This window comes from Numenius arquata, chromosome 10 (genome assembly GCF_964106895.1).
Source record: "Numenius arquata chromosome 10, bNumArq3.hap1.1, whole genome shotgun sequence".
Classification (NCBI taxonomy): Eukaryota; Metazoa; Chordata; class Aves; order Charadriiformes; family Scolopacidae; genus Numenius; species Numenius arquata.
In genome coordinates this window covers 18393087-18454034 of record NC_133585.1, presented here as the reverse complement: position 1 = coordinate 18454034, position 60948 = coordinate 18393087, and the positions used below count along the sequence as shown (strand labels likewise).

Sequence of the window (60948 nt, the reverse complement as noted above, 5' to 3'; positions counted from 1 at the left end):
AAGAGGCTGAATCCCCCAGTCCTGAAAATACTGACGAGTCCCTTAACCTGATCTGGAAATCCAAGCCCCGGGGGTGGAAAAGGAAGTGGCAGAGGTGGCTGGGGTGCCCCACAGCCTCCACTGGGGTGGTGAGACCGGTGGGCTCCTGCCATTGCCATCCACGGATGCAGGTGCATCCCAAGGGAGGGGGTCTGGGATCCTGAACCAAAACATCTGGCAAGCCCAGCCAGGCGGGGAGGTGGCTCCTAGTTCCATAGGTGACGCCGGCAGTGCTCGACGGCCTGCGGGAGAGACGGGGAGGGATGGCGAGGGCAGACGGGGACTCCCAAGACCCTGCCATCCCAGGGGAGGGGACACAGCCGACACTTACTTGGCACTCGACCGCTGTGGCCATGTTCTTGCACCAGTAGTGTGGGCCCCAGGCGCAGGGGTCTGAGCCCAGGAGATCCTCCTCAGGTGAGTCGCAGGCTCTTATTTTCTGCATTGAGAAGGAGAAGGTAGGAAAGGGGAGGAAAAGAAAAAAACCACAACAAACCCAACCATGGGCATCCTGCAACCCCACCGCCGTCTCAGCCCGGGCTGCCCCCAGGGAGTGGGTGCAGCACCCATGGCACGAGGGCACTTACAGTGCAGACGAAGTTGGGGTCCATCATCTGCACGAGGAGCCGCACGGCCGCCGGCTCATATTGGACCACCAGCGCCTCACACTGGGAAGGAGAGGGGAGGTGAGCCCGGTTAGGGGCTCAGGGGGTCCCCACCGGGCTGGGCACTCCCTCCTCTCCCCCCACCCCCCAACCCCAGCTCACCTTGCTGGTGAGCGGCGTGGGCAGCAGCTCACAGCCCTTCTCCAGCACATCGCCCAGCTCCGCCAAGGTCTCGTTCTTCAGCAACTCGTTATCAAAGTACGTGATGACGATCTGGCAGACGTTGCAGAAGGCACCCGCACCCACTGCCAGCTGCTCCAGCGCGGCAGCCCCTGCGGGACATGGAGGGGGCCGTTAGCACCCTCTCCATCACCCCTCTCCCCAGGGACCCCATGTCTGGGTGCCACCAGGGTACCCTTGGTTCACCTCGGTGGGTGTCCCCGCTCCGGGGACAGCAGTGCAGCATGGTGCAGACGGCCGCTGGGTCAGTGGCTTCCAGCAGCATGATGACCACGGCTTTACCGTAGGAGTCGACGAAGTCCTTGCACTGCCCGATGACACCGTGGGGCAGCATGTAGCACACCTTCTCAATGTCGTTCACCAGTTGCTCCTGCCGGGAGAAGGTGGGCAGAGGGATTGGGGAGACACCCCCCCCCCCCCCCGCTTCCTTGCTGCCCCCCCCCCCACTTTGCCCCCTCCCCAGACCGCAGCAGTGGGGCTCACCTCCGTCATGTTGTTCTCCAGGAGGCTCTCGGCCGCCTTCACGGCAAACTGACACATCTCGCACAGCGGCGTGGTCCTCTCCTCATCCTGCTGGGATCAGGTGATGGGACACGTGCCAAACACCCCCCAGAACCAGAACCATCCCACCTAGTCATCGACCCCCACAAAAGACATTGCCCAATGTCTCAAGGAAATGCTCAAGGAGGGGGGGGGGGAAATAAATGCAAAATAAGGCTCCCCTTTCCCTGTGCATGGATTTTAAGGAATGGGGTGGGGGGGGGGGGGGTGTCCCTGCTTACCCCTAGCATGCTCAGGACCTGCATCACCTTCTCCGTGAGCAGTGTGTGGAGGGGCAGCGCCGAAGCGGAGGAGCAGAGTCCCAGGTGGCCACACAGCTCCATCGGGTCCTGGGGAGACAGAGACACCCCAAAGCAGGTGAGCCTGTGCCCCCACTTCCCCACAAAGGGCGATTTCAGCCTGTCGTGGTAGGGACCTCACTTACCTCTGCCTGCTGTCGGCGGAGGGGGCGGAAAACAGCAAGAAAAAAATACAAATAAAAAAGAATTACAACAGTTGCAAAACAGGGGGGGGGGGGAAATATTTACAAGTTCGCAGGAGTATAAAGCAGTGGGTTTAATTTTAAAAAAAAATGAGAACAGGGCCTTACATTTGCTGATGAGGTCCCTTTGGTTGTGTCGTTCGCCCCCCGCCTCCGCCAGCACCCGCCACCCCCCCGCAGCCCCGGGGAACTGCTCACCCGCTTACCAAGTGCTGGAGCAGCTGGGCAGCCATGTCCGCGTACTCGGCCACGTAGCGCTTGCACTGTGGAAGAGGGGAGGCATGGCATCAGTACCCAAGGGGGGGACAATCCCCCAAAACCCCCATCAGATCCCCCACCCCCAGCCTGCCACAGAGCTGCTCAAAAGCAGGCGGCAGTGAAAGATGCTCCCGTGGTGGAACCAGGGAGGAGGAGGAGGGAGCTCAGCAGGGTATCAGCACCATTACCTGCTGGGCCAAGTTGGGTGCCATGCCCTCGCATGCCCTCTCAGCATGGGCCACCAGCGCCTGGGCGAAGGCAGCATTGGTCCCCAGCTCCAGCTGCAGGGCGGCCACCAGCTGCAGGCAATCCCCGCACACCTCTTCCGTCTCCTGCGGGACAACACAGGCAGGGACATGTCGGTATTCCCCCAAAAATAAAACCAAGCTCCCCACGCCTGGATTTGCAGGGCAGGGATTTAAATGCCAGTTGCAAATCTGGGGCAGCTTTTTTTGGCCAGCATCTCTCTGGTACCCCCCTGCATCCTGCAATATCCCAGCCCCGAACTGGCGAGATTCCTAATCAGATGTCATTTCAGCTGTGCAATAACTTTAATTATTTATTTTTTTAAAATTATTGTTAAATAGGTGATTCTTAGGTGATTCAAGACAAGGGTGGCCAGCAGGTTGAGGGAGGTTCATCCTCCCCCTCTGCTCTGCCCTGGGGAGGCCCCATCTGGAGCACTGGGTCCAGTTCTGGGCTCCCCACTTCAAGAAGGACAGGGAACTGCTGGAGAGGGGACAGCAGAGGGCTACAAAGATGATGAAGGGCCTAAAACATCTCTCTTATGAGGAAAGGCTGAGGGACTTGGGTCTTTTTAGTCTGGAGAAGAGAAGGCTGAGGGGGGATCTGATCAACGCCTATAAATACTTAAAGGATGGGTGTCAGGAGGATGGGGCCAGTCTTCTTTCAGTGGTGCCCAGGGACAGGACAAGAGGAAATGGGCACAAAATTGAACATAAGAAGTTCCATCTAAAGATGAGGAGGAACTTCTTCACTTTGAGGGTGGCAGAGCCCTGGGACAGGCTGCCCAGGGAGGTGGTGGAGTCTCCTTCTCTGGAGACAATCCAAACGCGCCTGGACATGTTCCTGTGCAACCTGCTCTGGGTGGACCTGCTTTGGCAGTGAGGTTGGACTAGATGATCTCCAGAGGTCCCTTCCAACCCCATATCATTCTGTGATTCTTGCGCTTGAGCAAAATCAATGGCATTCTTGCCTGTGCCACAGTACCTGGGCCTCACCGCGAGGCAGGTCCTGGGGATGGAGCAGGAGGGGCACATTGGCGATGAAGGGGGTGACCAGGTCAGCAAAGTCCTGAGCAGGTCCTGTGGAGGCTGGCGACGACTCCTGGAACTTCAGGGCGCCCGTGGGGCTCTCCCGGGGCTGGCACAACTTGATGGTGCCGCACACCACCTTCGGGTCCGACTGGAAGAGCAGAGGGGTGGGTGCTTGGAGCCGTGTCTGCCCCACCACCCTGCTCTGCCCCCCCCCCCCCATCCCTGGGTCATTTCCATCCCCATCTCCACCTCGCAAAAGTTTTGTCCCAGGTTCCAAGAGCCTCCCTTGCCCTGTGAGCCCCCAAGACATCCCAAACCATGGAGAAACGCAAACCCAAGGGGTGTCCCCCCCCCCCAGCCAGTTACCAGCACTTGCTTGCCCAGCTGGACGAGGATGAGGATGCCGGTGTCCACCATCTTCTTGCACTTGACAGACCAGTCCTGGAAGGGCAGGTACTGGCATTTCTTATCCAAGAAGACCCGCAGCTTTTCCTAGGTGACAAGGGGAGAGCTCAGGGATGGGCTGGTCCCTCAGTGGAGGCAGGGGAATGACAACACCAGCCCCGCACACACTTCTCAGCCTTGACCCACCTCAGTGCGGTTGTCCTGTAGGATCTTGCCCACCACGGAGACCGCCATCTGGCACAGGTGACATGGGATCCCCTTCTGCTGAGAGAGGAGATGCCTCGGGATGATGCCATGACACCCGGACCCCTCCTCTTGCTCCCCCAAATGACACCCCTCCACCACAAAAACACCCCAACAAGGGGCACCACTCATTTTGGTTGCTCACCCTGCAGACACATTGCTGCCCAAGAGCATCATCAGATGCTCTTCTGGGTGCCCAGCATTGGGGTGGCCAGACTAGGCTTCTCCTCCCAACCCCAGGTTTTGGGGCAGGATCGGCACATCCTTCCACCACAACCCCCCCCCATCAAATCTCCCCCTGCTCCCAGTGCGGTTACCCCCAGAGCCTGGTCCCAGACGGTGATCTGGCAGAGCTCCAGCGCCCCACACTTGGCCGCCGTTGCCACATCGCGGCACCAGTCCTCCGGCCGCTCGCTGCACTGGTGGAGGGGGCTGGCCCCAGCTGTGGGGTGGGGAGAGGAGACCGTCAGCCCCATCCCTGGGCACCCCAAGACCAGCTCCTGAACCACACCAACCCAGTACCCCCCCCAGCACCCTGCCACACGAGGCGACGGCGATGCTCCTCACCCTCCCGCCGTGACTCACCCTCAGCTTTCACAATGGCGGTGGGGTTGTTGGGTTTTATAAATGATTTTTACGAGCCCAGCAAAGGCCAGCTTTGTTGGGCCGCTGCGTGCTTCCAGTCCTTCCAACGGGATGTTGCAGCAGCTTTGGGCCAGCATCAAAAGGAGAGATAATTTGGGGGGCTCACCCTCAGCTCCCTTCAACAGGCTGGGGAGGCGACTGCTTGTAAAAACAGCAAGAAATCTTGCAAAACGAGCAAACCAGTGCTCAGCCTGGTGCAGATAGCCACGCCGCAGTTCCCGGCAACGATTGAGAAACCCCAGTTTTGGGTGGGTTTTTTTTTGTTTGGTGTTTTTTGGGGTTTTTTTTTTTGTTTTGTTTTGCTTTTTCTTTTCTCCCAACACCAGCATTTTCTCCTGGCTGCAAATCCCCAGCGCGGCAGCGGCGCCCTCCCGGGCAGCGCAGGGATGTGATGCAACGCCGGCAGTTTAATTGCCGCCTTGGCGTGTCAGGATTAATTTGCGATGGGGCAAGTAAGTGTTTCTTCCCACCAGGGGATGCACCCGCCCAGGATGTGGCCGGGGAGGTGACGAGGAGCTGGCACAACCCAAGCCCTTCGCTGCCCTGCTTTGGCTAGGAAAAATGGGGGGAAGGGAGGAGGGGCACATGGGGAGCAGCGCGTGGACAAACGGACAGACAGACCTTGCTGCACACCTCCATGCAGCAAAGACCACCCCTCCCCTTCCCCCCCCCCCCCAGAACATTTGCAGCCAGCTTTAACCACCCTACCCTTACCAGATTTCCCCCCAAAAGCTGCTTTTCCCACATGTCGGGTTCTAGCCTTCAGCTCATCCATGGGACACGCTGGGGAAGCAGCTTGAGATGCCCAAGGCCACCTCAGCTAGTCCCCAGGGACTGGGGGGGGGGGAATGTGGGGAAGGGGCTCCCGAGCCCCTCACACCAGCCCTTGCCTTCTCCCAAAAGCCCTGGAACATCTCCGTGGGTGCCGGGTGGTGTTTCAACCCCGATTACCCCATGGGGCTGACAGCAGCACCAAGGCAGGAGCGAGCCCCAGGGCAGGGTGAGTCCCCCCACCCCGGTTTCCCAGGCACGGCTTCCCACACACCTCCCCAGCAGCGTGATGCCACGGCCACCGCATCAGCTGAGAGAGATAGATATATATATATATTTTTTTTTATTTATTTATTTTAACCCTGGTGAACAAGAATGGCAAGTCAGCGGAAGCGTTTAAGGAGCAGCACCACGAAAAAGAAACGAGGAGCGGAGGAGGTCCTGCCTGACCCACGGACACAAATATCCCTCACAGCCCCGTGCCGGAGACCAGCCCAGTGGTGTAAGGACGCTACCGGCAATGGCATAGGTGGGTTTGGTTGGTCTAAAAGTCACCAGTGGTTTGGACCTGCACCTTTCTGTCTCCCGGTGGCTCTCAGCTGGGTGCTTAGTCCTCGCTCTGCTCAAGCTGAAACTCGGGCAGCAAGCGCTGGGCCAGAAAAATAATTAATACAAATCATAACGCCCAACTGCTGAGATGCCCCGGGTGGAAAGCAGGCAACCGGTGCCCCGTGAGCTCTCCTCCACGTTTCTAAGCCGTAGCGGAGCCACCTCATGCCAATGGGCACCCAGGCAGCAGGACACGGGATGATGCCATTTTGGGCAAAGCCCCAGCACGGAGTGTGGGATGGGCCAAGGATGCTCCCGTGCCACCACGGTGTCCCCAGGTGAGCCAGGACTGCCCTGCCCCATCTGCCAGGCCCCCAGGATGGGTGGGCTTTACTCAGGGGGAGAGGAAACCAGCACCGAGTTCCGGATCTGGCAGGGTTGTGTTGGATTACGTGGAGCCCTGGAGGATGCCGGCCGAGCCGGCCGAGCCTGGTGAGCAGGTTGTGACGTAAACCCCGGGGGTGGCAACGTGGGCCCCGGCGCCCCAGTTCCCAGCTGGGCGCACCCCCCTGTTACAGCAGGATATCATAAATAACCCTCTTCCCAGCATCAAAAATCCTTCTCCAAGGCTTGCAGTGGCCCCCAGTCCCGCAGCCCCACCACGGTGCAGCTGAGCCGCCACCTCGAGAGCAGCCACCGGCTTCCAGGGCAGGCGTCACCCGAAGGACGGACGTGCCGAGCGTGGGTGAACATTCCTGCTCCGCCTGTTGTCGGCTGGATCACCTGGGCACATCCGTCCGTCCCCCCCCACCACCACCAGCGGTGGCGAGGCCACACGTGTGCGGGCATGACTCCTCCACCGCAAAGCCGGCAGCCGGGCAGGTCACGTCGGAGGAGCCAAAGGGCTGAGCCTGGGGTAATTGGGGTATAAAAAGAGTTCTTCCCTCTCAAAGGGTTAGGGTTTTCTGCCTACAACAGCAAGGATGGGGAAGTTTCCCCTGGAATAAGCGATTTCCCCTCCAGCGAGGACCAGGGACTTGTTTCCCATGGATAGGCAGGGTTTAAGGCAGGTATCGCTTTCTCACTCTTATGGGGGGACAGCAGCATAAGCTCGTCTGCAGGAAGGGTTTGCTCACAGCCAGCCAAAGCCCTGGTGATGAGAGGTCTCCAAAGGTCCTCAGCACCGCACCTCATCCCCCTCCAAGCCACAGCAGGGGAGGTTTCCTGCCTCCTGCACCTCTGACATGGTCCCCAAGGAAAGCGTCAGGTGGCAACTTGTGCAAGGACAACAAAGTAGTTTCCCCCCAAAGGACACGTACGCAGCCGGGTCCCAACGCCAAGGGCAACAGCCAAAGCAGCCCTCTCCCCCATGGCTGCCGAGACACCCCAGGAACCGGTCTCCCTCCTTCCATACCCCAGCAAAACGCTGGCTCCCTCTGAATCCCTGCTGCCCGGAGAAGGGAGGAGCACAAAGCACTTTTTGCCCTGAGATCATCTTTAAGTTGATCTTAACGCTCACAGCCAGGTGGGCAAGAGGTAAAGCAGAGGGTGATGCCACCTACCCCAGCTTCGTTTCTGGCCTAACTCCGACACCACAGAGGGATGAGGAAACACTCTATGGAGCTTAAACGCTATCGTTTCGGGGTCTCCTCCAAGTCCTACTCCCAGGCCTGGCCTTACCTTGGTAGGAACCCAGGCACACTGAAAGGATCAGCACCCAGCCACTCCATCGGCTCTCCATACCGTTCCTACGATAGTCCTCAGTGGCTGGTTCCTCTCCTGTGCTGCTCCCAGACTGAGGAATCTTGGATGGGCTGGGATAGGTAGTGAGAACCCACACCTACGCAGGGCAATTACCACACCCTTCTCCTTACACCTTGATTATAAAATCATCCCCAGCGCCTGCAAGTGGAGGGAGGGACCGGAGCCAGGCAGGTATTCCCGGGAAGTCAAAACCAGCCCAGAACCTGCTGCTTGACGCTAACCTGGCTCAAAGGGTGGGCACAGCGGGGGACAACGTCCTAGGGCCACGTGACAGGGCCATTTTCTGTGCTCTTCACCGAATAGAGCATCATCCCTTCCAAAAAAAAAGGGTCAGCGGCACAAATATTAAAGATCGGTAAATTTAGGACAAGTGAATTACTGGCGTATTTAGAGGCAGCCAAGTAGTTTGCTAAAAGCATTTAAAAGACCTTCATTTTACTCAAAATAAAGCAAGGAATGAACACGAAAGGAAAGCGTTTTGAAGAACCCGCGATTTGTTGCTGTTTAGAGGATTATTCTCTCACCCGATGAGCCCCCTTCCCAGGTGGGGATTAAAAAAAAAAAAGCGAAAACTCAAGGGCTGAAATATGAAGAGATTTAATAAAATAATTAATAATGGTAAAAAAAATAATATTGATATCAATATAAAATACATGAGGACTATACACAGCCCCTCCCAGCAGGGACAGCAAATGTCAGACACTGCAAGCACTACGGCTTTGGGAGGAAGGGAAAGGCTCAGGGGTCCGGCGCCAGGGCAAGGAGTTCTCAGGATGGCAGCCATCGAGGCAGAGAGAACTCCTCAGCAAACTTTGTAGTTTATACTGAATGTCGTGTTCGTGGTTTGAAATAATCCAGTTGGCCAGCTCGGGTCAAGCACCCGGGTCTCACTCCTGCACTTGGTGAGCTCAAAAAGCTTTGAAACCCGCCTAGCATGGCCGGCTATAAAAGTAAGTATTTTCCCAAATACACTGGAGTCTTCTAAAAGTACATTTTTTCCCCAAGAGACCTTAATCAAAAAGTAAAATGACTGAAAGAGAAACCAGTCCCGTGTCACTCAAACCAGGACAGCAAGCCACACGAAATGCAAGTCAGCACTGCAGCACAAGCAGCTTCAGCAGGAACTCCCTCCAGCCTGCGCAAGGCGGAGAGGTTGCAACACGGGGCTGTTGCCTCACACCGGGCGTTGCGTTCCGCCAGGGAAAGAGAACAGGGATGGCAATCCCTGGCAAAGCCTCCTCAACCTGCAACCGCGCTCAATCCAACACAAAGGCTTGACGGGACATGCACCTCGCGAGGCGACGGCAACTCAACGGGAACCCGAATCCCGTCACTCAGCCCCAGATTCAGGGTGACATTTCGGGACGTGCCTTCTCCTGGCTCTGCAGCAAAGGGGAAGCTAAGGAGGTCCTTCGGCAATTAGCACACAACAAGGAAACCAAACACACAAACATCGTTTTACAGAAGTTTTTATTGTTCATTAAGGAAGCTTTTGTGCAAAAATCAAGACAATGTTCTTTAGAAAGCAACTGCACGTGTGCCCCCCCAGCGTAACTCAAGCGGGTCAGGTGCCAGGGTCCACAGGAAGGGAGAGAACTAAAAGAGACTCCCAGCGCTAGCACAGGATTTCCCCCCCATTCACCTCATCTGACAGGTCACCAGCACGAATCCTCCACTACTAAAAACCCAAGAAAATTAAAACCTTGCCAACCAGTTAAGAGCAAGTGTTAACCCATCCCCACCCTCCCTCCAAAAAAAAATTTCATGTTAAGAGAACGCCATCCAGTTTAAAAGATCCAATGCCGTACTGCGTGCCATGGTGTAACACAACCCGTACCTCCAGGGCAGCGACACTGAAGAGAGCCCATTTCCTATCTGGCATATCTACCCCAACCGGGATACACTGCTGGAACCACCGCACAAGCCTGCCAAGACAGAAAGCTGCAGGTATTTTACATCTTTAGGGGTAATTATTTCTCTTTTTTGTTCGTTTTTTTTGTTTTTTGTTTTTTTTTAAAGCTACAAGTGCTTCAGCATTCGGTACAAATGCTATCACTGTCAACACTGCCTAGCCATTTAGTATGTACACACAGTAACAAAAAAAAGCTGCAGTCGAGAGTGGTTTTCCATTAAACTGCATGAAAATTACTTCGCTTGCTGCTAAAGCGTCATGTTACTGGAGCTCCCGCCTCACGCAAGACACCACAGGAACAGCAGCAGTTGCCGGCACTTTTCTGAACAGGACTGGAATTTTCAAAGCTCCACCTCTGCCCAGCTTCTCCCTTCCCAAAGGTCTCCCTCAGAGCTACTTCGATGCCTCTGTTTTTTGGGGGGGGCAGGGGGTTAACTTGATCAGAACTATGCGCTAAATACTGGTAGGGGATGCAAGGTGTGTCTCAAGCAACATAAGCACGATTGTCATTCTCAAAGGCCCCTACACCTCAAGGGCCTGACTCGTTTTCCAGGCCAGCAGCCCGCCTTGAGAGGCTTTTGTTCCTAAGTTGAGGCCGTTTGAGCGGGATGCTGCAGAGGCAGGAAAGGCAGGTTGTCAGGTATGACAGCAGAGCTGCCAAATATCTACTACAGTGCTCTTATCTGCCACCTCCGCTTGCTACTCAGACACGTTTCCCAACAGAAATGGGAACTCTGGAAAAAAAAAAATAATAAAATTATTATGCTTCCAACTACTCAGAAGGGTGAGTTTCAATGAGAAGGGGTGGCAGCAATGGAAACTGCCCCCAAGCCTCAGAGCGCCCCTGAAGGTTTAGGTGACTGAAATATGGTGCGAGAGAAAAACAGATCAAGAAACCAACTGGCAGTTTACAATAAAAAAAAACAGCAAACATTCTTCCATGCGTTGTGCCCTCTATTCTGAACTCACTTTTACATACACACAGCCGCTGCTGACTTTTCCCCCCCGCTCCATTCTTCTACCGGCCCAGCTCGCTCCACCTCCTTGGCACCCAGCTGGCTGCATGTAGGAAGCTGCAAGACTTAAGCAGAATTGAGCAACTAGGATAAAAAAAAAAAAAAAAAAAAAAAAGGGGAGCCATTCCTTAAATTTGTCAGCATGCTTCAAAAGACTGAAATCCCACTGTACAGGGCTTGACAGTAGTCATGCTTAGACCAAGTAGTCCAAGGAAATACTAAGGACACGATCAAAGGTTGAGGGAGGGTTTCCTTAGCTATGATAACACCATGAGCCACGAGTGTGGTCACTCAAACGCAAAAGCACGGTCACTCAAATGCAAACACAGCTTTTTTTTTTTTAGGTACCAGTTACTTTGAAAGTTAGATGGGCACACAGAGTCCCCCTCCTCTGCATCTGTAGAGCTTTGAAAATTCCAGCCAAAGGGATTCCCAGATTCAACATTATCCCTTAGAGTTCCCCTAGGGTTACACAGAAAGTTAATATTCCAGCCAGATGGTAAAAATGCAAAGCATGTCATCTTCCCAGTGCTGACTACAGAAAGACATTTGAAAGTTTAGTCACTATCTTGCTCTTTTTTTAAATTAAAAGATAATAGTCTTGACTCATTTCACCTTCTCTGCCATTCTTCCCAGCACCTAAAAAACACTTCAGCCTAACCAATTAAAAAAAAAATCTACAACACACTGACTATTTTTAGGAGTATGAGTTAAACTGTACAATCAGAAATATCTTTGTTAAGTCAACAATGAAGATCTGATCCTTCAACAGCAGCACTGCTACAAAAGAGTTACAATAAAGGAACTTGAAGGTCAAATTGTTAACGAGGCAGAGAGGAGGGACATTTGAGATACAGCTCTCTGCCAACCTCGGCCCACATGTTTTAAGAGCCACGGCAAACCTTCAGAACTGGAAATTCTTCTTCTAGTTCCACACATGACGTTTGCAGTGATCAACAGCCTAAAGGGAAAGAAATGGTGTATGTCAGTGGAAAAAACACTGTTTGCAAACAAGCGTGCATCTACACATACAATTCAATGCCTTATTCTGAGCCAAGATCTTGGAAGTAAATCTGTTTTTCTTGAAGTAAGTGATTCCAGTGAGGACTAGACTAAATAACAGCCTCGTCCCCACCCAAAAGCTTCAGAAAAGAATGCTGATGACCCTTAGCCATTAAGGCCTGGCAAAGAAAGCATCGGCCCACAGCAATACTGGAAGCCAAATCTCAGAGCCTGATGAGAGGTCATGACGTGGCCTGTTGGCTGCGGGAACACAGACTAAATATAAAGCTCACTTTGTACCTTACTATAGATTCTGAAACGCCAACAGAGGCATGGGGGATAGGAACGAAGGGGAGAGGAAACAGTCTGCTTTAAGAAAGCTAAGGGCTCTGAAGACCCTCTAATCACACTCAACCACCTCTAGATAGTACCGTTTTGCTTCCTGAAACTGGAATTCATCCCCTGGGAAGTGTGGTATAGAAGCCAGAAAGGTAGTTTATAAGGAGCTATCAAAGACCAACAGGAAACTTGAGGCAGAATTCTGCTTTACGCACGTTGCACTGAGCAGCAGTCTCCATGTTCTTACACCAGTAGCCTGGACCCCAGACACAAGCATCATCCCCCAGGAGAGGCTGTTTAGCTGATCCACAGACTCCAAGTTTCTGTGAAAGGAACAGCAGCAGAGTCAACATCTTTATTTGCACTAAGAGATCTCAACTACAGTCTGAGCTTCCTCCTGCCCGAGCGTGGAACCAACACTGAGGTAGCTTCAGCAGCTCCCACAGTACCATGCTCAACTGACCTCTCCAAGTCACACTCACAGCTGCATGAGTGGACAGGAAGCAGTAATCCGACATGAGGAAGAATTAAGGTACCCACAACTGCTTCTTCATGTTAAGTTTTGAGAAACAGAGCTTCTAGAAAGGCACCTCTCTCAAGAAAGGTCATTTAACTTCCTCTCATCACATTCAGGGCTCGCTACACCATGTTAGTGAACCGCAACAGTGGATAACCACTGGCGGCTCTTTCCTTCTATCCTTCCCTGCACAAGGCTGGCAGCTGGACAGCTGTCCATTCAAGTGAGCCCAAGGCCTTGCACAACCGCATTTGCTCCAAGCATTCAGTGTGCTGATTTTCATTCCAGCAGAGTTTCTGCACGCTAGGCACTGAAAGGCACACAGAAGAGCAGGCAGGACTGTATCACAGCCCGTACTCAATAGAATAAACGCAATACTCACAGTGCAAACAAAAGTGGGATCCATCATCTCTGCCAAGAGTTGCACAACCACAGGTTCATACTGTTCCACAAACTGAACACACTGTAACAAAACACAGGTTGAGAGAGCCTCCTGTTAAAGCCTTAGAAAGAAGAGGAAGATACAGGCCTACTCCAAACTAACTCCTATTCAAGATACAGGGTACTACTCCAAACACCCCAATACTACACTCCAAACTGATAAACCAGAGGGGTTGAGCTCTGCGGATCAAAAAGGACACAGCATCACACTAATCACAAAACAACATCATTTTTTGCTAGCTCATACCTGCCTGCAGCTGTCTGCAGACACGTTATGATGAGAAAGGGGGTCACAAGGAAAAGAACCAAGTAGGACAGACTCCGGGAAAAGAACCAAGCAGGACAGGCTTTGATTTACAAAGCTTAGTCTCTAATCGTGGAGATCATTGCTGTCCCAAGAGGAAAGCACACTGAACAAGCTGGAGACAAACATCCTGAACAGGATGGCAGCAATCTAAGTGCAGTAATGACCCTCGAGCACTTTTAGCCCAAGTAATTACTATTCACTTCAGGCCAGGCAGCAGCAGCACAAACGCTTCCCATCGATAACAGTCAGCCCTCTAGTGGAGAAGCCACCTCCAAAGCACAGAAAGATTTTGGTGTTCTCAGCAGAGACTAACAGCACCGATTAATAAGCAAACCACAGCTATTAAAGGGCCTCACAGCAGTTAGCAGGAATAGCTGTTTCATAGTTGCTTTAAGCCTGTGCATCGTATGCCTAGTAAACTTATACGCAGTTGCCACTTGCTGACACTCAGCAGCCACCTAATAAGATTTCCAGGTAAATCTTGATAGCAGTGGCCTAACAGGTGTTGCTTTTTGCTCTCTCCCTGGAATTACGCCAGCCTACTTCCAATTACTTTGTTAATCCCCTGAACAGGATCAGCGTGGAGGAAAAAAATAAACCCAAACCTTCAGCTGTTCCCACCCCCACTGTTCTCAGAGGATTTCCAGGCAAACCTTCACTGACTACAAATTAGTACAACAATCCAGCCAGTCAATTCAGGCCCTTAAAAGTCTCCATCTATTCAAAGGGACTGCCAACCCCCCCTCCCCAAGATGTGGAGTGCAAAAATCTAATCCCCCTTGTGACCCCAAACTCCTTCCAGCAGAGGAAGACTGACTACTCTTACAAAAACTACTAAGAGATGCTGCTCTCTAGTTCTTCCAAATGCTCTGCAAGATGTTTTAACCTTCTGTTCATCTCTACCTTGCCTTGTTCTGACTGGAAGGCAAGGCTGCCACTAAGCAAGGCCTGTGTGGTCATCTGACTGCCTCACATCAAGGCTGCTCCCTCTTCTTTTGCTCTACTGCCCATGAGAACCTGCTATGCTTTGGTGCTAACTAATAAAGGGCGAAAAAGACCTAGGAAGGATCAGGTTGCTGAACAAAAGCCAGTCCCAGCTGCACCTGTGGACAGTTTGTCTCCAGCCAGAGACCAAGGCAGTTGGCCAAACACAGAGACCTCTATTATGAGTACCTGGACATTTATAGCAGAGACACTTGAAAGACGGACCTAAAATTAGCATGTAGACAGAATATTAGGCAAAACATTTAGAAAATAAGGTAAGCATAATTGTCACTGTAGGACCTATGTTAACCAAACAAATCCTTTTTAGCCTGCCTTCTGCATGCGCATTTTACCTGATCGCTGACAGACTCTGGCAGGAAGTGACAGACTTTTTCCAGTAAAGCCTCAATTTCAGCTGTCGTGGCATTCTTCTCTAATTCTTTGTCTGCATAAGCTACCACCATCTTGCAGATATCACAGAAGCCACCTGCAGGTTTCACTACAACTGAGAAGGAAAAAAAACACAACACAAAACCAACGCTTGACATCAGTGCTTAGGTAGTTCCCCCAAACAGAAGAAAGGAGGCAGCATCAGCAAAGTACTAAAGCCTGTGTTCTCAAAAGAGATATAATCGTAGGTGAATTAGCTCATTTTGCAACACCACCAACTCCTCATTACCAACCTGGCTGCTGCTGTGGAGGCTTGTTGGCTGCACAGCATTTCAGCATAACACACACAGCTTCAGGATTCGTTGCCTCCAAGAGCATGTCAATCAAAGCCTGGCCATAGACATCTATGAAGTCCTTACACTGGTCTTTGACACTTCCTGGGAACAGGTAGCATATCACTTCCATTTCATGTACAATCTCCTCCTGAAGCACAGTGAAGGAGGAGTAGAAAATGAGGAAGAGAAAGCTGATTTGATTCATAAGTACATTTTTTCTTACGCCACCACACCCAGGATAGAAATCTCACTCTCATGAAAACAGGCAAGAAAATTAGCTTTGCTTCCCCCTCTAATACAGCCCCATTTTAGCCAAAGCCTAGGAAGAGGTACCACTTTTACTGCTTACACACCTCTGTCTTGTTGCTCTCCAAGAGGCCAGTCACTTCTTTCACCATGGTTTCACATATTTCACACAAGGAAAAAGTTTTCTCTTGAACTGAGGCTTTCTGAGCACACAGAAGAAACATACAAAACAGTAAATCAGCACTTGACCACATTTGACAGGGACAATTTGTAAGGGATCACCTTAACAACCTTCAAATTCAGGTGCAGCACACATTCACTTACCTCGCTGGACAGCTCGAGCTAAATTCAAAAGGTCACGCAGAACCCGAAACCAACCTCAAAGGACTCAGTAAAAAGCCTTTTTGAATGAACAGTCATTCTGTACGACTAATTAAGACTACAGTCCCCAGGTTGTATAAGGAGGGGAGTTGAATCTAGCAGACATGGAGCAATAAGCAGCCCCACAGTGAGTGGAGTTAAGAGAAATGTTAAGTGTTTTTTTTAAATACACTAATTGAGGACAAAACTAATTTACTCGAATTGAGAGCACCCCCCTGTTTGCAGAAGAAACCTAGAAATTGAGGGACTTGAGGGAAATTGTGCTGAACCTGATAATCAGAAGTTAACTGTCCTCAAAAGAAGCTTTCCTTTTCAAAAAACCTCAGCCTGTGTCTTACCCAAAGGCCATGGGAAGCTAAGGTGCATTCTGACTCTGATCACTCACCTGCACACACAGAATGCTGTCCCATTTTTAAAAGGGACTAATGCATAACTCCAAATGCAGAGCAAACTTCAAGTGCAGCAATTTGCCCTCTAACATTTGAGGTATCGTTTAGAACGGCTGCTATGGTCTACTGCTGGAACCAGAGTTCCCATTTCAATCCTTAAGTATTACCTTATAGCTTTGGTTTAGCATAGGCTCTGCTATTCTAACAAATCAGTCAGCTCTCCTACTTCACAGATGAACATCGGGAACAAGAGGAGGCCAGGAATCTGTGTGCAGGGAGACTTGGATTATTCTATGCATAAAAGCTCCTGGTTTTCTGTTTCACCTAGTTCATTACACTAAAGCAAAAAGGAAGGCAAGGCTGTTGAGTACAAAGTCCATCTTACCTCCACTGTTTCCACTTTGACTTCATGAACCACTTGAGCTGGCACCAGAGTCTGAAGGGGAACAGATTTCACGGAAGGACAGAACCCAACCATGGCACAAATGTCCTTTGGTTGCTGGAAAGAGATGTACAAGCAATTTTTAGAAGTCTAGAAGGCTCTGCCTCTTCTATGGAGCCTGTGAGCAGGCACTGAGAATAAAGTTTTAAAAGGCTCCAACACAACCAGAAGTTTCATGACTACTTCTACTTCAAGTATTGCCAAAGCATTTGATATGGTTATAGGCAGGAAAACTACCAGGTGAAATTTAGCAGTTCCTTTGAAAGAGGAAGAGGTTAGGCCACATCCATTAAAAAACCCCATTTACCATGAGCTAATCCACTATGCAAGCCCTTCAAAGGAGTTGACTTAAGAGCCACCAACACCAGCATCACATTAGACCTGTATCCACGAAGCTGCTCCCCTGAAAGCTTTAAGTAATCACAGAAAAGGCTAATTATCCTGACTCCAGAGTTCACCCAAAAGCTGAAAGAAATGCCTAGAAGAAAGGACTCCTTTACTCATCCACAAACTACCTTCTTTAAAGCATCCAGTAACATCACATTTTGCAAACAGAAACAGATTCCCGCATTACTGAACACAGCCTATAAGAAACAAAAGTTACCCAATGTTAAAACCTAAGCTCAAAGCTTTTTACAATTATCAGAAATTACATTTCAAGTGTTCTTTTCACAGTAAGGAGGACAAGAGCAAACAGAAACAAAGCCTTTCAGAAGGCTTTCTAAGTTTTTCTCAAAAGTTTTAGAAACATATATTACTAACTGCAAAAATAAATGCCGGACATGAGGCAAACTGCTCTAAGGGGGCCACGTTATACCCACATAAAGTGAGAAAGTCTGTACAGAGTAATACACAAAACTTGAATTTTCCCACCTAAAGTCTACTTAAGCTAAAAAAAAATTTACCTTTGGTCCTATGGGCGATTAGAAGATCATACCCAACTCTGTCACCAGGGCATCAAGCTTCTTACAGTAGAAGCTTATGCAACAGTTAATACATCATGCCACAACCTCATGCACAGGCAAAAGCAGTATCTCAACGATACAGTGCTGCTTCAGACTACTCCAGGCAGTACCTTTAAGTCAAGCCCTTTGGTTCATGCAGTGTAAGAAGCATTTCCAGATATTAATGTTACAGCAACACCCACATACACACAACGTGGTCTCTCACAGAGAGATGACAGACACAAGGTCTCCCAGGACTGGTTAAATAAAAAGCCCAAATAGCTCTAGGAAGCAGGAGCCTAAAGGCCTCCCGCATCTTCTTTTCAGTTCATATACTCCAAACATCTATACCACTGTCTTAGATTTAAAGGTTAACCAAGAAAAGACCCGGGGACAGCTTCACCCAAGCCCTTTTGAGCCCAGGAGATAAATCAGAAGCTGGCAGGAGCCACCAGTGTGCTTTATCCACAACTAACCCTTCTTGAATGAAAGTGAGCATATTTTCTGCCGTACTGGCCAAAGAATAATCAGGATGAAATCTCAGTAGTACAAACTGGTATCTGGAGCTGGAAGTAGGACTGATCCACTGGAGGAAGTCTATAGTCTTTTTCTCTGATTTAATCACATAAATATCCCTTGTATCTGTCAACACCGAGTACAATCACACCATGTACACAGCTAATAGAGCAAGAAGTGAACTACAAGCAGGCTATCACCACAGGCAAGTTGCTCACCTACCTGATCCTTCTGTTGACAGGGAAGATTGGAGACAGAGAAAGGAAGGAGAAATTAGAGATAACAGTTAAAAGAAAAAAAAAAAGTCAAGCACTTAGAACGGCATATACTCTTTCCATGAAGATGACGGTCCCCACCCCAAAGAAACTCAGCACTGCTACAGCAATTCACATTTAATTGCATGATGCTAACCAGCATTATGCACTTGAAGTTATTAAAACATCCCGGGCAAGACTACCTCCAAAGAGTCTGAACAACACTCAGCTGGGTGCAAGGTGTAATCATATTCCAATTTCCGGTGTTAACACCACACTGCATTGCAACGCTTAAAATGAGAAAATAACTGTTGTTGGAACAAAGATTCCCCCCTCCCCGCCCCGTAAATGCTTAAGAAGCAGTATGAGAATAGCCTTTAGCAACCTGAAACAAAAAAAGGCCACTGTGTTGCCAAATTCAGGTTCAAGCCAGCCGTGTACTCTATTCATAAATTTGGAATAACTATAATTTGTTATGTTACTTATGGCGCTGCATTCTTTAAGGAAAGGCTTACTCATTTTTGTTATAAGACCTTAAAATCTCTGGATAAAGAAGTGCTATGGAGGTGGTCAGAGGTAAAATATATTTTATGTTGCTGCAGAAGACCAGAGCTGGTGCAGTATCACTCGCTTTCCACAGCTCCTACCAAGAGCCCAGAGAGCTGGAGTCGTGAGATATCAATTCCAGAAGAAGGACATTTAGTCTCCCTTCAAATAGACACATTAGCTCTACAACTTGAACTGATTTTTCAATACCATGACAGACCAACTCTAATATGCTTAGCACAGTATTTGACAGAGGAGGGGGAAGTGGTGCAGGACTAACATAAAAGACTATAAAGGAACATATGTGATTCACCTTCTGTGTTTCAAAGGATCAGAGCACTTTTTGCACCGCTAAATGATTGTGGAAGAAAAGGAAAGTACTAAAGAAAGCATTCTGAGACTGAAGTTACTATCCAAATAAAGGCCAAGTTCAAAGCGTTAACACCAAGACTTACAGCGCAAGACCTACTCTCCCCAGACTTTCACTGCAGTAAACGTTTCCTGTTTCCAAATAAGTTAGCCACACAAAGCCACAAAAAAAAATAACCAAGAGCAAATACTATATTCTACTGATCTTACCATGTGCATCATCATTTGGATAGCCAAGTCAGAATATTCGGAGATATAGTTCTTGCACTGCAGGAAGTGGGAAAAGAAAGTCTTGTAAATATCAAACCACTTCAGCTATAGAGTTAACCTAGAATTTTCTAACACATCTCAAGGTATTAATTCACCTGCTCTACTTAATAACTATTCTGTTGTCTTTCAGAGCTTGTCCCAAATACAAGATGGCATTTCAGGTTACACAATCATTGCACACACAGCTGCTTATCTGGCGAGTCCCCTTTTCTCTTCTGCTTAGAGCAAAAGCACTCCCCCACATTAGCAGGGATACAGGACCACATTGCCCTGCCAGATCATTTTTATGAAAAAGGCCTTTAAGGTCTAGCAGCAATCCTGGGTCTTTTTCCTCCTCCCCAGTCCCATCCACCCAACCCCACTCAACTTTCCTGACCAGAAAGTTGGTCAAGTTGGTCTTGACCGGCACAGCCTTCTGGTGTGTCAGCCACCCCTCCCACTTTTGTATCATCAGCAAACTTGCTGAGAGTACATTCCATGCCTTCATCCAGGTCATTGATGAAAATATTGAAGAGGACTGGACCCAGTACTGACCCCTGGGGGACCCCACTTGTTACAGACCTCCAACTAGATTCTGTGCCACTGATCACGACCCTCTGAGCTCTTTCAGCCAGTTTTCAATCCACCTCACTGTCCATTCATCTAATCCACACTTCCTAAGCTTACCTATGAGAATTTCAGTGTTGTTATTGTTAACACTGCGTAACATATCCCACGTGACACACCTCTCCTCTGTTTTATTAAATAGAGATTAAGGCATTGAACAAACTATTTTATGTTTGTACGCAGGAGCAGATTTTTAAACAAACAAAAAAAAAAAGATAGCTTACCATATCAGCCATTCCAGGTCCCAAACGGTCACACTCCTCCTTGGCATGAGCAACCAGAGACTTTACAAAAGATGAGTTTGTCCTCACAGCTTCCTGAACATCAGTCACCAGCTGAATGCAATCCTGGCACACATCCCCACTTCCCTGGACAAAAAGTAAAAGGAAACTTAAGGTGATGTATCTTCACACACCACATTTTAGAAGCTTCCGTTACTAGCAAGTTTCAAAAGCTATTTTAAACTATACACAAACCTTGATAAATACTACAGAACACTCAAAAGCCTGAACTAATATGAATAGACAAGCTACTGCTGGTATGTGCACCAGCCACTAGGTGGAGATTAGGTACCTACTTGGCTCTGAAACCCGAGATAACTGTTAAGATACCCAATCTGCAAAATCTCTTGGTTTTGCTACAGACCACAGTGGGTAGGTTTCTAAATTTGGCACAGATCTTACCTGCTCCACCCAGAGCAGCTTGTTCTCCACCCACCCAACTGTTTAAATCCTGTATCTAGGCTTGCTATCAAGACTCAGCCTCTATTCAAAAGTTCATTGTCTCATCTACTCCCCTTTGTCAACTATTCGTTCTTTGTGATCCAGTCTGTCACCTCTGGATTCAGAGATGAATGCTTCCCCTGAAGCTAGCAGACTACTCAGAATGTGGGAGGAATTCTTCTTTCTTTGAACACTGGTGCCAAACTTGCTCTCAGAAAAAATTGTTTCCAGTAAGACCTGCTTGACTACTACAGTGCTGGATGAGAACAGTCCAGCACAAAACTTTTCTTTACAGGCTGTGGTTGTTAATCCAAGATTATAAATATCATCTACAGGGGCTGCAGCTATCATCTTACTTAGCTTTAAACCCACAGGTTAAGGAAAAAGGTAACTGTCTGTGTGCAGCAGCACAAAATTCAGTAGGAAACACTCACTCAGGTGAAGAACTCAGCTTAATATGTGCCCAGTACAACAATCCCTTACCAAGAACCATCAGTAAGTTCTCATACAAAGGAGCACTGAAGTTCTGGAGCATCAAAACATGCATGCCTCTCGCACCCTGGAATAGCACTGCACCCTTACCTTAGACTTCTGTTTGGGTTTGTCCTGAGGGTAAAGGAGAAGGGGCACGTTAGCCATGAATGGGGATGCCAGCTCAGAGAAATCCAGCTCTGGTATCTTATTGGACTGGAGCTGTTTCTGAAGCTTCATTGCTGCAAGGTGTTTCTGAAGGGGCTGGCACAGCGACAGGGCACTACATACAACTTCAGGTTTATCCTAGGGGAGGTAAGATACATACATAAAGCTCTATAAACTGATGTCACTTTTATATGAAAGTTCAGAGTAGAGAGTCATTCAGTTGAAATATGATCGGAAGGGAAAAATGTTTTCACAACAAGGAAGCAGTCTTCAAATTTACACCATTAATTGCAACCCCAGTGATCCATACAGAATTGAAGGGATCATACACACAATCTTATGCAGAAGAGAAACTCAGGCATCAACAGGAGAAAAATTTCATTCCAACAGATGCAAATTGTTATCTACTTACTAGCTCTTCTTTGATCATATCCATGATAACAGGTAGGTAGGAATCCACAATCTCTTTGCATTCAGAGACCAGGCCTTGGTCAGGAAGAAACTCACATGTCTTTTCCAAGTAAGAACGAATCTCATCCTATAAGAGATAAGGATAAGGTGGACTATAGATATAGATACATATTTTGTTAGTCTATATGCAGGACACAAAGCCTAAAAAAAGCCCCTTAGACTCAGGTAGGTCCAGGCAGTTGTTACACTATAGGTCTATTTCCGCCGGTCCTGGACTTTCAATGAGACTGTGCCAAAGTGAAAACATGAAATAACACTTGCAAGGCCTGCACAACAGTCTTGCAGAGCAGAGAACATCCACATTTAAGAATAGGAGTGAAATTATGGACTAGTGGGACAGTGGTTTGTTTATACGAAGTACTCCCAGGTTCACAGAAGAAAAAGGAAAGAAATGTCCACAACCAAAATAAAGACCAGTTGATGCAATCATCCACTTTAAGAGACTGCAGTATCCCACCTTTTAAGATCAATGGCCCACTGGCACAAGAACAGTTTTATTAAGCATCTACAGTCAATCTGGGATGTGTTAGAGCATGAGAGGCTCTAGAATTTGCTAATCTCTAGACCATAAGAGGCTGTTTAAAAGCCTTTTCCCCATGTACTCTGGCCCCTTTCAACATTTGCTGCTGAAGTTGGGAAAACATCACTCAGACTGGTTTTCCACCCCCTCACCTTGCAATCTTGTTAAGTCAATGAAATCAAATAGTGCCTTGGGACAAGCAGAGGAGCTCTGCTTACCTCGGTGCCATTATCCTTCAAAACCTTGCCAGCCACTGTCACAAGTTCCTTACACAAGTCACAGGGGATACTGTTCTGGAGAGAGAAGTAGAGAGTTACTTTGAGACAGAATTCAGTACCTGTAAACGCAGCGTGCAAATAAAAACAGTAAGAATGAGAATCAATTTGGAATTGAAATTAAGGGAAGAAATTCTGGCTGAAACCTGGGTGAGGTATTCCAAGTATGTCCAGCTCCAGCTTCTTCAGTAAATCAACATGGTGTGAAGAAGCAGGCATGCTACCTCTTGGCTCCTTTCACCTAGTCCCATCTCCCTTGAAGTAAAAAGCATGCTGCCCTGAGAAGCCTTCTTCTAAAGCTCTTTTACTGTACTCTTACTAGAAATCTAAGAATTTTAGAAGATCTGGTAAAGCAGCATTCACATCTAGTATAAATGCAACTTGAAAAGCCACACTGAACGTAACATTTGTACCATTATTTACTGTCATTGCTTTCATAATTTAGCACATGCTGCGCCTTTTGGGGAACATTAACTTATGAGAAAGACCTAAAGAATCATACAGCTTTATTTTTTGTAATAAACCTATCAGTTTGGCATTGTTCAAGTTAAGAACAAGAAAAGGCACTACTACTGTGATTCTGTGAATTTGTCTATGAGTCGGTTTAATAAAGAGGAACAACTCTGAAATCCACTAGCTCCATTCCACACATTGCTTGGTGACTGTGCAACAGGTCACAGGAGAAGTCAGCAGACAAGTTGTGCAAGGCAGACAAGTGGAAAGCAACCTTTATCTAGCACCCAAATTAAGGGAGAGTAACCAAGGCATAGTCAGACATAGCACTTAACTCCAATCAGAGCCTTGAAAAATCTTCATCAGCATAGCTAAATCAGCTACCTCAGCTGCGGGTGGGAAGAAGTTGTCTCAGGAGTTGATACTTACTACAGTAGGCTTGTCCCAGACATTCTGCTGGCAGTGTTTCACCGCTCCGCACTGCGATGCTGTCCGAAGGCTCTGACACCATACCTCCGGACCCTTCACACAGTCCTTCTGCCACAAAACAGGGCTTGCCACAGCTGCCAAAGAAAGAATCATCCTTTCACAGTTGCACATTTGAATGATTTCTAGTCCCAAGTAAACAGGTTAATGCTGTATGGTATAACCACAACCCTTCCATTAGGCCCCTCGGATTTACTAGACATTTTAAAGCACATTTCAATCCAACAATTTCTACCTGAAACATGAGTCCCAAATACAGATTACACAGCCAAAGAACTCCAGAAAAATCAAAACAGTTCAGTTTTCAGTGCCTGAGCACCTCAGCAGTCCATTGCCCCATCATCCACCTTTTAAAACAAAAACAAACAAACCAAAACCCACACTTTGCTTACCACACAAGAACTACCAGATTACTCAAAACAGAGAAACTACTCATTGCAGAAATCCACAATTCAGACAGCTGATTCTCAAAGCTACAACCTTCCTGTCCTTGCCTTCACTTCAACTTTGAACCAGGAGGCACATCTAGCCTGTAATTGCTGCCTGCATTCCTTCTCCCAGGTGAACCACCCTTTTCTCATCCAGCAACTGTAAGAGCTAGCAAATTAATCAGATTAGGAGCCACACCACCACACACATTACATGGAGGACTTAAAGCCAGGTGCAGACCAAAACACTGAACAGAAAGTTTCAAGAGTCAAAGCAAAAGAGGGACAGAAAACAACATGAGACATGTTCCATCAGTTCCATCAGACAGTTTTAAACCCGTTAAATCTATTTAGACTTTGTTTCCTCTTGGTCAGTTCTTCAACTGCGCAGAGAAAAAAAAACGTGGGGAAAAAAAGAAAGAGCACAAGTCCTTATCAGGACATTCCCTCCCACCCCACATGGAATTCTCGCAACCTATAAAGTTTTGAAGTAAAATACAGAATACCATTTTTGGACAGTCTTCCTAAAAAAGTGTACTAGATCATCAGGACAAGTTAATCAATCCCACCTTTTAGCTGACTTTCCAAGTGGTTTTTTGGGTTTGGTTTTTTGTGGGTTTTTTGTTTTGTTTTTGTGTGGTGTTTTTTTTTTTGTGCTCTCTGAACTGGACAGCTAACTTCTCCCACTTTTCTAAAACCATCTTGCCCATCAGTAGTCCCAGTTCCTTCAGCAGTCAATTTCCTCCATTGCACTAACCTATGACGAAACAACTCCTTAAAATCCCACAGCAAACAGTCGCCAAGGAAACTTGCCATGGTCTAAGCCTACAAGGCACAGCTACCAAAGTTTTAGGGGAAAAAAAAAAAAGCCCATTCAAACCTAATAGCTGTATAGGTGTTATTTAGGAGCCATTATTTCCACATCAATGCTGTGTACACATCACAAAATGCTGTAAAATTACACTGTCAACAAAGAAGCAGGAATTAAGCTGTTTGATTCCTACGAAGCTTCTAGTAAGGTTATGAACAATCAATTTTCCATTTCTCAAATCTCAGTTCTAAGCAACTAGAGGATCAACTTAACAGCTGAATTACTAGTGCATCTATTAGGTACATAGCCACCACACATCAAACAGAGCCAGATAAACACTGCTTTACAGGTGCCATTCTGCAGCCTTCTCAGCTGTTGATTTATAAAGCCTGTTTACACTGGATTTCACAGCGGAATGACCCATTTATTTTAAGAAAAATGTGCTCTGCATGCTTAATCTTCTACAAAAACGCATGAAGTTTGCCACCCTCTCTCCCAGCAAAAAGCCTAGATTGCATATTATTCTTCAGCAAGACAGCACGCTAGGACTGCTTATAAGACCATAGGAATAAGACTTCAAAGCTTCTAATAATGTATGGTTAGCAAAATATTTACAGATGGCCTATTTTAAATTACAGCATTATCGATCTGGAAGCACTAAGAGTAAGTTTCAAAGTCAGACTGGTCAGCCAAATATCTGTCAGCTCTGGCAGAATGACAATAACCAAGTATATTCTTGGTTGAAGGGAAGAGTTATTCTTCCCTTTCAGATACTGGTATTAAGCAATGGTTGGAAGGCTCTGCAAGGCAGAGTCAAAGTCTGGCTTAAGTCAAGCAAGACCTTGACTTTCAACCGTGTAACTAAGGGTTTCCAACTATTTACAAGTATAGCTTTTAACCTATGCCTTTAGTTCTGTAAATCAAAAGAAATTTACTCGCTCTCCCCTGTTTGAAACATACTGTAAAACTACAAAATTAAAGTGTAAAACTGCAACAATAGTGATTCCAGGCAGTTTCTCAACCTCTTGATCTAAGAAGCTGTTTAAAATCCAAATTTAGGAATTCATACCATAACTTGCACTGGTTTGATCTAGCTCTTAATAAACTCTCAGTTTTCGTTTGGCTTTTTACTTTAAGGTCTTGTCACTGGTCTCTACCCAGTTTTGGCAGAACGTCTACCAGCTAGTTTTGCTCCCCCTTCCTTGTAGCCTCTGACCCAGTCATTATAAATGCAGGACAGAACAAATGTAGGACACTATGCCTCAGCTTTATGGTTACTTATCAGCTTTTTTGTCTCTATGTCTTTAACAACTTCCCAGCTGCATGGCTTCTGAATCAAACAGATGCTCACGCAGAGTCAGTCACAAATGCCCTGACTTGCTAGGACACAGCAAGGGGTACTGGCAGGGCAGCAGGATTTTTTCAGGTCACGACACTGAGGCAGAAGAAAACTGAGGAGCCAGTAGTACTGAGTAGTCTGAGAGCAGAGTGTAGGTTGCAGATAATTCTGTTCAGAAAGGAAAAAAAAAAAAAAAGTCTTAACTGATTTTTCACAGCACATTAACTACTTGATACCTCTGCACTGCTTCCCTGCATTGTGCGTCTCACCAGTTTGGAAAGAGAAAAGAGTAATTTCTCAGAAGAGGCATACACAGCCATATTTTGTTCAGATTCTGCTCAAAGCACTGCCAGTGGGCACACAGTCACTTCTGATTTCAGAATAAGGACACTCAATGTTACCTGCAATCCTCTACAGGAGGCCAAAGACAAAATCTCAGAAGAGCATCAAAGGGTTCATAAGTCAGTGAACGCTGAAAACTAGTTTCAGGATGCAATTAAGCACTCCGAACACCTACCCATTATTTAAAGTCCTCACCCCTGCACAACATCAGAGCGAGATGAAATGCCAACATATCTACAGAACTTTTCCATAAAAAAAAAAAGCCAACAGATTCAGAAAACCTGAATCAGCTATGCCATAAGGATGAGCACTTATCTACAGAAAACAGAAACTGGAGGAACAGCAGTGTCCTTTTAGTTACAAAGGACACTGTGGAAGTCCTTTCCTTCTGAGAAGACAAATTTACACTGGATGCTTTCAATACAGATCTTTCTGGTCGAACAGTGACTAGGTAAATTTGTTTGTCAGGGCCACACATCACTGGTACATTTATAAAGCAGCTACAGAGAAAAAAAAAACCAGACATGCTAAGCATGGCTTCCTTTCTTCCATTTTCAACAGTGACTTTAAATATCGTTAAGACTGGATTAGTTTATTCTGTATCATGTTGAAATACTTCTATTACATAACCCAATGTCTAATAGGAAAGGATGCACCTTCATTGCAACAGTATCCACCCCACTTTTTCTGAACTTTCTGGGAAAAACAGAAACAAAATTAACAAAACTCTGTATTAATTCAGATCTTGCAGATTCAGAAAAGATTAGCCTGAAATCCTTTACTGTTCTCACTACTTCTCCCTTTAGCTTGTTCTTCTATTTAATTATGAAACAGCATTTTTCCTCATATATTAGTTTATGTTACAACAAAAGCAAACATGCCAGTGAAATGTGTTGAGACCTTGTGCTCTTTCACATCAGAATGAATAGTTCTGAGTCTTAACAGTTATCTTACCTGTTCCCTCAAAATACCCTCCTCTGCAAGAAGAGTGACACCTTAATGAGGTATTGCACGTTCCCGGCAAAGCGGCAACCCAACAGAAAACAAAGCACTGTCAATTACCTCCCACAACTCCTAATGCTCACTGGATAAACCCAATGGGATTACCTTCTTAGTCACCTTTGGCATCCCTTTATTTCATATATTCTTCTTTATCTAAGGCTCATCCATTTTTAAATAGATTTCTCCTTTCTCTATTAATTAGCTCTCAACAGTCACGCATCATGCTCACTCAAACCTGCCCCCCCTTCCCCGAAGTTTGGAGCTCTAAAAATAGCGGCTTGCAAGAACAAGTTTATCTGTGAAGGCCAGGGTGTTTCTTTACTCGTCCTCTTCACTGGTTCCTCCCTTCTTCAACTGCTTCACAGATGTGGTTTCTTCAATTTTAGAAGGAACGGTCGTTCGCTCCACCAAGTTTTTCCTAAATTAAGGCAGTGAAAGAAAATGGAGGAGGAAAGAGAAGTGGGGGTAGAAACACAATCCATGTATAAAGGGCGAAAGACTTCCGCTTTCAGGCTTCTAGCCAAGTTGACAGCCAAAAGGCACCCTAGGATCCTTGCATACACTTGCAGCTTCTTGAAACAAAACAAAAACAAAAGATTCATACCCGCTCTGTCCTCACTGATGCTCATGTCTGACAGACAAGAGAAGCCATTTCCCAGAACAAGCATTGCCTCAGAAACACAGCCTGAAGCCCAACAACATAATCAAAACGCTCCACAAGCTGAAGGGTAACAGCAGAAAAGGAAGGAGAAACTTTTCTTGGAGACTCGGGTCAGCAACCTAACCCTGTCAGAACACCAGTCACGCAGTCCTGACAAGTGACAACTACTGCATATCGCATGGGGCTCTGCCAGGAATTCACACAAAACCCAGTTTAAAGGCTGTGAAGATAAAGAGATGCCTGCAACTGCTCCCACAGGGTATATCCTACTTACTTCAGCCACTGTGCATTACTCCCCGACACTTTTTCAAAGCAGCAAATGCCAACTACGATCTCCTTCCCCAACACTAGGCATCTGGAACAGAAACACTAACACATAGTCAGTAGTGAAGTAAAGGTGACAGCCCTCTCAGACAATACCACCTTGTCTACTTCAAAAAGCCCCGCACATGAAAGCATAGTTCAGTTCCTCACTTCTCTTCAGGAAACAGGAACCTAGAAGGAAGCTTTTAATGGCTGCTTTTTAATTACCATTCTGCAAGGACAGCTACTGGAAAATTGATAGGGTAATTGCCTTTCCTCAAAATAACCTTCCCTTCCCTCAAGTGTTTGTGTTATTCTTCTCTTCCAGGGAGACCCAGCCTGAATTTCTTCCTGAGATTCTCAGAAAAACATCCTAAGCAATCCCCTCCGAAGCTGTACTGAATCTACTAATGAGACTTTCGTGATCATGCTTAAAAGTTAACACCTTATATAAGCTTCTACGAACCAGGATTCTATGTGGGCCAGACCAGATTCCCTAAAAAGCCAGAGGATAAACCAGAAAACTATCTCCCAGAACACAAAGAAATTCAGCTTGAAGACTGAAGCCTCCTCCAAACCAAACTGCTAAGAAAACCTTGGCGTGAGCAGCATTTTTACAGACAACTTAACCTGCAGTTGGCATGAAAAGGAAAGAGCTGAGCTGCTGTTCACTTCATTGCATTGAAGTCAATTGTGGAAGTTAACTTGGGGTGCTGTCAACTCTTATGCCTTCATGACAGTGTAATTTGTTCCAAACATATTAACAGATTCATCAGGAGGGATGCTCTTTCCCAGGCTGTCCCACTTGGCAATGCTTAAAAAAAAAAAAAAAGACTGTTCATCATCTTCATAATCTCCCAGAAAAGCCCCACAGACCAAGTGAATGCATCAGTCTCTGCCATTCTGTGCTGTTACTTATGGACTCTTCCCCATTTCTTTTGAGAACTGCAAAAGCAAAGCATGTTTTAAGTTAAAGAAGTCAAGAGGGATCAACTTCTCTTCATCAAATCTTACAAAGTGTCAACAAGTCAAGGAGTGACCTCAACCTAAAGTTATCTGAAGGGCTCAGTACTCCACAACCTCTCTGGTCGGTTAGTGAGTTTAAGTAACATTTCAAAAGTTGTAATCACACTCTAGTAAATCATGCCAAAGGTCTACTATGCCTCTGCATTAATGAGGCAGTAAAATGACCACAGTATTTGAGAAGTTACAGGCAATTTGTGGAGAAAATGGATGAAATCTAGCGAGCTGTTATCAGTATTCCAAATATTGGTTAAAAATCAGTCTTCCTCTCCAGTATCTACTGACCAAATATCAAGCTTGGAACATTTGTAACTAGCACAAGAAATGAGTTTTGAGATAACGCCACAATTGCGCTCTTCCGCAAAGTGGGGAACACATTCTCATTTTGGTACCTTACCTCTGCTCTAAAACATTGCTCTTACCTCAGATGCTTCCTTGCTTCCCTCACTAGAAGACAAGCATAGTAAGAGAAGCAGTGTGCGTACGTACACACAATCAGAACAAAGTTAAAGACAGCAGAGAACAGGACGAGCTGAGACACTAAAATCAGCTCTACTGCCCCAGTTAGTTCTCCCAGTTACTGTTGCAACAGATTTAATTTCCACATTGACCTGAGGTTGCTACCAGGTTGCCAAGCAAGCCCTGACTTCTGCCCAAGATTCTTCAATGACAGAATCTAGAAGAGATAGTTGGATGTTCATCAGTAGTCATCAGGAATAAGTGGTCCTTGCAATATGTCAAAATATTCCCAAGAAGTTATGAGAAGCAATTTTCCCTGCAGCAGATCCCTGTAGAAATACACCTAAATGTTATGAACGTGCTTGTTGTTTCTGTTTCGGGGTTTTTTTTTTGGAGAGAGGGGAAGGGATGGGGACAGATTTCATGCAAAAATTCTGTATTTAACATGCTCCTTTCACCTGAGAAATATATTCACATCACAAGGAATGGAAGAGTCTGTTAGTCATGTAGAGCGCCATGTCTGTAAGAGAAAAGTTACTTGCCACAGGTTTTACTGCAGTCCCAGCAAAGCACAGGTGAAGTCCAGAGGCACCTAAAAACTTCAGAAAACAGAAGAGCAGTTCAAGACACTGTCAGAAAGAAACAGAAGAAGAGTCTCAGGAGCTATGCTCTTTTTCACACTGCTGCCAGAGAAGTGCTTTAACACAGAATAAATGCCGGATGAGGAAGACAACTCAACAGGAAGCTCCCTTAGGGAAAGGGGAGACATCAGACCCTCGCAGCTGAGCATGGAAAGCATCCCACAGGGATAAAAAAGGGAATTTTAAAGAGCAGCTTCAGGGAGGACTGCAGTTAGCAATGGGAGAACCTGAAAAAGGCAAACTGCGGTGTTCAAGGTGAAAGCATAACCTACCCAGGAGTACAGTGATGAAGCAGCTGATAGCAGGAAAGAAGAAAGTGTTAACTTCTAATCTCTGCATACTAATGGCTTGCATCCCAATGTGAATACAGTCAAAGGATTTTTAAACTCTTACGTTTGGAAAAAACAAGCCTTGAAATCTCATTGCAAGATTCATTTACTCGGCATCTCTAAGAAAATCTCTCTATAGGCAGACTTTCACAGAAGTAGAAGACAAAGTTGAAAAACTAGTCAGGGTAAACAGTGTAAATGTGAGACTCCTTATTCCAAGAGAAAGAAAAATACTGGTATCTGAAATTAAACATTGCTGCCATGACCAAACACACAGACAAGCCTTGCCTCAAAACATACGCACACACTTCAAAGACCACGAAGTACCCCTTTTAACTTGTAACAGGAACGCTGGTTTCTTAATAGCAGCAAATTAATTGCATACAAACCTGTTACATAAACAAAACAAAAAAAAAAATTATGAGTAAATCCTTAAACAAAAAACAAACAGAAACCCTTTTTTTGTCGTGTAGTTCTAAGGCATTGCCCCAAAGCTGCTTTGAAAAATTAGATCCACATGAAACATCGAAACAGAAACCCACTGGCAGCCAGGAGTAACCAGTCCTGCCTCCTCCACAGATGCAAAGTAAGGATCCCCCTGCACGTTATACCAGAAAACCCTCCCTAAAACAGCACAGTCCAAACTCCCGGACAGTCCCAGCTGACATCACTGTCACCTGATGGAGACACAGTTCAGTTTTGCTGACAAGCTCCCACTCTCTTGTTCCAGCCTCTGCATCATCTTGGTTTTCAGATTCCCAAAACTGCTTCTTTGTGGTATACTGAATAGCACAAACTGAGATTGTGAAAAAGACAGCGTAAGGCTTCAGAAGCTCTGCAGACGCAGTCGTGCATTTCACCGAGCCCAACCATGACCAGGCAAGAACAGCTTGCGCAGCTCCTCCAGACACAACACCAAGAACAACCATTTCTATTTATACCCCTTCAGCAAACAAGGAGGAGATTGTGCAAGGGCAGGTTTACACAAGCCACATGACTGGTACACTACCGAAGCACCGCTTTGTAAGGTGCCTCAAATCCACAGCACGTTCTCTTACTCCTCTAAGAAAACAGGGATATATTTCTTTAGAAATAAGACACCTTCCACTGTTTGCTTAATTTCATCTACAGGCTGCACCAGTCTAGCTTTTTTGTTAGAAGCCACATTCCCAACTAGAGCAAGCCTGCAAACTACAGAGCATAGTCCAAGTTCAATTACTTGTTTTTTTTTCCCACCCTCCAGAAAATTCAAGTCAGACTAACTCAGCCTTCAATTTTCCTGTCCCCAGATGTTCTGACCAGCACTTGCTAGAGGAATCATACATCACACAAAAACCTTGGAAGGAAGATTAAGTCTACTATTCTACGGGGGGTGAAATATTCATATCCTCAAAGCTTTTACCTTCCACTCCAAGCTTAATTTTATTTTATTAGGAGAAAAATAAATAAATAAATACACTTCCAGCTCAAGAGAAACCAACTTGTGCTTTAACTACCCACCCAGCCTTCCCGCTTTCCCAGTCTCAAAGTCAAGCAATAATCAAAGTGCCTGTCAGCAGTGTGGGTATCTCCAGTCCTGTACATCCTGCTTTAATTCCTTCGTGCCTCCCTTAAAGCAAAGATGCATAGTAGCACAGTAAGTAGGTCAACCAAAAACCCTCATGGCCTACCAGCCATGCTGTAAGCCAGCCAAGTAACTCCATTAGGATACACCAAGGGTGGCTAGATTTATATACAGTTAATTAGTTAGCCTAGTCGACAAGAACGGTGTCTCAGGTTGTCACAGCAAAATCTTCACAAAAATCTGCACGATACTACCATAGGTGAGTCAATTAGTAGTCATAACAGGACTTTGGTGAAAATAGACAGATGTTTATTTGTGTTAAAACAGTGACTTCCAAAAGAAAAACAGGCCTAACAAGTCTCCTGCTATGCTCAGTTGCATACACATGCCTTTAACAGGTAGACCAAGCTAACTCTCATTGCTGAACTGGTTTCTCATTACAATTTCCCTAAATACACTACTGGGAAACCTGGGGATACTTCAAAGCAAATCCTTTTCACTTTTAAAGTACAAGAAACTCCAATGATTTTAGTGATTCGGAAACAGTCCCAATAGTAATGAGAACTGATGGCAGTTAACTCAGTGCACAGCAGACACAAAAGTCAATTAAAGTAGATAAACATGCAGAGTGAAAGCTGCCATTTAGTTTCTTGTTTCCAGACTGAGAAGTCTGAGATTCTCCATTAAATTATCCATGTACCAGTATATTAAAAAACTGCAGTTAAGTACAAGAGTAGTGTAAAGCTATGTGAGATCTCCTAAGCATAGTTTACCGTAGTCTGCCAGTTCATTATTGCTATGGCTTTTAAATGGCTAGTCGGGCTCTTTTTAAGTCGACTTGTGAAAAGTTGCAGGTCAAACCTGTAAGAAAATAAGCTCTGGGTTTGCAATTGTCTTACTTCAAGGAAAATTCTCAAAAAAAAAAAAAGTGAAAAATCGGGTATTAGATCTTCAATTTGGGGGTTTCTAGCCATTCCATACCACAAACCTGAAGGTGCATTACCCCTCCAGTCAATCTACGGATGATTTCTGATGATTTGCGCTGCCTTTTCTAACCTCTAGTCCTAACGCTAAAGACAGATTATTCAATATTCCCCACCACCATCTTCACCTCAGCAACAACAGGTAACAAGACAGCGAGCTGCAAAATTAGTGGAATTTTCCGGAGGGGTGGGAAGGGGCAGATCGAGATCCTAATGAAATGACACTGCTAAAAATCACGCCACAGAAGCAGCTACCTCTCGCCACCCGAAAGAGGACTATCAACCCATCTACCCCTGAAGGGCAAAAGGTAAATAGAGCTACCGACAGAAACGCAGTTTCTACCGCTCGCTCTTAGAAGGTGACATAGATACAGACTGACCCCCATGCCACCACAGAGCCACCAGAAGCCATTTCCCTACCAGCAGAGGGAAAGGCTGGTTTCTCAGGGGGACTTTCCCCTCCTCCCCGCCTTTACCTGATCGCTATTCTGGGGAGATGCCGCCCCCTAAATACAGCTTTTTCACCACAGCCACCCCGAAGGCGCCACCGAACACCCCCCTTTCCCCCAGGCCTTGCTCCCTCAGAGGGACCGTTAGGGCCCACACCGTCAGGGCGCTCCCCCCGCCCGCCACCTCCTCTCCCTTTGCTTTCGGCAACCTTCGTCCGGCAGGTCCTGCTGGGAGAAGAAAAACAGCTTTAGGCCCGCCCCCCACCCCCCTCCGCCAGGCCGCCCTCAGCCCCCCCTTCCCCACCCGGGTAGGAGCTGTGTGGTGAAGGAACGCCGACCGCCAGGGTGAAGTGCGAGGGGAAGGCGGAGGCCGAGCCGCTTACCGGCCGCCAGGAGCCCGAGGAGGCAGAGGAGCCGCCGCGCCATCATTCCCCCCCCTTCGCCCGTCTGCAATGCGGCGCCGCCAGCGCCCCCCCGCCCCTAGATAAAGGCTGCGCCGGGAGCCATTGCGCATGCGCACCCACCGCCCCACCGCCCTCCCCGCCTTTGCGCTTGCGCAGTGCGTCGGCTGCGCGTCTCTTGTGGAGGGCGCGAAATGGCGGCGGGTGCTGAGGTGACGCCAAGTGGGCTCCTCTGGACAGGGACTGCGAGCCCCCCCGCCGCTTGAAACGGCTATGCCTGGCCGGAGGAAAGGCCCCTACAGGCCGCAGAAGGTAGCCTGGCGCCTTCCACAGGCAGTAGGAACATCACAGGCGGGAGGGTGCCCCACCCCTCCCTCAGGCTGGCTTTCATCTCATCGAGGTGCACAGCAAGGAGGAGTTGTGCCATGACAGGGCCTCCCACTCGCAGGCTTCCCGTCTTGTTCCCTGGGGTTAGGAGCTGGTGTGCGTGTATATATCTCCTTGCTTTTCTTTGCAGACGGTGGCTCCCTGTTGTCACTGGGCAGCTGTGTGGTACACAAGAGCAGTAATGAAAAGTACGGTTAAGATAGCCTAAACTTACTTGGTCTCTCCCAGCTTCTTAACTCCTGCCACATCCCTTGCACGGATTCAGGCAACTTGAACAAACTAACCCAGAAAAAAAAGCAGTTATTTTCCTGCTGGACCAGCAAACCAAACCAGCTTAGCTGAGTGGCCAGGCTGGTCCCTCACAGGGAGGAGGCAGGCTCACCAGGCCTGCATGGAGCTCGTAGACCAGCTCCCCTATTTTAAACCCGCTCTCTGTTGCCGGGGAAAGGCTTAGGTGCTTCTCACAGCCTGGAGAGCTTTGCTTGGATATCCCCTGCGGCCTCACCATTATTCACAAAGACTCATAACTTCACATCTGAAGTGCTGGTGACCGGCGAGGCGTATCCAGCCCAGCTTGTGAGGATCTGCAAGGTATCGCCCTTCGTCTCAGGGCTCGTTAGGTCCCTACCTATGAGTTCATGTTTGAAGGACCTGACTTGTTGATAACACTTAAGGTTTACTCGCAGTTTAAAGGAAGTAGATTTGTTCTGTTTTGCTTTACACCCAAGCAGGGTATCATTTCTCCTCTTCTTATGAAGATCTTTCCAAAATTAAAAGCTCAGCTAAGAGGCCACTGTGGGAGGCTTGTTATCTTGCTCTTCTTTGCAAGGCACAGCAGGAGAAATCAGGGCCTTTGCCCGCCTCCCCCCCCCCCAAGCCAGTCAGCCCAGCTTCATCCCTATCCCCCCCACATCAGGAGCCAGGGCTCTTGGGCAATTCCCAGACTGGAGCCAGATGCACCCCAACTGAATCAACCAGGCAGAAAACCAACCCCCAACAGCAAGTTTGGCCAGACTAAACAAGCAACCTTTACTCTGGTGCTAAAGCCACCTTACCTAGGCAGGGCTCAGGCGTGCCTCTCTTATCTCAGGAGCACACACAAAGTGCTGACAAGGCGCCTTGACTTTCTAACCAGCTTAGGAACACCAGAAAAAAAAAAAAAAAAAAAAAACCAAAAAACAAACACCCAGCTTTGTGAAGAATATTTGAAAGGGGGGTTAAATAAGACTGTCTGAAACAGGAGAGCTCTTTCAGCAGGCAGGGTGTTTTTCTGGAAGTTGAAGGACGGGGTAAGGAAGGACTAGCACTGAGCGAACAGGTGCCACTCTCAATCTGTTCTCATTTTGGACACCAGAACAGCCAGTAGCCCAGGCTTCCCTGGAGTTTCACCAATTCCAGTTGATTTGGGGACTTCCCCCACCCCCCGCCAAGTACAGAGCAAATAGTATCTGGCCAGCGGCTTCCTGACAAACTGTCACCGTGACATAGTTTTCCAGCTTTCGCCATGCTGCCTGCTAGCTTTCTCACTTAAAAATGGGATTTTTAAAAAAAGTAATCATTAGTTCAAGAGCTGGCCATCTGCCGTTGGCGACAGGACTGTTTGCAAAGATTGGGGAAACCCCGAACGGCAGCTCAGCCTGTCGAGAGCGGGTCCAGCTCACAGATGCAAGAAGCCAAATGCACGAAGAGAGACCTCACACCAAGGCTGTGAACTGCAGCAGTCCATCTTCTGCTTTTGCTGACCTTCTGCTGAGATTTGGGGTTTGGGTATTTTTTTATTTTTTTTTCTGAAGATAAACCTCTCAGATAAGGTGCCCGATGAGACTTCTCAAGAAGGACCGTGGCTTATCAGTAGTCACATACAGCTGAGTCACTTTGCTGTGGCTGGTAAAGAAAAGGGCCTTCCCAGCCTAAACTTGATTTTTAACCCTATTTTCTGGGAGGCGCGTGCTCTGCATGGAGAAAGTGAGTAGGAAGAGCCTGTCCTTGCTCAAGCTGGAAAGCTGTGGCCGAGAGGGGGCCTGTCCTGCAACAAAATACATGACTCACTTTCCAGGGGCTGGCGTCCAGGAGCGCTGCCTCCCCTACCAACCAGTTGGACCGGGTTGGCTCCAGACAGCCTGATGCTCGTTTTTGTCATGCCTGCGGCACATAAATTCCTTCCACCCTGGCCTCGCCTTCCTCGGGCCCAATTCTCTGCTTCGCCTAAGCGGCACACGTTGAGGCATCTCTGTTCGGCAATCTCGGGAAGCCAGCCAGAGGCCCCTGCAGGCTCTGGTTTTGCAGCCAGCTCTGCGGGATAAATGCTCTCATTGCAAAATAATAATAAAAAAAAAAAAGAATAATAAAAAGAATTAAAATAAATAAAGAGAAGCATTTTCTGCAGCAGCCTGGCTTCTTGAACCACTTTGCATTGCCACTCAAGCTGTCAGAAGAGGAAGCAAAGCCAGCCACAAATTACAGCCTAGCAGCCTCGGGAAGAGCTTTGGATGCATTTGAAGTTTGTTCCAGCCCATGCAGGAGTAGCCTCCCCGTGACTCACCAAATGGTTTGGCTTGCTGGTCCAGGCTGGACTAGAGACAGACTCCCCACCACACATCCCCTCCTCGCCACTAACAGGCTGCAGAGAAATGCTCCCGTTCTGACGTACTTCTCGGAGCAGGAAACATGGGAGCGTTTTCCAAACGGGAAGGCGATGCAGCAGGGACTGCACCCGAGGGCAAAGCTGCAGCTTAACCACACTGTGGGGGGACAGGGCAAGAGGGACAGCAGGGTGTCCCCTCCCTCCTTGCACTGGCGCTCGTCAGCCCCTGTGCCAGGCTGCTCCAGCTCCCTAACACAGTGAAAAATAGAAGCAGATAGTTCTTTACTGAGTTGAATCAGCCCAGGGTGCAGAGAACGTGATGCAACGAGCCCAGCCAGGCCCTGGGAGCGAGACAGCAGTGACCCAGCACTTCTCCAGCCTCTCAGCCCCTCACGTCAGCATAAAACAGCCACATCCTCTGCCCAGCCCAGTGACCACTGTGGCTTTAGGATTGCTCCATTCCCCTCCCTGGACAATTTTTATCCCTGGATCCAGTTCACTGTCTGAACGCTTGTGGCGGCAACAGGGGGCAATGCAGTTGAGGACCATCCCCTTTTGGCAGCTGTGCCACAGCAGAGCTCTCAATTAACACTGGCACGATCACAGGCCACGCTCCTTCCCACGTTCAGCTCAGCCACAACTTAATTATCAAAAAAGGGTCACATCGAGTGCACTGGATTTTCCAAGCAGAGCATAACATAAAGCCTCCAATCACTGCAGCTAATTCTCATTTCAGTATTTCCTTTGTCAGCTGTCACATTTTAGTTACAAGCTGCATTTTTTTCAAGGTTTCCTCAGCATGTTAGGAGCTACTTACTGGGATTAGACCCTTATTCCAAGACTGGCCATATCCCAGGGCAACAGTTACTTCAAACCGAGTAGATCAACACAAAGAGAGTCAGCAGCCATAAATGCTTTGCCCTTGTGAACCAGGATTTCTGACCAGCACTAGCAAGACCTGGAACAACAAGAGAGTTGCCAAAAAAGCAGATGATTCCTCCTAAATACAGGGGAATCAACAGTTCAGCATCACCTCGTAAAGTCCATGCTTTAAAAGATATGCACAAAGATGTGGAATCCCGTTCCTGCTCTCATTGTGTCATCTTTTCAGTGTTGTAAGCAGAAAGCAACGAGACAAGCCTCTGCCACAACCTTTGAAAGAGAAACAGCTTTCTTTTTGTAAATGGAAAGGAGATTTAAGCCATGTTTTTCTGTAAATCCTGCTCCTCCCCCCCAACTCCAAAAAAAAAAAACCCACCAGAAAAGACACATCAGAAATACGCATCTAGGTTACCTAGGAAGAAAATAAAGGCAAATGAATAATGGATTAAAAAATATATATCTGAAATCCCAAGAAGATAAAGCATGATGAAGCAAAAGAAGAGGATTTTAGGACACCCTTGGTTCCCATTCATGCCGCAACAGAGAAAAAGCTCCCCAGGAAGAGCTACCCCTTTTCTTTCCTAGCTTGTCTTTAAAGATTCAAAGCAGATGACTCGGGCTGCTTACTGGGAACTAAGCTCCTCTCCAAGAGCAGGCTTGATGCTTTTTAGGATTTCTACAGCAAGGGATAGGGATGAACAAAAGATTGCCCTTACCTATTCCTGCCCATCACTGCTCTCCCTCCCTCGGTCACATTGTGCTGTTGCATTGAAGGCTCACCACCGTTTTCTCAAGCAGCCATCTCTTTGCAGGCTCATCTATCCCATGGAAGAGCCGCTTTCCAAAAGGCGCTTTTAGTGCATGACTCTACCAGAAAACAAAAAATAAAATAAATATCCCAACCTTTTTAAAAACCATCCCAGCTCATTTTTAAGAGCTGGCCTCTCTCAAAGCTTGGCATTGCAAAAGTCAGCAAGGTTTTAGTTCAGGTCTTCAAAGCCTAGGAGGGAAAAAAAAAGTCACCACACGCAGCCCTGGCTGGCACCCCCCTGCGCATACCCTGGCCGGCTGCTGGGACACCCCACCGAAGACCAATGCTCTGTCAGCTTCCCAAAGGAGGCACTGTCAGCGTTTAGTGTCTCTCTTTTACTGTGATTTTTGGTGTGGGGTGGAGAATATTTTCCCTTCACAGAGCAAGTGTTACCGCCACACGGCTCGGTCCTCAGGGAGCAAAACTGAGCATTGCTCAGGTGTCACAGAGCAAAGTCTGATATTCCTCTTTTCCATGCGTTCACTCCGAGTTAAAAGGCAACAACACCTTCCCCATCTTTATCCTCCACTTCCTTCTCCTTTACCTGCCTTTGGGCTTGTCTCAGCTCCCAACACAGGCCCAGCAGCTCCAAATGCAACCCCCTTGCTTTTCCACTGCCAGCCAGAAAGGGGCAAAACTTGCCTGCCAAAACAACAACAAAAAAAAGCTTTTACAAAATACAGGGGGTGAGTTCTTTTTAGTTGCTTTCTGCTTTGCAGGTTTTCAACGATTACGCTTGGAAGTTCCAAGGGCTTTTTCAGCAGCGCAGACTTATTTCAATCCAGCCCTTTCACAGCAGAGGGAAAAATCTGCTTTGACTGGGTTCAGCTCACACAGAAGTGATTAGATGATCACGAGACTCCGGGAGCCACGGCTTTAAGAAACAACACAAAGTATTATAGGCTTTGCAGGAAAAAAAAATAAGAGTTGGCAGGGGACAAACTGCTACAAGGGCTCCTGGAAGGAACCTGACTTTCTTCATACAATTTCTCCGCTGCTGAACTTCTTGTTTTCTCTTTCCTCATTATTCAAAACAAAAGGGAAGACAGTGAAAGGAACACATTATTATTTGGGGAAGAAGATACAAAACAGAAGAGTTTGGACTACAAGTAAAAGCCAGAGTATGCCAACCTCAAAATTTCGAATGTGCAAATAGGAGATTAATCTGGTGTGTTGGGAAAGGAGTGGAAATAGACAGGGAGATCATACACTCCGAGATCTTAATAAGCAGCCCCAGAAGTCAGGCAGGGATGGACCGCTGCTCTCCTGCTGGCCGGTCGCTATGCTCTTACAAAGCCTGCAGTCCCTTTTCTAGGTGACAAACTTGGGAGGCATCAGGCAGCATCTCTTCACATGCGATTGCACCCCAGCTGCACAGTCGAGGACCTATAAGCCAGGCAGTGATTTCAGTACACTTTGCAACAAGAGCTAACCAACCGCTGGCCAAAACTGGCACAAGTTTGAGTCAAAGTCATAAGGATGCAAGTGGGGGAAAGTGGCAAGTCCAGCTATTGTGGCTTCCACTGCAAGATCTTTCATCATCTTGTGGTCACCAAGGCACCCAACCCACACCCAGAGTCATGGGTATCTGGACGGTTGCCCTCTGCCCTCTTACACAAAAGGCTAAAAGCACAATAAGAGACTCAGCCTCCTTCTTCCATTGTCCCAGCTAAGTCTGGGATTTAAATCATAGAATAGAATCATAGAATGGTGTGGGTTGGAAGGGACCTTAAAGATCATCAAGTTCCAAACCCCCTGCCATGGGCAGGGACATCTCCCACCAGACCAGGTTACTCAAAGCCCCATCCAGCCTGGCCTTGAACACCTCCAGGGATGGGGCAGCCACAGCTTCTCTGGGCAACCTGTTCCAGTGTCTTACCACCCTCACAGTAAAGAATTTCTTTCCAGCATCTAATCTAAATCTCCCTTCTTTCAACTTAAAACCTCATCCTATCACTACATTTCCTGACAAAGAGTCCCTCTCCAGCTCTCCTGTAGGCTCCCTTCAGATACTGAAAGGCTGCTATAAGGTCTCCCCAGAGTTCTCTTCTCCAGGCTGAACAACCCCAGCTCTCAAATGGTTGAGAGCAAATTGCCCACTACAGTGTTCATGCCTTGGTTTCCACGTCAAACTTCCCGAGCTTCTTAATTTTCTTCATCTTCCAGTTTCACAGAGCAAAAGCATGTTTCAGACAATGAACAAGAGCTAGCTGGATTGCAGCACGAGTAGGGCAGACAGCTGCAATTAACACCTTTGGGTTTCACAGGAGAACTCAGGTTTCCCTACTAGCAACTTCCCCTTCTGCATCCTCCCCACCGTTCTTCCAACAGGAGCTGGAGGAACATTTGAGCATCTCCTCAGAACAGCAAACACAAGGCCATAGAGATGTTTTATGGATTCCATGGGCAGTGCTGTGACTAATGAAATAATGCCAGCCTGCAGCCTGGTTTTCCATGGCAATCACAATTTCCATGATTATCACCTAATGTGCATCTTTGAGACTTGCTCCTCACCTCCTCCCAGAAATGAATCAGTCGAACAAAGGCTTATTTTAACCCTTAGCTTGCAAATCACAGACCTGAGAAAAGTCAGCACCATGCACCCACACAAGCTCAGCTACAGTCAGGAAATCGCTGGATCGAAACTCACCCTTCTGCTGAGCTTTGTTTGCCACAGTGAACGTCAGAAAAGAAACAAAACCCCTCTTATCCTTCCCCATGGAAGGGCAGATAGGCGTAGGAGTTAGCTTTCAACCCTGGGCACTGAGATCCAGCCAGCTGCACAACAAAAGCACGGCTGAGCCCATAGAAAAGAGAAAAAATGCAAGAAAGCACTCTGTAAGGAACAGTAAACGTCACTCATGGCTTAAGACACTGGGTCAAATCCATCTCTCGTGGAAGGACAGAGAGGAAAAACTGACCCAGGACACCTCAGGAGCCTGCCACTAACCCAATAAGAACAAAACTTCCCATTCCCTTCATTAGGCCACACTGCAGCTGCCCTTTAAAACTTGTCCAACAGCTGCTTCCCCTCAGGTTGTAATTTTTGTGTTCAGCTGTGGCTGATCTCTCTCTGTGCTCCTTTAGTTGGACGAGGTTCAGAGCCATGTTCTGTCCTTGCTAACAGATCTGCAAATGAGACTTAATTAACCCTGAGAGATTTGGAAACTGTTTTTCCATAAAAAATGAGGATTATCAGGTTTGAGCTGCTCCTATTTCACAGGGGAGCTTAGAAAGCAAACGGGTTTTGCTCTTGCTTGGTTTTCCCAGTGCTGCCTGGGGCAATCAGAAGATACGTGGAATTTATAGTGATTTCTAGCAAAAGTGTCTGGGTTTCCCCATTATCTTTTCATAGCTTGCTCTGAACAGCCGGTCTGATGACGGCAGGTCAAATGCACTCTTTCTGCACTCAAAGACCATTGTGTAGTGGTGGTTTCCTCCTACAGGTGTCCACACGAAGCGGGAGTGATCTCCAAGGCGGACCTGGTCCTTCTCTCTCTCTCTGAGACCTATGGGTTTTACACCAGGAGGGTCCTGCCCTGTGTCACACACCATCTCTTGTTCCACAACACGCCCTTCCAATGAGAGACCCACCACATCCAGAGTGATGAAGGTGGAGAAACATGCCTCCTCCTTGCAGGCTGCCAGGATGCAGCAGTGCCATTTCCTAGAGATGGATCTTCCAGACATCCAGCTACAGAGCTTGGCTGACCCTATGGACATCCCAGTGAAGCCCCCTGGCTTCTGGGCAGATACTGCTTCTCTCTTCATCTGCTCTGGTGCTTTTGTTTCAGCTTCTTTGTTGGAAAGACCCTGCCCTGTTGTGAGCAAGGCTTCAAAGGTCCTGATACCCTTATTGTGTGTTAAGTAGCAAGGATTTGGTTATCACCAAGCCAGACAAGGTTTCCAGGTAGAGGCGTTATCTTCCTTGTGTAAGCAGACTGACAAGGCTACAGCATGACTACTAGGGGAATGTCAGAAGCCACCGTGCTCTGCCCTTCTGCAAATAAGGGCTGAGCTCCGGGAAGAATTAACCCCCCCTGGAAAAAACTGGCAGTCAAACAAACTAGTAGCAGTCACGCGCAAGAGCGAGCTCCGACCTTTCAGCCGGTGGCTGGGGAATCTCCACCCTGAAAGGTGTTTCAGAATAGAGTGAATATACGTGTGTCTGGACAGGGCTAGATCAGGTGCCTTTGGGTCCAAGGTGATGTTCGGAGTGAGAGCATATGCCTGCACTGCTGCTGGAAGGGGCTGCCCTGCTCTCTCTTGCACCCTGGCCGTGTGCTCCTGCCACTTCCCTGTCTAGGGACAGACTGACCCCGATGGGATCTGATCCGCTCCTGATCCAACTAGAAGCTCACCCTGCAAAGAAAAAGCAATAAAAGATACATTTTCAGGCTCACGTTGCTGCAAGTGACACAAAGGAAGGGAGAGGGTAAATGTGCAACGGGCAGAAAGAGAGCATGGGACAGTCTGTTCTCTTCTCCTGCCTTAGGTGGAATTAAGCACGTCATGAAATTGCAGACCAGCAGAAAAGATGAGTCACAAATAACACATTGGGGTAAGGAAATAAGCTGCATCGATACACCTCATTGAGAAGAGTGCTCAGCTTGAGGACCCTCTTCCAGCCTAAAGTTTCTTAAAGGTTTCCATCAACATTTTGATAAAACCACACTGTCTCACAAGCTTCTTGACATCAATGGTTTGACGAAGATATTAATAACTCTCTGGAGCCAGAAATGGTTTTCGTACTGGTATGCCATCTCTAGAATGTTGTCAGTGAGGAGCAGAAGAGGAGGACGCCCCGCAGCAGAGAGCATCCCTGGTGTGCACTTTGGTGTGCGCCTGTGCCCCAGTATTACACCACCACTGGGAGTTTTAAGAGGAGTTGGAAGCTAACCTGCCACGTAGCAAAGCTAAATCTTCTCATTTTATAGCACTGGCTTCAGAGAAGCACAGAGAAGGCTTGGTGCAATCTCGCAAATCCCCATGCGAACACCCGTCCTGCTGTGGAAACTTCCCGAGCAAAACCCAGCAGGCAACACGGCCAAATAGCTTAGCACATACTGGGTGCTGAGCGCCCAAAAACCTGAGTCACCTTTGGGTGACTTTGGGGTTTTCCTGGTGATGAGCACTTCTCAATAAAAGGCAGTTCTCACTTCCTTCTTTTGGAGGGCAGAAGATAGCACAAGTCAAGGTTTTGCAGGCATTTCCCCTCCCGCTAAGGCTCAGAGTGGGTAACTGCTGCTGATTAGCACCATCAGCTCCTTTTTTATAGAATCATAGAATTGTCTGGGTTGGAAGGGACCTTTCAGATCATCTATTCCAACCATCAACCTAACTCTGATAAAAACCCATCACTAAACCATGTCTCTAAGCACTGTATCAACCCGGCTTTTAAATACCTCCAGGGATAGTGCCTCAACCACTTCCCTGGGCAGCCCATTCCAAGGCTTAATAACCCTTTCCGTGTAAACATTTTTCCTAATATCCAATCTGAACCTCCCCTGGAGCAACTTGAGGCCATTTCCTTTTGTCCTATGGCCTGTGACTTGGGAGAAGAGATGGACCCCTGCCTCTCTACACCCTCCTTTCAGGCAGTTGTAGAGAGCGAGAAGGTCTCCCCTCAGAGAGCAGGGAGACCTGGATTTTACCCAGCTGAGGATGCTACTGACCTTAGTAAGATGCTGATAGGCACCTGATGGCATTTTTTTTCATTGCAGTGCAGCTCCAAAGCCAACGGCACGGGTGGAAACACCCTTGCAGTCTGCATGTGATCCCCCCCCTCTCTTCTCACTCCCCTTTTTTTTCTCTGTGTCAGAGAAAAGCCAAACCAGAAAGCACAAGGCTTCCCACTCGCTTGGGAGAGCAGCAGCCTGGCCTTGCTGGCTGTCCCCAGGCTGGGGACAGGAGAGGTGTTTTCTCGTGGTGTCGCTATTTTAAGGTTTGCCAGCCTCTCTTCTCGCCAGACGTCCCCCTGGCTCGGCTGCTCTCATCATGTCAAAGTGAATCTTTGCATTGCAGGTTTGGAAAGTGTTTGCCGTGATTAAAAATAAACTAACTTCTTTATTTCTCCCTCAGCAGTTTTTAGAGAAGCAGAATTGAAAAAGGAACAGAAAATGCCGAGCAGGTTTGTTTGAAGATCTTGCACACGTTGCATGCAGCGGCTACAGGAGGCAGCGAGAGAAGGATGTGTGGAGGCCATTCAGAAGAACATCAGCTGTGAACACTGACTTTCCCACCAAGCTCCCACCCTAATTATGTCCCCTTGTTTTAAACATACCTGCTGGGGGAGAGGAGGGAAAAAAAAAAAAAGAAAGATCAACCGAAAATCTCTCTGGGGAGCTCAAATGATGGGATGTGCTGGGGCTGCATGAGGCAGTTTGCCTGCAGAGAACAGTGAGGAAAGCAAACACGAGAGAGCAGCCATCACCCAGATACTGGTTAGACACTGGGCAAGTATCAGTTCGCTGTGGACACACCAGAAGGCTGTGCTGCCATACAGCGAGACCTGGACAGGCTGGAGAGTTGGGCAGAGAGGAACCTGATGAAATTCAACAAGGGCAAGTGTAGGGTGCTGCACCTGGGGAGGAATAACCCCCTGCACCAGGACAGGTTGGGGGCTGACCTGCTGGAGAGCAGCTCTGAGGAGAAAGACCTGGGACTCCTGGTGGACAACAGGATGCCCATGAGCCAGCAATGTGCCCTTGTGGCCAAGAAGGCCAATGGCATCCTGGGGTGCATCAGGAAGAGTGTGGCCAGCAGGTGGAGGGAGGTCATCCTCCCCCTCTGCTCTGCCCTGGGGAGGCCCCATCTGGAGCACTGGGTCCAGTTCTGGGCTCCCCAGTTCAAGAAGGACAGGGAACTGCTGGAGAGGGGACAGCAGAGGGCTACAAAGATGATGAGGGGCCTAGAACATCTCTCTTATGAGGAAAGGCTGAGGGACTTGGGTCTTTTTAGTCTGGAGAAGAAAAAACTGAGGGGGGATCTGATCAACGCCTATAAATACTTAAAGGGTGGGTGTCAGGAGGATGGGGCCAGTCTTCTTTCAGTGGTGCCCAGGGACAGGACAAGAGGAAATGGGCACAAAATTGAACATAAGAAATTACATCTAAACATGAGGAGTAACTTCTTTACTTTGAGGGTGGCAGAGCCCTGGAAGAGGCTGCCCAGAGAGGTGGTGGAGTGTCCTTCTCTGGAGACATTCAAAACCCACCTGAACACATTCCTGTGCAACCTGCTCTGGGTGGACCTGCTTTGGCAGGGGGGTTGGACTAGATGATCTCCAGAGGTCCCTTCTAACCCCATATCATTCTGTGATTCTGTGTTTCTGTGACTCCTTTCTTGGGTCCTTTGGGAAAAGCAGCCTTGTGCCGGTCAGTGGGCAGCCTTGTATTGATTTTGGTGGGGGCGAAGTGGAGGGTAGGCAGCGTCCCTCTGCCTGTCCCGTCACACAGCCCTGAAGGGTGATGCAAGACTCACCCTTGCAGAGACCTCGTCCAGCAAATAATTAGTTTCTTTAATGGACCCTGGCCCAGATGTTGTTAAGGAGTCAGGTCTAGCCTCCAGCAAACGCTCCCAGTTTATGGATCGCCCTTTCCATGCTCTTTGTTGGCCTCTTCTACTTCATGGCACTTTGATTTTTCTTCTTGGATGGCAAAGCAGGCAGCACCTTCCCCTGGAAAGCTGACGTATCAGGGCTGTACATCATGGTGTCGTGTCCATCACCCTGGTCTGTAACATCTCCCTTGGAGGGGCTCTGCCAACAAGGAGGGACTTTAAAATTAAGAGAGAGACTCCTGGTGGCAGCAGGGATGCCAAGAGAGGAACACACGGGGAAGACAAGGGGTGGGCAGGGAGAGGGCAGGAGCCGGAGGCTCTTTGCTCCACCTGAAAAAGCGAGGGGGAAGGAGGAACCAAAAAAGCAGACGAGAGCTCTGGCTACACTCTCTTTCCCCCTCCAGCTTGTAGGACCAGGGGACACGGCCTCTCCGCACACAGGGGCTGCCAGGATATGCTGCCAGGGCGGGGGGCTCGGTTCCCTGGGAGAGGAATCCCCCCTCCAGATCAAAATTGCTGCTGAGGCAGCACCCACTCCCAGTAAAGGCTCCCAGTAAAGGCTCCCAGAAGGGCTGCGGCTGGGAAACTGGGTACTAGTTTGCAAATTACTGGGGTCCTGCGTGCTGCCGCCAGGTGGCACCAGGAACCCGCATCCAAAAGCCGGGGTTAAAACGCTTCCTTTCAATGGCTTTTTTATGGTCTTGAGGATGGGGGCTACCAGCAGGGTGACACACTCCCTCATATTAGTTAGCTGGGGAGAGGTTTCTCGAGAGGTGGGACTGCGCTTGATTATTGAAAGATCATTAAAAAAAAAAAAAGAAAAGAAAAAAAAAGAGCTGGAAAAGTTTCAGCTGATAGTTCTGCCTTCTGGTAAGCAGGCGAGGCTTGGCAGAGAGGGTGAAGACACCCTCGAGAAGTTTATGTGGGAAGGTCGTCCAAGAGGAAAAGTCCAAGGAGAGGTGGGACAGTGATTGAACATGGCATCTGGCCCTTGGAAGAAAACCAGGGTTTTCCCACCGATGCCTTCCTCGTATAAGCTCACAGCCAGTGAGTCGTTAGAGCTGTCATTAAAGCACCTGAGAGTGCTTTTCTTGAGAAGGTCAGATATAGCTAACGAGTAGGCACAGTGCACTCAGCTGGAAAACTGGGCTCTTCTTTGATTTGAGAGGGACATTGCCCGTTTTTCCCTCGGGGCACAGGTAGCCTTAGTGCTCTGGGGTGGCTGTGCACACACCCACACGCAGGTTGCTCCCAGCTCTGGGGGTGATACACCCGCACCCTAGCACTGAGACGAACCTTCTCCCTCTTTGGTGGCAGACCTTGGATGGCCAATTTGGGCTCTGCACTAGGACCTGTGCTTCATGTTTTAGTTCAGGGTGAGTGTCCGTGTGGCTTCAGGTTCCCCATCCCTTTTGCTAGAGAAACTACAGGGCTAGAGGAAGTGGACACCTTCTTCTGACATGGGTCCTGGTCCCCTAGGCCAGCTCATGCAGCCATAGAAGGTCCTCAGCCCAGCCTCAGCCAGGAGCAGGTTGCACCAGCAGATGCCCTGCTGTCCCCGGGCGGGGGGGAATCCTGCCATTTGCAGGATTCCTGTGCAGTTCTGTCCCCTGAAACCACAGCACCCAAGTTCCGTTGGCCACTGGAGAATGGCCGTGTTTGCAAAAGACCCTCGCACGAAAGGCAATCAGAATGTTTGCGACTCTTATTTTGCAGCTGCAGGTCATCTCCTTGCCACGCACCATCACCTCTCCGAGGAATGTGCCGAAAAGCAGCTCGCTGCACCACGGGCACCTGGCCATGAAAAGCAGAAGGGAGGCTGCCAACAGGTTTCCAACTTTCTGGGGAGCAAGAAATAAATCCGAAACGAGTCTCTGCAGATTCAGCCTTGAAATGAAGCCGGGGCACCTTCTCCATCTCATAACCTTGGACAACAGGCGTCCTTCCGCTTTCTCTCCTTTCCAAGCCACATCACAACCTCCTGGGAAATAAAATCATGAAGTGCCTCCGGGGGAAGCAGCAAAGCAGAGAAGAACTGGGTTTCCTTTACACCGCAGCTTCCAGACCCGTTTCCAGGTGCCCCAGCAGCATGTCCTGCTGCCAGATGCTGCTGGATAATGCTTGAAGGGACATGGGTATGGAATTCAGCAACACCTAATCTGCAGGCAAATTTCTAGGCAGATACTGCCTCGGCTCCAACAGGGAAAAGGCCACTGAAATCAGAGCCCAACCTGGTCACCACCACATCATCAGCTTGGACCGAGGGTGGAAAATGAGCCTCAGATGCCTTTATTCCCCGAAAACCCAGAGCATCCTTGTTGCTATAGCGACGCATCCCCCTTGCCTTGCTCCTGATGTCATTCTGGGGACCACTCCCCTGCCTCCTCCTGCACGACAGGCGTGTGCGTGAACACGTGTGTGCAACACAGGGAGCGAGGAGAACAGTCTCTGTTCTCCCTGGGGGTGAGGAAGGGAAAGTGATCCTGTGGCTAGTGAAGGGCAGAAGAAACACAACTCCCTGCCTCTCCTGTCGCCTCTCTTGGCAGTTTGTAGGCACTTTATTCCTCCCTGTGCCGGCTTTACTTATTGATGAAGCGGGAAGGTGATCTCCATCCAGAGGCTCCGTGTGTGTGTGTGCAGGGAGTGCACCTGGGGCTCAGTCTGGCGAGCTTCAGCCCAGGCTGAGCAGTCCTTCCTCTACTCCTGCCACCCCTCCAGGACCACCCCAAAAGCGTCCTACAAAGGTACCCACACCCCTCTAGTGTGGGTGTCCCACTCCCCACCGGCCTCTCTCTGCCCTCGTCTCAAAGCCATTTACATATTAGGGATGTATTTTCACCAAGATCTCCTCTGCCCCCCCAAATCTGAGGCAGAACTCCCTGTTCCAATTGAAATAACAAGTGAGGAGTTAAAAAATAATGCTTCGCCATGTTCCGAAACCCCGGAAAACTCCTGCAGTGTGTGGCCAGCCAGACTTAGCCGCTCTTTTTGACGTGATTAACCTGACAGCCTACACAGGCCTGATCCTGCAAGCCCAACGTTTGCCTCGTTTAGGCAGGGTTTGCGGGACGCTGCCCTTCATCCCGGCTCCATCCGCGACGGCACGGGAGCCAGAGCCGCGGCAGGGATGGAACCGGAGTTCCCCTGCCCTTGTGCAGCCGGATCGCAGAGTTAGCACCTGCGGGATGCCCGCTGCAACCCCAAAAAGCGGAAGGATGTACGGATGGATGAAGGCTACACCATAAACACCGCAGACGGCCTTTCTTGGGCTGATGTTTGCATAGGGACAGGGCCACCAGCCCCACGCACCTCCGAGCGACACCTAGCAGGTCCCCAGCACTCCCGCATTAATATATAATATATATAGATGTGTAAAGACGTATATAATATGTCTTTACGTATCTAAAAGTACCCATGCCTGTAGGTTTGCACGCACCCGCTGCTGCTGCAAGCACGGTGCTGGCACTCCACACATAGACTCAAACACATTACCTTCACTAATCGGAAGCCACTAACGAGCTATGCAGGTCATTGCACATGAACGCCAAGAAAACCTGCATTTTTTTATTTTTTTATATTTTTTTTTTTTTGCCTATGCCACATGCGTAGCAGAAAAGCTATGCCAGGAATGCGAAAGAGTGCTGAAACTTTTTATGGGGGCTATTTTTTTGCATCTTTCTCTGCCTGCAAAGCCAGATGTCTTTCAGCTCCTCAGCGTCTAAGGTTACAGAGCTCCGAGGGAGAGGTATGAGTTTCTGCACATAAGCCAGAATAGCCGTTTCTATACCATTTAATGCTCCAGACCCCTCAGGGACAGTGACAGCCCCGAAGCTCCTGGTCCACTCCCAGTAAAATGCTCTGACTCCCGGCCCACGCGTGCTCATCAGCACAGCACACAGTGGTGTTTGGCCATCACATAGGGGCAAACCCAGCCACAGCTCCTGTATGGGGGGCAAACGGAGTTTGGTAATTTGGGGAGAAAGGTGGTGACCCTGTGGCCAGTTTTGGCCGAGGATAAGGAGAAAGGACTTGTCCCAAGTCACAGGCAACAGGACTAGAGGAAACGACCTCAAGTTGCGCCAGGGGAGGTTCAGATTGGATATTAGGAAGAATTTTTACACAGAATTTAAATTAAATTCTAACAGAATTAGAACAAAATTTAACAGAATTTAAGGGTTATCGAGCCTTGGAATGGGCTTCCCAGGGAGGTGGTTGAGGCACTATCCCTGGAGGTGTTTAAAAGCCAGGTTGACACAGTGCTGGGGGACATGGTTTAGTGATGGGTTTTATCAGTTAGGTTGATGGTGGGACTAGATGATCTTGAAGGTCCCTTCCAACCTAGATGATTCTATGATTCTATGAAAGAGCCTTCCCTCGCCTGCGAGGTGGTCACGGAGAAGATGGAGCCAGGTTCCTCAGGTGGTGGGAGGGCAGAGAGCTGGGACAGGAGAAGTTAGGAGTGGACATAGAGAGACATGTTTCCCCCATGAGAGCGAGCTGACTGGGGAGGTTGTGCCGGCTTCATCCTTGGAGCTTTGCAGGAGAAACCCCTGACCACCCTGACGGGACCCCGCTTTGGCCAGAAGCCTAGAGAGGAGCCCGTGGCCCGAATCGCCCCGCGGTGCCCAGGAAGGGGCTGGCCTTGGCCACGCTGGGACACTTTCCCGGGGTGTCTGTGCGCTCACAGCCCCCTATTCCCAACCCCTCCCAGCCCGGGGGGGATCCCAAGGCTGGGTCCCCCGACTCCCGGTTTTCAGCCCCGGCGTGTCCGGGAGGCGGTGGGCAGGCAGCGGGGGGGGGGGGGCTGGCCCGGGGACCCTGCCCGGCTCCGCCCCGGGACCCGCGCCCAGGCGCCGGCACCGCTCCCCCCCCGCCGCCGCCCCGGGAGGGAGGAAGGAAGGAAGGAAAGAGGGAGGGAAGAGGGGTGGGAGGGAAAGAAGGAGGGAGGGAGGATGACAGCGCCGTGAAGAAAAGCAGGGGACCCGCTGCCCTCCCTCTTCCCGCACGGCAGGACCAGGCGAGCTCGCCCCGGGTAGGTGCAGCGGCGACCGGGAGCGATGGGGCTGGAGCCAGAGGGCAACCGGGAGCCCGGACCGGAGCGCAAAACCGGGGGGGGGAGTGGTGGGGTGGCGGGAGCGATGTGGGCAGCGGGAGCCCCGGGAGCGGAGTCCCGGGAGCGCCGGGGCTCGGGGGGAGGATGGCGGTGGGGGTCGGGCCTTTCTCTCCCGGGGCTCGGGAGGGGAGTTGCGGGAAGTTGGGCGTGCGAGGAGGGGCCGCCGCCCCGACACCCCCCTTTTCCCCGAGGCAAGCGAGAGCGGGGCCGGGCCCGGGGAGGCTCGGAGCCGGGGCGGGGGGGGAGGGCGGTTCGCGGCCGCATCCCCCCGCCGGGGCGGCCCCGGGCTCCGCCGGCTCCTTTGTGCTCCCTCCGGCCTCGGCTGCTCCTTTGTCTCCGTGCGGGCCCCCCCCCCCCCCGCCCCGCAGCCGGGCAGCGGCGGCGATGCGTCCCCGCCGGCGGGGCAGCCGGAGATCCCAGGATCTCCCTGCTTTGGGGAAGAAAGTCCTCTCGGGCAAACCGCCGCCCGAGCAGCTCGCTCCGTCGCTTTCTTTCGGGGCCGGGGCGGCGGGGGATGGTGGAAATAATAAATGGAAAAAGGGCAAGCTCTCCAGCCGCAAAGCTCAGCAAAGCAAAGTCCGAAGCAAAGCATGTCTGGGTCGAGCAAAGGAGACTTTCTCCCAAACCATCCCGGAGTTGCATCATCCGGCCTGTCAGCCCCTACCAGGGAGCACTGGAAACTTGTCCTCACCCTTTCCCCTCCTGCCGCGGGGCCACTGGGGCACCCTGGCCCTCGGCCGGCTCCCGGCCACCAGGAGCCAGCGGCTTTTCTGCCGGAGCTGGGGCACAGCCATCCCACCGGCACCCTACAGGCCTCAGGCACCCAGACAGGACCTGGCTGGCACGGGGGTACCTGGGGGAGGAAAGGGCCAGCCGAGCAGAGTCCCTGCTCAGCGCCCACAGGGATTTCAGCAGCCTCTCCCGGCCACGTTTTGGGGAGCTGCCCACACCCCACCTCCTTTGCACCGTGGGACCCGAGCCTGGCTTCAGTCCCCAGGGGAAAGTGTCTCTTTTTCTACGGGTCTGTGATTTATGACACAGATAGAGGGATTTAACTCCGTGATTTTCCCGCATCTACCGACTTGCTTCGGTGCAGGACTCGTTTTCACACTCCTGGTCTCCCTACGCTGCCAGGACTTGGGCACGGTCTGCGTTTTCCCAAGGGCAACAGGGATTCACTATTTCCCCGGTGAACGTCGCTGACCGCCCATCCCTCCCAGAGGTCCCCGGGGTCTACAGGCGCCTATCTCAGGGTGCAAGGGGAGGGGAGCAGGGCACAGACCGAGCGGCGTCCCTGGTTTTTGGGGTGAGTTTGGTGGAGGAGCTTCCAGGCTAGCGTGGAGAAGGAGCTCGGGGCGGTGGGAGGGACCGCAGGCAGGCTCTGCGCCCCAGAGAAAGGGCTCATTGAAGCAGGGACGGGCATTTGTGGTTCCCAGCACAGCCGGGGTGTGACGGCACACACAGCGGCCGGTATTGTGCGAAGGGAGCCAGGCGGTCCTCTCAGCCTGGTCTTGGTAGCCCACTCACCAGACCTCCTTGCTGCCCAGCAGGTTGGCATGTTCGGTCACGTGCGTTTGCTGCAGGTGTTGCTGCAAAACCCACCTCACCGGCATCTGTGGTTTCCAGCAAGCTGGTTTCAAGGTTTTAGGCTTGTTAGGTAGCTCAGCTGGTCCCCACTGGCTCCTGGTCTGGATCAAACCAGGGCAACACAACCTGGTGCACCTCCAGACGTGCTATTTTACACCCATGCCCAGCACTAGTATCTCTGAAAGTCCCATCACATTCACCAGGGGCTCAGCAGCAGCTCTCCCCTCTCCTGGGTCAGGAGAAAACACCTCTCTTTGGACACCACCCAAGGTCAGGGAGAGCAAAGACCGCTCTGTCCTGGCCATGAAACCTGGGCTGGTCCTGTCACCAGCATTACTGTGCCCACCACCAGCCTCTAAATCTCTTCTGAGAAGCACTCGTTCGGGGACATAAGAATGGGTCATCCCAGAACTCAGGGTGCCTTCTCGGGGGCAGTAATAAATAGCAGGCAGAAGATGACCACTTGCACCTGGAGTTTGAGAGCAAGTGGTGCTCCTCCTCACCTGTGTGATGCCCATCTCCTGAGGGATGCCTTTGCTCAGGGTGCCCAGTTAAGCGGAGAGCAGAGGACCAAGCCAAGGCGGGTTGAAGGACTGAGGGACAGAGCCGGGAAGGGGGTGAAGGGGACGAGAAACAAGCTTTGCTCTTGCCTTCACTTGAAGGACCAAACATATGGAGAAGCAAACCCCTGGCCATGTCCACAGAGGGTTGCCCAAGCCGGGGGGACAGCACCTCTGCCCTTCCTGTCCTCCCAGGGGGACACGGCCCCTGCTCACCAGGTTTTCTCTGTGCAGTGGTGGGACGGGCTGGGGCTTCCGCAGGTGCTGGTGCCCCGACCCTCCCCGAGCCAGAAAGACTATTCATTCCCAACTTTCTCCTCCGATGGGCAGTTTCCAGGCTTCAATTTGATGAGGCTCGGGGCTATTCTAGGCAACTTTTATAAACATCGTAGGAGGTGACTTTTTTTTTTTTCTCTCCATGTTTAGCTTGAATACACATGTTTTTAAGCAAAAAATACCTGCCCGGGCAGCTCCCTTAGCTGCACCAAGGTGGGGAGGGCAAACCGAAGCGGTTGCCACGCTTGTGCCATGCCTTGGAGAAGAGCCAGGGGCAGGATGAGAATTGCTGGGAGATGAAAGCAAAGAGGGAAGCGTCGGTGGCGCGTTTCCCAAGGCCAGCCTCGGGAGGAAGCCGGGAGCGGAAATAGTTTGATAGAGTAAATAGAGAGGGGAGCCCAGGGTGGGGTTGGGTGGGTGGTTTTTGGGTTTGGTTTTTTTTGTTTTTTTTTTTTTTTCCCCAGGTTGCAGACAAAGAGCAGCGGGGAGAGCAGATAAGCGCTCCTGCGCCTTATCTCTTTGTTGTTCAGCCTCTGTGTTTTGCTGCCTCCCGTTTTCTGCTGCTAATCTGATGAAAGTAAAGCATCGTGGAGGGAATTACTCCGAGGGCAGCGAGCTCTGCCACAGGTCCCCCCCCCCGCTCCTTCTCCTGGGAGCCGGGCAGGGATGCATGGGGGCAGAGGAGGGGCTGGATGGACAGAGGGATCTCGGGCAGGGACGGAGCTTGCAAGTAGGTGCTTCGCTGCCGTTCCTCATCCGGGAGCTCAGTTGTTGCCTGTTGAGTCACCGGAGGAAAATGTGATTTCATCCAGTCACACCTCCAGCTGGCTTCCCCAGCCAGCCCGCAGGCGTCTTTCCTTTCCTGGATCCCACCCCATAGGTGTCAGGGGCAGCTGGAGAAGGGGGATGAGTAGCCCCAAGGCTTCGTGAAAGACCCTCCCTTTCCCAAAACTGACTGTCCCGGGCAGGCAGTCCTGCAGAAGGGCGAGGAGAGCATCCCTGCCCTTCTTCCTCTCACCGTGGGCCTTGCCCTCGTTGCCCTGGGGCTGCGCTGCTCTTCCCGCCCCACCTCCAGCATCCATCCCATGGATGACTTGCTGCTGCAGACCTGAATGTTTTGGCACCTCCGTTACTGCCCGGGTCCTTCCTTCTTGCCGTGGGAGGGTTAAGTTAACTTGCTAGTAGTGGCGGATATCCACCCGAGCAGCTGGGCATGGGAACAAAGCCCCCACCACCGCTCAAGAGAAAAAGCCCCTTTGCTGCCTCGGACCCAGCCGGGAAATCAGCAAAGCCTTTTATCATCGCGACACTGGGAATCGTAACTGGAATGAAAAGCGTTTCCAGTCTGAGGGATGGGAAAAGGCAGGGAGCGGCGCCGGGGGAGTTCCCCCAAGCCACGTGTGCCGCTTTCCGGGGCGTCTCGGTGTAGCGCTCGTGGAATTTATTCCGCCTTGCTTTGAGATGCGCCGAGTACGAAGGGAGCGTTGGCCGGCCGCTGCCTGCCACCCTGCTGGACATGGTGTCCGTCTGTCCCTCTGCTCCCACCGGTGGGGCAGTGTGAGCGTCCCGCATCCCCTGGGAGCGGGCCGGTGGGTGGTAGCAGCATCTCCTCGGCTCTCCTGGCAGCAGTGGGGAGCCGTCCCTGTGCCCTCCCGCACCTCCCGGCCCGGCCGAGCCCCGGCGGGCGGCCGGAGGGGAGCACGTGGGGCGCACAGAGCCCCTCTGTTCCCGCTCACAAAGGGACGCTTGTGGCTCGCTCGCCGCCCCGACCGGGCTGCGCCTCGCGGGCCCCGGTGAGGAAGAGCTTTAGGATGCCGAGCAGCCTCGCCGGGTCACCCCGTTTGTGTCCCCCCCGCAAGCCCCATGGCTCAGCCCTGCAAGGGCCCCCGCGCCTGCTGCTGCCACCCTGTGGGTCCCCGGGCAGGACATTTGCAGCCGGCTGTTTATTTAATGAATTATGTCTGCCTCGGGCCCATGAGTTGGGGGTTTTGCCAGCGCTGCTGGAAATGGCTCCCTGTGTCATCCCTGGGAATAATTCCTGGTCTGTGCATCATTTGTGGTCTGGGGACATGGCAGGGGGGAGGTGGGGGGTGGGAGAGAGAAACTCCAGGCTAGCTTTGCCCTGGGATTTTGTCAGAGCAAGCTGTTTCACACCATCCCTGATGCCTGCGTGCTCCGGGCAGCGAGGGGACGGTCCCCCACCCCGGGGAGGCGAGGGCAGGGATGCGGCTGGTTGCCGCCGCTCCCCGAGATGCCACAAACCCGAAAATCTTTTGCAGCGGCGCAGCCGACAGTTCTGCCGGGCGCCGAGAGAGGCGGCCGCCCGCCGGGGGCTGTGTGTATTTGATTTCTTCTCTGGGTTGCTCAAATAACTCCGACAAGTCCTGTCGTCGCGGGGGCACTGAGGAGCAGGATGCCGGGGGGGGGGGGCGGGACACGTGGCGAAAGGCACCTGCCCCAGCCACCGTCCTGTCCCCGAGGATCCTCGTGCTGACAAACTAAACCAACAGGGCTGTTAAACACACAGCTACGTGTGCGGGGGGGGGATGTCGTACGTGTGCGGGGGGATGTCGGTGCCGCTCACTGCAGGGGGAATGGGGGAGCCGGGGCAGGGGGGAGGTGCTCGGGAGCCACCGAGGCTCTCCAGGGCCCCTGCATCCCACCCAAGCACCAGCTTCCTCGGTGCGTGGGTGTCTGGTTTTTTTGGGAGCTTTTTTTCTGGGAACGGGATGGCTCAAAGCCAGGCCATGGGAGCCAAGTGGTTTGCTCAAGCCGGGAAACTCCTGGTCCTCCCGCGGAGAGGGCTGGGGACCGGGCGGGCTGGGATGCTGCCCTGGACGTGGGGCATGTCCCTCTCCTCCCACCGCACTCCCCAGGCTGTCCCCCCTTCCCAGCCGGGAGGGGCATAGAGCGAGCAACGGCAAAAAATGCACATTTTTGGGCCAGGACGGCCAGCATCGAGGAGGTTTGGGCGTGACGCAATGCCTGGCAGGGCTTCCCCGCTCCACACCCCACAGCTTGGCTGGGGCATCTCCCCTCCGGCAAACCCTGGGAAAAGGGGGGGGAGAAGGGGGGCACACCCCAAAGGAGAGGGCTCTGCTGAGATCCCTCCCACCCCCTCCACTTCACCCCTGAAAGCAGAGGTGGGACGGGCTGCCGGGGTCAGGCTGGCAGGAGCCAAACCAAATCCAAATAAGACTTTCCCTGAGTCACCAAAAGTCTGGCCAAGAAAGCGGGACGAGCAAACAGCGTCACCCACGCGGCCGGCGAACCAGCCGCCAGGTAGCGGGCAAGCCCCCCACGCAGGTAAATCTGCAGGGGTGACACACGCCCGGGGACCTGCCTCGGGGTCCCGAATGGCAGCATTCCTCCCCCCCCGCCCCGCCAAATCCCTGCCACATCCCACTTGTGGGGTGGCTTTTTCCCACAAGAAGCCGGGGGGATGCTGAGCCTCCCAGTGGGTTTTGCATCCCACGCCGACTGGATGCACCGTCATTTGGGGGGTTTTTCTTTTCGGAAAAAGCCCCCGGAAGAATTTTACGACCCGGGGCGGGGGGGGGGTGACCATCGGCAGCCGGTGTTTTCCGTCCCACCAGTCGTTGCTGGAAGCCCTCTGGGTTTCGTTTCCGTGGCTGCCCGTGCTGCGGGAAGGCGGAAGCTGCGTGGCCCCAGGCTGGGGCCCTGTGGCGGAACCTTCATCCGTCCCCCCCAAGTAGCTCTTTCCAGAGGGCTGGGAGCCATGATGCCTCGTGGATCGGGATGAGGACCTGCTCTCGCACCCGGGGGCGGTGGGGGGGCGGCCCTTGCTGCCAGCAGCAGGTTTTTGGCTGGGGGGGAGCAGGCAGCTGGCGGCGATTGGGTTTCAGGGCTGGCAGGGGCGGCCGGCGGAGGCGCTGGAAGGGGGTCCCATCAGGCATTAGTATTTCAGGTATTTTGGGATGGAGGGGAAGCGGCCGATGGGGGCTTCAGGCAGCTGCTGCTTGCAGGTGGGATGGGAGCAGTACAGAGGACCCCCCTCCCTTTTTTACTGCTCTTGTCAAGACCTTGTTGACCATCCGTTGTGGGAAGGGTCAGCGCCCCCCCTGACCCTCCACACTGACCCTCCTTCTCCCCGCAGGCAGGGCCGGCGGGGCAGAGGATGCCGGGCGGCTAGCCCAGGACACCTCCCCGGCGGGTGGGAGGGACCTGTGTGTGCCCCCTCCATGGAGATCCGACGCGCTTTGCCCCAGGATTTCCGGGAGCTGCTGCACTGCCTGAAAATGAGGAGCAAGTACGCTGTCCTGCTGGTCTTTGTCGTCGGCCTCGTCATCATCGAGAAGGAGAACAACTTCATCTCCAGGTAGGGAGCGGGTTCCTAAGCCACCCCACACTTTTAGTCCTTCCTTTCCCCCACATCCTCAGCTTCTGTGCAGCAGGACCCCCCCCCAAAAATGCCCTACCAGGACACGGGGGTGGTCCCGCTCCCCTCCATGCTGGGCTGGGTCTCCCCGCAGGGTGTCGGACAAGCTGAAGCAGTCCCCGCAGGCTCTGGCGGAGGCCAACGGCACGGAGTCCAGCCCGGCGCCGGCCGAGAATGGTTCCCTGGCTTCCCTACGAGAGCTGGATGCCGCCTTCTCCCAACTGAGGTCCCACCTGCACAACGTCACCCTGCAGTTGGTGGGTGAAGGGGACCCCGAGCCGCGGCGGCATGTCCTGCTGATGGCCACCACCCGCACCGGCTCCTCCTTCGTGGGGGAGTTCTTCAACCAGCAAGGCAGCATCTTCTACCTCTTTGAGCCCCTCTGGCACATCGAGAGGACGGTGACCTTCGAGCCCGGGGGAGCCAACGCGGTGGGCTCAGCACTGGTCTACCGGGACGTTCTCAAGCAGCTCCTCCTCTGCGACCTCTACATCTTGGAGAGCTTCATCTCGCCGGCGCCCGAGGGCCACCTGACACCTTTCATGTTTCGGCGAGGCTCAAGCCGCTCGCTCTGCGAGGAGCCCGTCTGCACGCCCAGCGCCAAGAAGGTCTTTGAGAAGTACCACTGCAAGAACCGCCGCTGTGGCCCCCTCAACATCACCCTGGCCGCCGAGGCGTGCCGCCGCAAGCAACACGTGGCCCTGAAGACGGTGCGCATCCGGCAGCTGGAGTTCCTGCAGCCGCTGGTGGAGGACCCCCGGCTGGACGTGCGCATCATCCAGCTGGTGCGGGACCCCCGGGCCGTCCTGGCCTCCCGCATAGTGGCCTTCTCTGGCAAGTACGAGACCTGGAAGAAGTGGGCTTCCGAAGGGGAGGCTCCCCTCCGGGAGGAGGAGGTGCAGCGGCTGCGGGGGAACTGCGAGAGCATCCGTCTGTCGGCCGAGCTGGGGCTGCGGCGGCCGGGCTGGCTGCGGGGTCGTTACATGCTGGTCCGCTACGAGGACGTGGCACGGGCCCCCTTGCAGAAGGCGGAGGAGATGTACCGCTTCGCCGGGCTCCCCCTCACCCCCCAGGTGGAGGAGTGGATCGGCAAAAACACGCAGGCGCCCCGCGACGGCAGCGGCGTCTATTCCACCCGCAAAAACTCCTCCGAGCAGTTTGAGAAGTGGCGGTTCAGCATCCCTTTCAAGCTGGCGCAGGTGGTACAGGACGCCTGCGCCCCGGCCATGCGCCTCTTCGGCTACAAGCTGGCTAGTAGCCCCGCTGCTCTGGCTAACCGCTCCTTCAGCCTGCTGGAGGAGGCACAGCCCTCCTGGGTCACGTAACAGTGGTGGTGGTGGGGGACGGCGGCGGGGGGGGGAAGGAGGGGCTGCAGCCACGCTCTCGGCTGGCCCAGAGGAGATTTGGGGGTCCCCGCTCCCGGAGACACTCCTTGCTGCTGCCGCCGGGTGGAAAGCGGCACCCCGGGAACCAGAGCATCCCAATGGAGCCGACCTCGGGATCCCACAGAGCCCAAATTACACAATTTCTTCAGGAAGGGGGAAATCGCAAGGGTGAGGGGGTGGCAGGGAGTTCGGTGCCGGGACCACCTCCAGATCTCGGGGGGCTGCGCCGAGGAAGAGGAGGGCGAGCGGAGGATGATGGGGCCGAGCGCCTTCGTGTTGTCCTCGTAGCTGGGACGAGGCAAGAAGAAGACCCCCACAGAGCCAGCAAGGACCTAGACCCCAGAGGCCTTACTGGTTTAGTGCCTTCATCCACCAGCACAGACTGGGAACTGCCCTGAAGACGTGCTGGGGCAGGAGTCGCCCGTGGAGCACTGGCCGGCACTTGGGCAGCAATGAAATGAGGTGACTTTGTGGTCTGGTGCTCTTCAAAGTTGCTTGGGGGGCTTTTTGGGTTGGTTTGTTGTTTTTTTGGTTTTGGGGTTTTTTTGCCTTTTTTTCCTGTGTATTTTCATACTAGGGTCACCAGGCCAACTTATTTATTTATTATGTGGAAAAGAGGGGGTGGGGGGGGAGGCAGGTCGAGAAGCTAAGCCCAAAAAATCAAAGCAGCACAAGGTACTGCAAAGAAACAGAGAGACCCGGCGCTGGGGTGACGGAGGTCAGACTTCATCCGGAGACCACCGCGTGCCCTGCTCCCTCGGGAGACCCCCCCAGGGACCGATGGGCTATAAATCCCCCCCACCCCCCCAGACCCCCAGCAGAGCCAGTGCTGGGGCTGCACCTACCCGGCACGGGAGCGACTGTGGACCTCAGCGCCTGCTGGAAGACGGTCGGACTTTTTTTAATTAAAAACAAAAATACAACAGCACAGAGTCCAAAGCATATCCTGGCTCCTTGGTGTTCGTGTATGTCCCGTCGTCCCCCCTCCCGCCTGGGGGTAAGGGGGGGGGGAGAGCCCCCAGAAATAATTTCCAGTGGGTGGCTCATACCTGGGGTTGG

General features: G+C 50.6%; 3 protein-coding genes across 3 annotated transcripts; 1 reads left to right on the top strand and 2 right to left on the bottom strand.

Annotated features, from left to right (window-relative positions):
* Positions 1 to 245: 245 nt before the first annotated feature.
* Positions 246 to 7815, bottom strand: LOC141469593 (prosaposin-like). The gene is made up of 15 exons (XM_074155142.1): positions 7755 to 7815; positions 4427 to 4551; positions 4053 to 4130; positions 3828 to 3953; positions 3415 to 3609; positions 2373 to 2516; positions 2133 to 2189; positions 1870 to 1878; positions 1667 to 1774; positions 1368 to 1454; positions 1071 to 1254; positions 807 to 976; positions 627 to 707; positions 371 to 478; positions 246 to 281 (listed from the first exon to the last, which is right to left on the bottom strand). Exons 1-15 carry the CDS (start codon positions 7813 to 7815, stop codon positions 246 to 248), a joined length of 1569 nt encoding a protein of 522 aa, XP_074011243.1.
* Positions 7816 to 9291: 1476 nt separating this feature from the next.
* On the bottom strand, positions 9292 to 34397 carry PSAP (prosaposin). The gene is made up of 14 exons (XM_074155291.1): positions 34328 to 34397; positions 23554 to 23687; positions 22615 to 22689; positions 21818 to 21943; positions 21349 to 21543; positions 20269 to 20412; positions 19379 to 19435; positions 16483 to 16596; positions 15435 to 15530; positions 15040 to 15229; positions 14710 to 14861; positions 13007 to 13087; positions 12323 to 12430; positions 9292 to 11727 (listed from the first exon to the last, which is right to left on the bottom strand). Exons 1-14 carry the CDS (start codon positions 34371 to 34373, stop codon positions 11692 to 11694), a joined length of 1554 nt encoding a protein of 517 aa, XP_074011392.1. The 5' UTR covers positions 34374 to 34397; the 3' UTR covers positions 9292 to 11691.
* A 23316-nt stretch (positions 34398 to 57713) lies between these two features.
* Positions 57714 to 59829, top strand: CHST3 (carbohydrate sulfotransferase 3). Its single transcript, XM_074155157.1, has 3 exons — positions 57714 to 57904; positions 58223 to 58444; positions 58599 to 59829. The coding sequence occupies exons 2-3, from the start codon at positions 58308 to 58310 to the stop codon at positions 59827 to 59829; spliced, it is 1368 nt and encodes a 455-aa protein (XP_074011258.1). The 5' UTR covers positions 57714 to 57904; positions 58223 to 58307.
* The last annotated feature ends 1119 nt before the right edge of the window (positions 59830 to 60948 follow it).

Excerpts from the sequence above, each read along its gene's own strand:
- LOC141469593 (XM_074155142.1), bottom strand. The coding sequence starts at position 7,815 with ATGGAGAGCCGATGGAGTGGCTGGGTGCTGATCCTTTCAGTGTGCCTG. Across the intron at positions 977-1,070 it reads GAGCGGGGACACCCACCGAG|GGGCTGCCGCGCTGGAGCAG; the intron begins GTGAACCAAGGG and ends CATGTCCCGCAG. Across the intron at positions 282-370 it reads CCACAGCGGTCGAGTGCCAA|GCCGTCGAGCACTGCCGGCG; the intron begins GTAAGTGTCGGC and ends TCTCTCCCGCAG.
- PSAP (XM_074155291.1), bottom strand. The coding sequence starts at position 34,373 with ATGATGGCGCGGCGGCTCCTCTGCCTCCTCGGGCTCCTGGCGGCCG. Across the intron at positions 21,944-22,614 it reads TGAAGGATAATGGCACCGAG|GATGAGATTCGTTCTTACTT; the intron begins GTAAGCAGAGCT and ends TATCTCTTATAG. Across the intron at positions 15,230-15,434 it reads TGGAGAGCAACAAGACAGAG|GAGGAGATTGTACATGAAAT; the intron begins GTGTGTAAGCAG and ends ACTGTGCTTCAG.
- CHST3 (XM_074155157.1), top strand. The coding sequence starts at position 58,308 with ATGGAGATCCGACGCGCTTTGCCCCAGGATTTCCGGGAGCTGCTGCAC. Across the intron at positions 58,445-58,598 it reads GAGAACAACTTCATCTCCAG|GGTGTCGGACAAGCTGAAGC; the intron begins GTAGGGAGCGGG and ends GTCTCCCCGCAG.